The sequence below is a fragment of the Ipomoea nil genome, unplaced genomic scaffold (assembly GCF_001879475.1).
Source record: "Ipomoea nil cultivar Tokyo-kokei standard unplaced genomic scaffold, Asagao_1.1 scaffold3150, whole genome shotgun sequence".
Classification (NCBI taxonomy): Eukaryota; Viridiplantae; Streptophyta; class Magnoliopsida; order Solanales; family Convolvulaceae; genus Ipomoea; species Ipomoea nil.
The window spans coordinates 833143-905231 of record NW_017619578.1 but is presented as its reverse complement, the minus strand read 5'-3'; the positions used below and the strand labels follow the sequence as shown (position 1 = coordinate 905231).

Below are 72089 nucleotides of genomic sequence, written 5' to 3'. Positions count from 1 at the left end.
ATAAATCGTTTGTGATATGATCTTGATGATTGATGAGATGAATTTATATGTGATCTTGATGATCTTGATGATAATAAGAAGTTCTTGATGATTATGTGATGTTCTTGATAAATCTTGAGGTTTCTTGATGTTAAAAGATGAACTATGATTTTGATGATTTAAATATTATTAGAGCCCTAGGATGAATCGTGAAATTCATATTGTGGTATTCTTGATTTATTTGGGTGGGAATTCGCATGCTTGGGTGTTAATTATGCTTAGAAGTCATGATAGGATATGTGCAATATGATTCTTGCTTTTGATCCGTTAATTGTCTACGTGGTGTCATCAATTGCGTCTAAAAGTGTCTAAGCATGGTTTCGGGTTCCAATAAGGATCCCAGGACGGTTATTTTGATAAAGAGTCAGTGGGGGTAGGTGGGGATAGGGGAAACCCGCCACCTACCCGCTGCCCCTAAGGGCGTCACTGGCAGCGGGAAACCGGCGGGTAGGCGACTGCCCACCAGGCACCTGCCCAGTAGCCTCGCCGCCGGTGGGTAGCCGGCGGGTGGTCTTCCACCCGCCGGCCACCCGCTGGTTTTCCCACGTCGGGATGGTGGTTTCCTTCGTTTAATGTTTCCCCGACCCTCGTGGTGTCCCAACGGACTCCGTTTATCGTGCCTAAAGTCTAGTTTGATCTTTCGGATACCATTCGTAGGATAAATGAGTCTTATATATATCGCATGCTAGTTGAATTGGTATCTCGTTGGCCTAGGTGAAAGAAGTATGAACCCCTTAGGATTATTCCTAGTATGTGGATGACCACGCATAGGTTTCATTATACGTTTTCTCCCCTTTCCCAATATGTTAATATGGGTTGCATGTGCTTGATATGTGTTATGTGTGCATGATACTCCAATTTGGTCGCGATCAAATTGGTTATTCCTGAGCTGCGGTTCAGAAGCTGGCTGCGGTCAGAATTACACTCCCGGGTTGCGGTCCACCGTTTGGTTGCGATCAAACGTTTTACATGAGCTGCGGTTCATATTCCTGGCTGCGGTCAGATGATCACTCTTGGGCTCGGTCCACTGTTTGGTTGCGATCAAACATTATGATGAGCTACGGTTCATCGGTCGGTTGCGATCGGCCCCTTCGTGTTGCGATACGAGGCAGGGTGCTGCGGGGCCGTGTCAGAGCTATATGCGCTGACCCTCATGTATCGGCATGCGATTGGTCCTGTGGCGCCAACAAACTGTGCTTGTGTGATGAGTTGAATGATGATATAAATAAGATGGAGTGAACCCGTGACCATAGGATATATGCTAGTACCTTTACATGCTTGGTTACAACTGTTGAATGTGCTTATCCCATAGGATATATGTTAGTATCTTTAGATGCTTGGTTATAACTGTTGAATGTGCTTGTCCCTATTTGTCGAGTCTATTCCGGTTTTGAAACTAGAGTTTCCTAGGATATATCTTCCTGCTTCAAAATGACTTTTCTTATATATATATATATATATATATGTTGGTCCCAAAAGAGGTAAGGTGAAAGTCTAGAGGGGGGGGGGTGAATAGACTTTCAAACTTTTTGCACAATATAACAATTGGTGAGCCAGAGATAAACCAAGACTCTTAACTAGATTGTTAGAGTCCGGTGCACAGCGGAATTAAATAAACGATACGGTGTGTGTGTAGATCGTGTCAAGATTATTGACGTGAGAAGCAAGCAAGAGCGGTAAGTAAAGAAAGCAGTAAAGAACACAAGGCAATTTATAGTGGTTCGCGAGGTGGTGTAATCCTCCTACTCCACTTGCTCTTTTCTCCAAGAGCTAATTCACTATATCCACCACTTCTTGGTTCCAATATACAATGAATTCTGTGATCTAGTGCTTTGATCACCAAGCCCACACTAATCACGCCCAGTGACACCAACACTGCTGCTTCGGGTTTCACGTCGCCGCGTTACTTTCCCAGGATTTCACAACTCCGTGCTACTTTTCCCCCGTCTTCTACGATCCGGTAGAAACGTATCTTCCGTGATCTGGTGCTTTGATCACCAAGCCCACACCAATCACGCCCAATGTCCTCCGACAATGCTGCTTCGGGTTTCACGTCGCCGCGTTACTTTCCCAGGATTTCACAACTCCGTGTTACTTTCCTCCTTTCCCTTGTTTTGCTCCAAAACAAGTTTTGCCTTGCTTCCAACTTTGAGATTCTGTAGATGATCTTCGTTGATGCGCTGAATCACTTGAAGTTGATGAAGATTTTAACACTCTTGGATATTTCTTTTCTAAGCTCTGTATCACTCTGAGTGTTTATCTCACAAAAGATATATCAATTTAAGCTCTTGAGATGGAAAGCTTTCTTTGAATTTTGTATGCTCTGTTTAGCTCTGTTCTTGCTCTTTGTATTTTGCTTTTCTTGCTTCTACTATTTGCTTCTTTTTCACCCCTGCTTTCCAAAGCTTCAATCTTCATCCTTTTATAGCTGGTAATGAGAATCCGTCCGTTGGAAAGAAACGGTCTCATTTTCGAATTTTGCTTAGCTGTATAGCCTTTTGTCAGAAGATAAGATAACGTTGCAGATCTTGTCAGATATTTCAAATTGAGCTTGAGGTTTCAGCAAAAATGGCGTCCCATGAATCTCCATCTGGTGAAGATCACGCCTCTTGGGATTTTTATCTTCAAAATATATTCTCCAATATAATCCCTTACTAGTTAGACTAGTATTTTTGCTCCTGCAACTTCTTCTAATATCTTCCTCTGTTTTTCGTGTATCTGGGTCTGTGTACTGCTTCCAGACTTCATCTCTTCAATAGCTTCCAGACTTCATCTCTTCAATTGACTTGAAAATCTCTTCCCTTGTGAAACTTCATCCCTTTCTATTTTGGGAAATGAAATCTCTATCCCTTGCTAGATTTGTCAATTGAATTCTCATCCCTTACTTGATTTGGAATTGCAATCTCATCCCTTGCAATCTATATCTCCAATTGAATTGAAGCCTTGTAAATCTCATCCCTTCAAATTGAATTGAAGCCTTGTAAATCTCATCCCTTCAAATTGATTTCCCTGTACCAATTTGAACTTCAATTCTTCTGATGAAATTGCATCCCTATTTCTACCAATTTGAACTTCAATTCTTCTGATGAAATTGCATCCCTATTTTAATTTCATCCCTATTTCAATTTCGGGGTTCCAATTTGTTTGGGATACCAATTTGAGAAAATGCATCCCTTCACTTGTAAACTTCATCCCTTAGTCAATTTGGAAATCTCATTCCCTTTGACTTTGCATCCCTTGAAATCTCATCCCATAGTCAAATTGGAAATCTCATCCCATTGACTTGCAAATTGTATCCCTTCGGCCAAACCATCGCCTCTTACTTTATCAGATGGAATTTTAACTTGGCTTCTTTAAAATATGTGGGATGTGAGATTCAAACCTGTGACCTTGCATATAATATTTCAAGCTTCTACCATCTCGTCCGTATAGCCTTTTAGTCATCTTCTAGTTTCACTTGGTGTACTCCTTTCTTTCCATAGATGCTTGATCTTCAAGATAGCTTCATGCAAACTTCTAGTCACGTTCTTTCTTCTTCGGGATTTCTTGAGGGATTTTCTCAAATTTCATACGCATACATCTTCCTCTTCTGTTTGCCATTTTCTCTTGACAAATTCTTGATTTTTGGCTTGATATCTTCTTCATCCATTTCCTCAACTAATGAATTTATTTTTCCCTTTCTTGGTCTAAGACTCGACTAGTCTAATAAAATAAAATTGGGGATCTACGAATTACAATATGGCTTATGAAAATCTATTACAATTTATTCCTAACAATTTCCCCCCTTTTGATAATGCCATAACCTATAGTCAAACATTGGCTTTAAGTCTTTGAAAAATATTTTTATTTTTACTCAATTTTATTTCGACAAAGCCAAGATGAGTTTGACAAAAATAATTCTAGGGAAAATAAAACTTTGTGAATTAATTTAGACAAGTCCTATACGCATCCTTGATTAATTTTTTTAATCAATTTTTATTTTTATCAAAATTTTGCATGCGTTTAACAACTCTTGTCTTTTGATTCACCAACTAATTACATGATAGCCAAAAAAAAAAAAAAAAATCATAAACAGACTTAGATCAGACCAAGGGAATTTTTATTCATATTAGTCGAAAGAGGAAATATTGTAGCTAGCCAAAATCATAGAAATTTAAAACATCATATTTCTTGAGGAATATATGCTTGATTACCTTCTGGGTTTCTTGACTCCCATGTCAGCTTTCAATATATCCTTGATATGTTCTCTCATCTTGCAGATCTCATTCTTGAACTTCTCACATTCAAATTTCTTAGTCACATTCCCAGCCATGTAGTGTCCAAAGGCCTCTTTAATGTTGGTGCCCGGAAGAGCTCCGGCTTCCCACCAAATTATGCATTCTTCAAAGCTTCTTTGGAATCCCAGACTTTCACCATTATTCTTGGTATAGTCTCTGAGCTCATACCACATTTCGGTTTGCTTCCTTTTTGCTTCTTCTTCTTTATTCTTGTCCGAAATCCATTGAGCTTGATCAGCTTTTGGCCATCTTTTCACCATACTCGGCACATTCTCGGATGTCCAAATTTTCTGCGCTGTTAAGGTTCCTTTTGAGCATTCGAGCCATCCTCGAGTTTCGGCCACTTTCGATGAGCTTGATCCAAGACTTGGATTTGCAAATTGAGCGAAACCAACTTGGGATTGTTGACCACGTCCTCGGCCTCTGCCTTTTGTTGGTGCGGCGGTCAAAACTGGCTGTTGCGGTTGACTTCCAATGATGAATTCATGTTGTTGTAAAGCCAGATGATTGAGAATTTCTTCCCCCCTTATGGCATTATCAATCAAAAAGCCAAGGGATTTGGAATCTTGTTCTTGATTGGCTTTAACAATCTTACCTCCATCATGTGTTTTGAGAGAAACATCCTGCAAATCAGATATTTTGTTAGCCATAGAGGATAATTCTACCTCAAGGTGATTTATCCTTGTCTCCTGGTCTTGTATGGCCTTTATTTGTCTCATGTGTCTTTCATTGTTGATCTTCTCGGTAGCTTCTCTTTCCTTCTTCATCAGTTGGATTATCTCCAATAATCCTTCAGTGAGATCTCCTTTCAAATGTCGTTCGGCTCTGTCAATTTTTGTTTGCAGAGCATTTTGATGTTCCAATAGCTCCTTCAAATTTGTTCGTGTGTCCTCAAAATGTTGCAAAGAAAGATGTCCTTGCTCGGTGAGAGTACTTCCAATTTTCTGACACACCATATCACTTGATTCAGTGACTTTTGCAAACAAAGAAACCAATAAATCATCTTCATCTTCTTCTCGGGTTCGGCCTCCTTGCATATTCAAAGAGTGTAAACTCTTGAATAAATTCCTTCTTGAATCTCCAAGAACCGGATTTTCGGTGAGTTGCAAATTCTCTTCTGGTGATTCGGCTTCTTCAAGATGATTTTCCACTTCTTCTTCAATTACCTCTGTTCTTGAAATAAGCTCTGCATTTAAAGTAGCTTCCAGAGAGGTATTTTGAGGTGACAATATAGGGGTGTTATCGTGTACTGGCACTTCATGTGAATATTCCCCCCCAATTGATGGTCTGATTTCACCATCAATTTGGTTTCTAAATTCATCCCTTGTAGGGTCCATAGCATTTATATCAATGTTGGTGGGGGTCACATTTGATATCAAAAGTTCAGCACAGTGAACTCTGACATGAATAGACTCATGCGTTTCAGAAGCTGAAATTGGTACCTCAACAAGTGTACTTCCTTCATTCGCCCTTTCTCCAAAATTTTCAAGAAAATCATTGGCTATATTAATTGAAGTATCACCTGGATGTCCATGAGTGTCAGTCAACGATCTGTGTAGAGCAATCTGTAATCTTACTTCATTCTCTTTTTCAATATCATTTGGAGAGACTTGATTGCCATCTTCTTGAGTTGTTGCGGCCACTCCCTTTCCTTTACTGTTCTTTTCTTGAAGCTTCAGCCTATAAACTTTATTTGCATCCATGTTTAGTGCTTCAAGCATTGAGTTAGTTCCTAGCCATTCAAAGGCTAAATCTTCACTTTGTATCAACTCTGAATCAACTTTGGAGATAAAAGAGTGATATCTTTCAAGTCTCCATTCCTTCCATGCTTGAACTCGGTTTAATTCCTTCATCAGTTCTGGATCATCTCGAGTTTGTGTTTTGTCGAACACAATGGGTTCAACACTAGCTTCAACTGCAGATTGATTTGAGATTCTCCTTTGCAAGTCATTAGAAACTTGCACTTCAACTCCTGCAAACTCCATTCGAGTGGTATCTTCTTCCATTGGCATCTCGGGTATCTCAACTTCATGAGTTTCAGACTCTACCACTTCCTGAAATGGAATAAGTGCTATAGCCGAGCTTACGGCTTCTTGATCTCTGTTGCTTGGGTTGCTAGAACCCATGTGTGCACTTGCTGCAGATTGAGTTTTACTGTTCCTTTTTCGAGAGCTTTGAGGTGTGCTTGTAGAACCACCTCCTTTTGATCCTTTCCTTCGGTTTGTCTTCTTGCCATAGTCAGGTCCAAATTTTCTGAAAAGAGTTCTGTAGATTCCAACATTTTTGTGTCTTCTGAGAGGCACATTCTTCTTTCTCAGAATTTCTCCAATAATAAGTCCATACCCAACTTTATGCAAAAAGTGATTTCCTTCAAGTGGTGTAACACCCCAGATTTTCAAGACTTTTTAAAACTTATAATAAAGGTAGAATCTCATTAAATCCCAAGAGATAAATACAAGCGTACGGGGTGCTATGCCACACCTGGGCTAGAGAACCCAAGTGCACAGGCTAACTAACTAATATCCTCAAAGCGTGATTACGTAAACGTGGCACGCAGGCCAAAAGGGAAAACTATCTACTTCTATACTCCCAGTTCTAGCGCGCCCCAGTGACTTAATCTTCTGTGCCTGAAAGCCAAATATATCTGTTCAGCGAGAGATGCTGGTAACCCACTCCAACGCGTTGAAATACAATACATATAGAGATATATATAGATATACGAAAACCATTTTGAGCATGAAGATATATCCTATGAACTCTAGCTTTAAAACCGGGAATGACTCGACAGATAAGGCCAGACACAAGCAACAGTTATAACGAGCATATGCAGTTCACAACAGATAAGGCAGATAAGGCAGAGCATAAACAATGATCATAACCCAACATGAACAATCCCCAATATAAATCCCATAGTCACATCCCCCAAGACACTCGTAATCACAACTCGTCCATGTCACAGCACATAACACACTTTGTTGGCGTCACAGGACCAATCGCATGCCCATACATGAGGGTCAGCGCATATAGCTCTGACACGGCCCCGCAGCACCCTGCCCCGTATCGCAACACGGAGGGGTCGATCGCAACCGACCGATGAACCGCAGCTCATCATAGTGTTTGATCGCAACCAAACAGTGGACCGCAGCCCAAGAGAATGTCATCTGACCGCAACCAGGAAAAAGGACGAACCGCAGCTCGTATAGAAACGTTTGATCGCAACCAAACGGTGGATCGCAGCCCAAGAGTATCAATCTGACCGCAGCCAGCTTCTGAACCGCAGCTCAGGATAACCAATCCGATCGCAACCGAATTGGGGTAACACACACATAACACATAGCAAGCACATGCAACCCACATTACACATTAGGAAGGGGGAGAAAACGTATAACAAAACCTATGCGTGATCCATCACTTACTAAGAATAGTCCTAAGGGGTTCATATTTCTTCCACCTAGGTCAACGGGATAACAATTCAACTAGCATGCAATATAACAGACTCATAAACCTACGAACGGTACCCGAAACATCAAACTAGACATAGGCACGATAAACGGAGTCCGTTGGGACACCACGGGGAACGGGGAACGTCAAACGGGGAAGCCGGGGTCCCGGGTGGGACGAATTTCCAGCGGGTAGCCGGTGGGTGGGGGGCCACCTGCCGGCTGCCCGCCGGTTTTACTGTTCCGGGCAGCGGGTCGCCGGCGGGCAGCTGCCCGCCCGCCGGCCACCCGCTGCCGGGCGGTGTTTCTCGGCACCGGGTAGGTGGCGGGTCCCCTACCCCCCCACCTACCCCCCACTGACTCTTTTCACACACTTTACGCCCCGGGAACCGTTGTGGAACCCGAAACCATGCTTAGACACTTTACAACGCAATTAACGACAACACGTAGACAATTAACGAATCGAATACAAGAAACGAACGGCACATAACCTATCATGCTTTTCTAAATATAATCAACACCCAAACATGCGATTTCCCCACCCGATAATCCAAGAATAAGATCATACGATACAACCTAGGGTTCTAATCACTTTTATATCAACAAGAATACGGTTCGTCTTCTAATTACAAGATTCGGTAACAATAACACATAAACATCAAGAGCATTACACAATTATCAAGAACGACACATAGTCATCAAGAACTCTATATAATCATCAAGAATTCCTTAATCATCAAGAATCTCCCAATATCAAGATCATCAAGATCCCTCATGGAATCATCACATCAAACATCAATAATAATCATCATATCTCGCCAATACTCAATAATATGGGGGAAACCCTAAGGGGGAATCATAGCTATGAAAATAGGTTTTGTTGAGACATGGGTTACCTCTTAGCCTTAATTAATTCCTTGGCTATGAAGGGTCTTTCTTTAAGCTTTCTTGATTTCTTCTAAGGGAATTCTTGGAGCTCTTTTGGGATGGTGAGTCGTTTATTGTGGTGGGGGGTTCTAGGTGCCTCTTAAGTCCCCTATTTATATATTTAGGAGTCCTAATTAGGAACTAATATTATAGGCTTGCTACTTCTATTCCTTTTGGGACTAAGGATTGGGTTCCATGGTCCATAGTGGACCATATTAATTAATTAAAGAGAATCCTAATCATAATCTGAATAGTAAAAGACCTACTTCCTTTATTCCTAATAGATAACTAGGTCTAGGATTCCTTATCAGAATCTGAATAGTAAAACGTTTACTTTCTTTATTCCTAATAGGCTTAAGGCTCTAATTTAGGCAAGGGCCCACGGTTCATGGTGGGCCTTATTAATTAATTAAAGGGAAACCTAACCGAATTAAATCATATTTAATTATTATTAACGGGATTAATTAAATAATTAATCCGGGATTGAAGGCCGTAACACGAGGTGTTACAAGTGGTCTGCCATGAGGTTTTGCATTGTTTACAAAGAATAATAGGCGATTGAAGATGTATTTTGCCCAGTTGAATTTTATTCCTTGCATGATTCCATTCATCAGACTCACGGATGTTCCAGATAAATCATCCACACTTCCAAGCTTATTGTCCAGAATCTTGTACATCATCTCTATGAGCATATCATATTCTGGTTTCAGCACGTTATTTGGCTTGGTTGAGTCATGAATCACAGGTGCTTTTGGACCACAAATTTCGTTCCAGAAGGATTGAGCATCATAATGGTGAGCTTCTGGCATTAGCTCCGAATCAGGAAATTTGAAGCACTCCTTGATGTCTTTTTCACAAATTTGAACATCTGTTCTTCCAACTTTAGAGTGAATCACGTTGTTCTTCACAGTGGCATGCAAATAGTACTCGGTCACATCTGTTTCAAAAACTCCAACATATTTGTAGGTGAAGAAATCGTATAGTCCACAATCCTTCAAAGCATTGAGAATCTTCTTTGCTAATTCTTTGTCGACGGCTCCAAACATGAAAAACTCCGGATTGAGTGTCATCCCATCGATCAATTGTTGTTGTAGAGTAAGCAGATTTTTGGGTTGCATGGCTTTGGTTCCAGACATGCTATTCGCCGGTGAGATTGAGAGCTTGAGAGAGAGAGATTTCTGATCTTGGTAGAACTGGAATTCTTGTCTGAGAAGAATACGAAGGGTTTCGTATGGTTTAAGAAGATTTACGAGGGGGTCTAATTCTCAGAGAGAAATCTCAATTGAGACCTTTAGAATAGGTGTGGTGACAAGGCACTTTTAGGGGTGGAGGTGTCTTTTGGTTAAGGTGTTACTAGGAGAGATAAAAAGGTTATCATTAGCAGACAAGGGCATTAAATGCCTCACAGTCTCTTAGGTACTCTATATACGTAAGGTGTATAGAGTAAGATGATTATGAATGGACACCTCTGATTATTTTTGAAGATTTGAGAGAGAGGTTGGATTTGGGAGGAGATTTACGAGAGAGAGGATCTGATTTTGTGAGAGAGGGTGAGATTTTTGTGGGATTTAATTTATGGGTGGAAGTTTAAGAGGTATAGGTTTAAAAGGTGAAGAGTTTTAATGGGATTGGGTTTTATGGGGTAGAGGTTTAAGGGGTGGAGGTTTTAAATCCAATCTGATCTCTTCCTTTATCATCTCAAAAATATATAAACGTTAGATGTATCATTTATAAAAATATAATCACACACAAATTACATATAATCATACACAAATAATTCGGGTAACTCACACAAAATTTTGAAACATATATGAATATTAAAAGAAATTAAATCACATCCATATATAAACATGCATACATACGGTAAACTCCTAATCACAATAGACATAGATTTAGGAAATTAGACAAATTTTAATTGAACACCAAAATTAAACATACATATATACGGTAGATTCTAAAACACATTTTTAGTCAAAAATATTTAGAAACTAACAAATTATTTTAGATACCAATTAACATAAACTAATTAAAAATATTTAGTAATTAAATCATAACAACACAAATAGGCACGACATTTTTAACATAAACAAATAAATCATAAAACACGTATTATGCCATGACTACAATTAAAAACACATAGATATGCGATTAAAACAAATAAACACAAATTTTCGAAAATGAATTGCATGGCACATATTTTCACGTTAAATTTTACATGCAATTTTATAAGTAGATACTAAACACATTGAACTAAATTATTCATGCAATTTTCGAACAAATATATAAACGTATATATTAAATAAAAATTATATGAGCACAAGTATCAATTTAAATCATGAGATTAAGTCCAGTGATACTTAGCTCATTTCAAGCATTCCCAACTCATGCCTTAAGGTAGAAAATCTCGTTTCGCATAAAGGCTTCGTGAGAATATCTGCAACTTGATTCTCCGTAGGGATATACTCGATTTTTAGATCTTTCTTTTCAACATGATCCCTTATGAAATGATGTCGTATGTCGATATGTTTGGTTCTTGAGTGAAGCACTGGATTGTGGGTGATAGCGATTGCACTTGTATTGTCACAAAATATGCTAACATCGTCTCAATTCACTCCATAATCCTTCAATTGTTGCTTCATCCACAAAATTTGAGCACAACAACTTCCTGCAGCAATGTATTCGGCCTCGGCGGTACTAGTTGCGATGGAATTTTGCTTTTTGCTAAACCAAGAAACAAGCCTTCCTCCCAAGAATTGACACGTTCCGGAGGTGCTTTTTCTGTCTATTTTACAACCTGCAAAATCCGCATCTGAAAAACCAGTTAGCGTAAAATCTGTACCTTTAGGATACCACAATCCAACATTGATTGTGCCCTTCAAGTATCTTATGATTTTCTTTGTTGCGGTGAGGTGGCTTTCTTTTGGATTTGCTTGGAATCTTGCACACACTCCCACAGAATAAGAAATGTCCGGCCTGCTTGCAGTGAGGTATAGTAGTGAACCAATCATTCCTCTATACTTCGTTTGTTCGACATCTTTTCCATCTTCGTCTTTGTCTAGCCTTATTGATGTACTCATAGGAATTTTGATCGATGATTTTCCATCAAGGCCAAACTTCTTTATCAAGTCGCGGGTGTACTTTGCTTGATTGATGAATATTCCTTCCTTCAATTGTTTGACTTGTAAGCCCAAGAAATAATTCAATTCACCCATCATGCTCATTTCGAATTTATTCTGCATAAGCTTCGAAAATTTCTCACACAAAGAATTGTTAGTGCTTCCAAAAATAATGTCATCAACATATATTTGCACTAATAAAATATGATCACCATCTTGAATTCTAAATAGAGTTTTGTCAACAAGGCCTTTGGTGAATCCACAGCTTATCAAGAACATTGACAAGGTATCATACCAAGCTCTAGGTGTTTGTTTCAACCCATACAATGCCTTTTTAAGTTTGTAGACTTTATCACCTTCGCCTTTTACCTCAAAACCTGGGGGTTGTTCGACATAAACTTCTTCTTCGAGTAGACCATTCAAGAATGCGCTTTTCACGTCCATTTGATAAACAGTGAAATCTTTGTGTGCGGCATAGGCTAGGAAAATCCTTATAGCTTCGAGTCTGGCTACCGGTGCAAAGGTTTCATCAAAATCTATTCCTTCTTCTTGAGAGTATCCTTTTGCAACGAGCCTTGCTTTATTCCTAACAATCACGCCTTCTTCGTTTGCTTTGTTCCGGAAGACCCATTTAGTTCCTACAACATTGTGGTTCATTGGTCTTGGAACAAGTTCCCAAACGTCATTTCTTTTGAATTGATCGAGTTCCTCTTGCATGGCGTCAATCCAACTTGGATCATTTAGAGCTTCGTCCACTTCTTTTGGTTCAATCTGTGATAGATAACATGTGAACAATGCTTCCATGGTAGATGATCTTGTTTTCACGCCATCGCGAACATTTCCGATCACTAAATCTGGTGGGTGATTTTTGAGCCATCTTAAGTCTGGTTCAAATGGGTGCATGGTACTGGGTGGATTTACTGGTTGAGAAGAGGTAGCACTGGTTCGAATTTTTGCTTCATTTTGTAGATTTCCAACTTCTCCAGTAATTGCATCCAAGGGCTGATTTGCAATTTCCACTTCAACTTCATTCCTGGATTGATTAGCAATTTCAATACCAATTGCATCCCTGGGTTGATTTGCAATTTCAATACCAATTGCATCCCGCATTTCATTTCTTACTGGATGAGAGATGGGATTTTCTAGAGAATTAATTTCCAACTCATCCATTCCCTGCAAAATATTTTCTTCACACGTATCATCAGTATCACAAAAATCAATATGACACTTGTTACCATTTTGCTCAATATTTTCGCCATTTTCGTCCAGAGCATCAATATTGACGTGTGATTTTTCATCAAATACCACGTGTATGGATTCTTCAACCACCATTGTTCTTTTGTTCAACACTCTGAATGCTTTGCTGGTAGTCGAATATCCTAGAAAAATTCCTTCATACTTATTGGATCAACCGGTCCAAATAAGTCCATGTGTAACAAACTTAGCGGTCTTGATGTTGATTCGTGCGTCTTAGACTTGAATGATGATTTGATTTGCTTTCCGCGTTGGCATGCATCACACACTTGGTCCTTCTTGAAGATAATACTTGGTAGTCCTTCAACTAGATTTTTCTTTGCAAGCTGATTGATAGTCTTGAAGTTTAAATGGTTGAGCTTTTTGTGCCATTCCCAATTTGCTTCATTCGAATTTCTGGCCATTAAGCATACTGAATCTTTGCTTGTGCTCCAATCAACAATATACATATTCTTTCGCCTTTTTATTAGGCAATTATCTTTGGAAAATTCCACAAGATAGCCTTTATCACAAAATTGACTAGTGCTCAACAAATTGAATTTTAGGCCTTCAACAAATGAAACATCTTCGATTTTCAAACCATTTCTTTCAATTGTACCAGCTCCTTTTGTAGTTCCATAATTTTGATTTCCTCCAAATATAACTTTTGGTCCATCGATTTTCTTGAAATTCACTAGACAAGATTTATTTCTAGTCATGTGGCGTGAGCAACCACTATCGATGTACCAAACATCCTACAAAAAAGATTAGTTGGTTTTAGGTACCCATACTTGCTTGGGTCCTTTGCTGTTAGTAATTTTTGGTAACCAAACCCACCTTGATCCTATTGAATTAAGATAAGGCGGTTTGTAACCATTTGAAACACGATAATCATAATTAACTTTTGAAAACATTTTTGGCGCCGGGTTTTGAAAAACATTTTTATATCTAGGCACCTGGGAAGAGGATTGTTGCTTTGGTCTATAAGAAGCATTTAAACAAGATTTACACAACCAATCCTTTTGAGTGGAATAAAATCTTCCATCTCTATTTCTAGAAAAGCTTCCCTCTTTTCTAAAAATTCTTTTTGCACTTGACTCTTTGGCATATCTTTGCTTGAAGAATTTTTGTTGCTTTGCCGTGTTATTGAACTGTTTTGGCCTACCAACATTCAACTTTGCTTTCTCATGATAGCCAAGTCCTTGTCTCATTGTGTTATACTGACTTTTAACAAATTTTACCACTTGCACTTTATTGATTAAAGGAGTAGTAAGATTAGTCAGTTTCGGAGGGGTTTGAGAACATGTGGAGTCATAACCGATTCCGGTTCTATCTCCTGATGGCTTTTGCATGTTTACCATTTTATCCATAATTTTGGACGAATTAGTAAACGTAGCAATGGTAGCCCGAAGGTTATGTTCTCTAACCTCTCTTGATTTACACTCTTCTTGAAGTTGAATATTTTCACTCTTCAAGTTACTCACTTCAAGTAAAGCATCTTGCAATTTTTTATTCATCTCTTCTTTTTCAAGAATTAGAATATTATTGCGCTCCTTGAGTTGAGGATGAGTGAGCATAATCTCTTGACAATCTCGCATTAGGTTGTCAATAGATTCACGAGAAAAAGAGGAATTAACAGAATTGAAAGAATTAGATGTTACCTCTTCTTCCTCTGCTCCAAGAGCCATAAAGCACTCTTCACTTGAACTCAACTCAATTGATTTGCATATTAGAGCCGTGTCATCTTCCGAACTTGAGCTTTCATCACTTGATGACAATCCATTCGACTCATCATTTTCATTTGGTTCAATGCTAACGAGAGCTTTTCTTTTGTCGCGCTTGAACCTTCGATCTTTGCTTTCGGATTTATTCGGTGTAGATTCAACATTTATGCCTTGATACTTGCTAACGATCGGATACGGACAATTTATTTTGAAATGTCCGGGTTTGTGGCAATTGTAGCATAAATTGTTGTTTTCTTCGACTTTCTCTTCTTGTGTCGTGCGAGAGACATATTTTCCACGAGCAGAATTTTTGTTGTCTCCTTTTCGCATGAACCTTTTGAATTTTCTAACAAAAAGAGCAAATTGTTCGTCAGTTATAAAATCAATATTATCTACTGACCTGGAGGTTGACGGTTGTTCGGCCATTAGAGCTGGATTTCGAATTTCATGAACTTCATCATCTTTGGCCTTCATTTCGAACTCATATGCTTTAAGATCACTAAATAATTTATCGGTTGACAATATTCTTAGATCTCGGTGATCTCGCATAGCCGTAACCTTCATATCCCAAGTAGATGGTAAGCCTCGTAGAACTTTGAGATTAATTTCCTTTTGGCTAATATTTTTGCCAAGGTCATTAATTTCTCCAAGGATTTTGATCATTCGAGCTTCCATATCAACAATGGATTCGTTTGAGAGCATTTTGAAGTCCTCGAACTTCTTCATAGCAATTGTGAGCTTATTATCTTTTTCTTGTTCATCTCCTTCTCCGATCTTGATGAGAGTATCCCAAATATCTTTTGCACTTGTACATTTTCGAACCTTTGGGAATATTGTATCATCAATGGCTTTGAACAGAATATCTTTGGCAATGTTGTCAAGATTGTTCCTTTTTCTATCATCCGATGTCCATTTCGGTTTTGGCTTTGGTACGAATTGTTGAGCATCCAGAGATAGAAGAAAAGCCGTATTTACTTTCAAAATTTCGATCGGGCCAGTGGAAATAACTTCCCACATTTCATCGTGTAAAGCTGATAGATGAACCTGCATACGAACTTTCCAATCATCAAATATATCAAGCAAGAATAATAGATTTTGAGCTAAATCTTTATTCATCTTCTCGGTGGATACGAGAGACAAATAATCCAATTTACACACACTGGGTAAGATGGATCTGCCTAGCAGTCAGAAACAAGGTTGACCCAATTAGGCAACCTGCTCTTGATACTAATTGTTGGTATCGATTAGAGACAAATTCTGACTCGGATAGGCACCAGCTCTGATACCAATTGTTGGTCCCAAAAGAGGTAAGGTGAAAGTCTAGAGGGGGGGGGGTGAATAGACTTTCAAACTTTTTTCACAATATAACAATTGGTAAGCCAGAGATAAACCAAGACTCTTAACTAGATTGTTAGAGTCCGGTGCACAGCGGAATTAAATAAACGATACGGTGTGTGTGTAGATCGTGTCAAGATTATTGACGTGAGAAGCAAGCAAGAGCGGTAAGTAAAGAAAGCAGTAAAGAACACAAGGCAATTTATAGTGGTTCGCGAGGTGGTGTAATCCTCCTACTCCACTTGCTCTTTTCTCCAAGAGCTAATTCACTATATCCACCACTTCTTGGTTCCAAGATACAATGAATTCCGTGATCTAGTGCTTTGATCACCAAGCCCACACTAATCACACCCAGTGACACCAACACTGCTGCTTCGAGTTTCACGTCGCCGCGTTACTTTCCCAGGATTTCACAACTCCGTGCTACTTTCCCCCCGTCTTCTACGATCCGGTAGAAACGTATCTTCCGTGATCTGGTGCTTTGATCACCAAGCCCACACCAATCACGCCCAATGTCCTCCGACACTGCTGCTTCGGGTTTCACGTCGCCGCGTTACTTTTCCAGGATTTCACAACTCCGTGTTACTTTCCTCCTTTCCCTTGTTTTGCTCCAAAACAAGTTTTGCCTTGCTTCCAACTTTGAGATTCTGTAGATGATCTTCGTTGATGCGCTGAATCTCTTGAAGTTGATGAAGATTTTAACACTCTTGGATATTTCTTTTCTAAGCTATGTATCACTCTAAGTGTTTATCTCACAAAAGATATATCAATTTAAACTCTTGAGATGGAAAGCTTTCTTTGAATTTTGTATGCTCTGTTTAGCTCTGTTCTTGCTCTTTGTATTTTGCTTTTCTTGCTTCTACTATTTACTTCTTTTTCACCCCTGCTTTCCAAAGCTTCAATCTTCATCCTTTTATAGCTGGTAATGAGAATCCGTCCGTTGGAAAGAAACGGTCTCATTTTCGAATTTTGCTTAGCTGTATAGCCTTTTTGTCAGAAGATAAGATAACGTTGCAGATCTTGTCAGATATTTCAAATTGAGCTTGAGGTTTCAGCAAAAATGGCGTCCCATGAATCTCCATCTGGTGTAGATCATGCCTCTTGGGATTTTTATCTTCAAAATATATTCTCCAATATAATCCCTTACTAGTTAGACTAGTATTTTTGCTCCTGCAACTTCTTCTAATATCTTCCTCTGTTTTTCGTGTATCTGGGTCTGTATACTGCTTCCAGACTTCATCTCTTCAATTGACTTGGAAATCTCTTCCCTTGTGAAACTTCATCCCTTTCTATTTTGGGAAATGAAATCTCTATCCCTTGCTAGATTTGTCAATTGAATTCTCATCCCTTACTTGATTTGGAATTGCAATCTCATCCCTTGCAATCTATATCTCCAATTGAATTGAAGCCTTGTAAATCTCATCCCTTCAAATTGATTTCCCTGTACCAATTTGAACTTCAATTCTTCTGATGAAATTACATCCCTATTTCAATTTCGGGGTTCCAATTTGTTTGGGATACCAATTTCCCTTTCTATTTTGGGAAATGAAATCTCTATCCCTTGCTAGATTTGTCAATTGAATTCTCATCCCTTACTTGATTTGGAATTTCTCATCCCTTACTTGATTTGGAATTGCAATCTCATCCCTTGCAATCTATATCTCCAATTGAATTGAAGCCTTGTAAATCTCATCCCTTCAAATTGATTTCCCTGTACCAATTTGAACTTTAATTCTTCTGATGAAATTGCATCCCTATTTCAATTTCGGGGTTCCAATTTGTTTGGTAATTTCGGGGTTCCAATTTGTTTGGGATTCCAATTTGAGAAACTGCATCCCTTCACTTGTAAACTTCATCCCTTAGTCAATTTGGAGATCTCATTCCCTTTGACTTTGCAAATTGCATCCCTTGAAATCTCATCCCATAGACTTGCAACCATCGCCTCTTACTTGATCAGATGGAATTTTAACTTGGCTTCTTTAAAATATGTGGGATGTGAGATTCGAACCTGTGACCTTGCATATAATATTTCAAGCTTCTACCATCTCATCTGTACAACCTTTTAGTCATCTTCTAGTTTCACTTGGTGTACTCCTTTCTTTCCATAGATGCTTGATCTTCAAGATAGCTTCATGCAAACTTCTAGTCACGTTCTTTCTTCTTCGGGATTTCTTGAGGGATTTTCTCAAATTTCATACGCATACATCTTCCTCTTCTGTTTGCCATTTTCTCATGACAAATTCTTGATTTTTGGCTTGATATCTTCTTCATCCATTTCCTCAACTAATGAATTTATTTTTCCCTTTCTTGGTCTAAGACTCGACTAGTCTAATAAAATAAAATTGGGAATCTACGAATTACAATATGGCTTATCAAAATCTATTACAATTTATTCCTAACAATATATATATATATATATATATATATATATATATATATATACTAGTATTTGTCCCGTGCGATGCACGGAAAATATGTTATAAAAATATACAATATATGAGGTATATTCATATATAAAATTTTTGTTATTTAATCATTATTATGTGTGAATTCCTATGATAAAATTATGAACATAAATATATTTACAATTAAAATAATATTTAAGGTGGGTGATTACTACAAATCTTAAACTATATTAAAAATTTAGTACATAGTATTTAATATTATAAATTTTTAAGAACTTAGTAAACTACAATAGTAATTGAATTACAATTTTAGAGTCACCACGGATCAAAATTTTTAGACCTTTGAGATTTCTAACTCTAAGTGTAGCAATATACAATTGACCTTTAAAGACCAAAATCACAATCTTAGTTAGAACATTGATTTTTTTCATCCAAATACTATCGAATTAAGTGTGTAATCAATAAAAGATGAGAACTAATAATTCGAGAATATAATCTTAATGTTACTAAGCTTACTTCACGTCAATTAAGTTGGAGAGTGTTGTTGGATAGTATCCGATGAATCCACGAATAACGCATCTTTGTCTCCATAGTCCTCAATATGCACATCAACAATCTTAAATATTAAACCACATAGCTATGCTATATATTAATTTCAAACTTATGGACTTTGGGGTTGCATGCATGCTTCTTAAAGCCATATGGCTTTAAGATGTGAAAATTAAATGTTGCATTTAATTTTCACATCTTAAAGCCCATTTAATTTTCACAAGACTTTCACATCTTAAAGTCATATGGTCTTGTGAAAATTAAATGCAACATTCAATTTTCACAAGACCATATAGCTTTATTATATATAGGATATATATATATATATACTTATACGGTATTTCAACGCGTTAGAGTGGGTTACCAGCATTATTCGCTGAACAGATATATTTGGCTTTCAGGCACAGACGATTAGCTCCAGAGCGCGCTAGAGGACCCAAGACTTAGATAGGTAGTTCTTATTCGGCCTGCGTGCCATGATGATGTAATAATGATATTGTTTGAGGATGATTAGATGGTTTAGCCTGTGCATCTGAGTTCTCCAGCTCAGATGTGGCATAACACCACGCACTCTTATGTTTAGTACTGCTCTGCTCGGGATTTAATGAGAATTTACTTTTATTATATAAGTTTTAAAAGTCTTGAAAATCTGAGGTGTTACAGTTTGTATCAGAGCCTAAGTTTGACCCTAGGATAAGACCTTTAAGACCAAACTTTAGGACATTAGGCTTGAACTCTACGTATTTAGGAACATAAGATTCAGGAATCTTAGGACGCGCGGTGAGATTGTGAGCCTACCTACCATCACATAACTTCCCCTCACTCTATCATTTAGCTTAAAGAACTCCCCCTACGCTTACCACACCAAGGTAAGGATGCAGCACACTAACTCATCATTACAATAAATATTGGCCCTGAAAACTAGCAGCATGGCGCCAACAAGAAGTCAGTTGAGGATTCCCCGAACCCTCCGCTCATAAATCTCTAGCTCAGAATCTACAAACTAGCTTAGGTCACCCAGGCACTAAGCGACGCAATCCTCCGTGACAACAACCGACCACCACCACCACCAAACGGAAACTCAGATGTCGCTCAGCAAGTTTCAAACCATCGCTCACCCACCCTCTCAGGGGAAGAGGACCCCACACTCCTCGAAGGATGGATCCGAACCTTCGACAAAGTCCTCGGATTAGTGGAATGCCCAAAGGAACGCCACGTAGAGATAGCCTCATTCTACTTCGGACACAAGGCCGATCTTTGGTAAACCCACGAAGGAACCACTCACGAGCAATAACCAGAGGTTCAACTGGGAATGCCTAGAAGTACGGCGACAAAAACGATTCCACCCCGAACCCCTAACAAAGCCTATACCAGTGCTGCCGGATCCAACTTCTACAACGGGAAATTCAGGAACAAACCCAAAAGGAGGAGTAACAGAAGTGGGGGACCACTTGTAAAAGAGGATGGGAAATGCCAATTAAATGCAAGGAAGTGAAGTAGCACATAAACAACAGTTTTTCTTAATCTTTAGCGCGAATTGTCGAAAAAGACTCAACATGACAAGAAAAGGCGATAGAAGTGTAGAAAGTATCACACAACTGAAGCTTCCCTGCAATAAAGGTCTTACCTTGGAACAAGGACCTTGGTGGTTTTGAGACACCGTAAGAAGTACATGTGACACACAAAATCGCCAAAACACCATGCGACGTCGAGGATAGCCAATCAAATGCATTCCAAGGAAGAGAAAGGCATCGCTAAGCATTTGGTCACTAAAGGATTGCACAAGAAACGAGCGACAAGCCGAACCCCAAGAAAAACCAAGAAGGCTTGTCATTAATCAAGCAAGAAAAGGACAAAGTTGGCTTATGACCGACTACCCAGTGAAGGTGACGAGGTTGCTAATTGGAAACCGGACCCGACCTACTGGTTGGAAAGAACATGCGAGGGTCTTGACTCATCTAGAACTCGTACTTAAGGATCAACAACACAGTACGGTGAGTCATTCTATGTATTCAAGTCCCTTTTATTGTTCACATGGGCATGGGGCTTGTCGGGACTTGAATTTGTGCATTCTTGGGATTTTTCCCGAAGGAATTTCCCCTTCCTAGTCACCTTCCCGCGGGTCCCCAACGGGACCTTGATGGGACCCTAACGGGTCCTTGACGAGACCCTGACAGGAGCTTGGCAGGCGGACGACCGCCCACCTTGCGCCCACTGGTACAATGCGTTGATTTCTTAACTCCTCGTTTTATTGATTCATGGCGCACTTGTGTGCCTTGGTTGATGAACGCGAGTCTTGAGAAAGGAATCATGGGTTGTCCAAACATGGTGACCTCGGTAAAAGACCTTGACCCACGAGACACCGTCGGAAGAGTACAACCGATTGCATTACACATGGAATTGTAGTCGGACCCTACGATGTAACCGACTAGGGATGATCGGCGAGAAAGATTATGCAAACCAAGGAGGCGAGTTGGGAACTCGTGCTAAGGACTCACAAAGGCCTTAAAATCAAAACGCTAAGGATTGACCTGGACTCCCTCAAACCACGGATATCGTTGAAGTAAATCAGAGGGCTCCTTACAAGTTTTACGAAATCAAGAATGACGTTGTCCGTGGTGCTAAGGAAAAAAGTAAAGATCACATTTGTGCCAAGGCCTCAAGAGTTTTTAAGGACCAACAAGGAAATAAGACGACTAGTAAAGTCACCGAGACATTCCGCAACAAGATTAGGTAACCAACTGCACTTCAAGAAGAAGAGGAGCATGCAAAGGCACCTTCATCATTAAAAGTAACACAAAAGGGCATAGCAAGCCGAACCCCAGGGAAGACATGAAGTCTTGCTAAGAATTTCATTCACTAAAAAGGAGATGAAATTCAATAAGGAGAGGAAGCCAACCCAAAGATTATCGACTCCCAAGAGACTTTGGGAAGAATTTGGGAAGTACACCCTAAAGGATTGGCTTGGTTGACCAAGCTTGGTCAAGACCTTGGGCGCATTAAAGAAGAAAGTGTTGAATCATCACGGGATTCATCACAAAAATTCCTTCAAAAGCGGTAAAAATGGATGAGACCTTAGCATGGGAAGAATATATCAACGGAAATCTTAAAGCCAAGCAGACCAAAACAAAAGAAAAAGGGTCAGCAGTTCGTCTTGACGTCATAATCAGGCTTCAAACAGGAATAATCACTCAATGTCGAGAATCCTTAAACCACCCTAGCCGAATTCCATCCCTTCCCTTTGACAATCAAACCCCGTCTTATTGCGAAACCCTTTCTACCCATCAAGCCTCATTCTTGATTCCCCACTTTTAACGATTCCATACAGGGTAGCAACCTCACCTCCTAAGTTGCAACTTTGAAAACTTTGATCCTAATCACTAAATTCAAACTTGTCCTCAAGTTTGAAACACGAACCGCCTACTCTCTTTATCCTTCTAACCCAATCGTTCCCAAAAACCCAGCATACATAGATATATAATTATATATTTTCCTCGTAGAAATACTTTCTCTACATAACCACCGTACTAGTTTTGACTCATTATCCCCGTAATAATTTCTAAGCTTCGGGGACGAAGCTTCTCGTAAGGGGGGGAGAGTGTAACACCCCGTGTTACGGCCTCTAATCCCGGATTAATTATTTAATTAATTCCGTTAATAATAATTAAAAAGGATTTAATTTGGTAAGGATTCCCTTAATTAATTAATGTGGTCCACCATGGATCATGGACCCTTGCCTAAACTAGAATCTTAAGCCTATTAGGAATAAATGAGAGTAAACATTTTTACTAATCAGATTCTAATTAGGAGTCCTAGACCTAATTATCTATTAGGAATGAAGAAAGTAGGCCTTTACTAATCCGATTATGATTAGGATTCCCTTTAATTAATTAATATGGTCCACCATGGACCATGGACCCTTATCCCTAAACCAAGCCCTTCGTCCTATAAGGAATAGAATTAGTAAACCCACACCATTCAGACCCTAATTAGGACTCCTAGATATATATATATATATATATATATATATATATATATATATATATATATAATGACATAGGAGGCACCTAGAAGTCACACCACAATAGATATCACCACACAATAATTCCCAAGGGATTCCCCACCACCAAGCCTAGGGAGGTCAATCTGATGGAAATTTTAGGGAAGAACCTTAATAGCCAAGGGAGGATTAATTAAGGCAAAGAGGTAACCCATGTCTTAACAAAATCTATTTTCCTTGCTATAATCTCCTTCTTTGGCTTCTTCTCTATACTCGTGTCTTGATAAATCGTTTGTGATATGATCTTGATGATTGATGAGATGAATTTATATGTGATCTTGATGATAATAAGAAGTTCTTGATGATTATGTGATGTTCTTGATAAATCTTGAGGTTTCTTGATGTTAAAATATGAACTATGATTTTGATGATTTAAATATGATTAGAGCCCTAGGATGAATCGTGAAATTCATATTGTGGTATTCTTGATTTATTTGGGTGGGAATTCGCATGCTCGGGTGTTAATTATGCTTAGAAGTCATGATAGGATATGTGCTATATGATTCTTGCTTTTGATCCGTTAATTGTCTACGTGGTGTCATCAATTGCGTCTAAAAGTGTCTAAGCATGGTTTCGGGTTCCAAAAAGGATCCCAGGACGGTTATTTTGATAAAGAGTCAGTGGGGGGTAGGTGGGGGTAGGGGAAACCCGCCATGTAACACCCCGTGTTACGGCCCTAAAACCAATTATTCATTTAATCAATTACCCAAAAGAAAGGACTAAATTCCAATAATTAATTAAGAAAAGGCCCACCATAGTCCATGGGCCCTTATCCCTAAACTCAATCCCCTAGTTCTAGAAGGAATAGAACTAACCCTGATTAGGGACTCTTAGGTATATAAATAGGGGGCATAGGAGGCACCTAGAACCCACACCACAATAATCTCTCACCACACAAGAAGTTCCAAGATTCCCCTAGGAGAAATCAAGAAAGAAGGAATCTTAAAGAAAGACCCTTCATAGCCAAGGAAATTAATTAAGGCTAAGAGGTAACCCATGTCTCAACAAAACCTATTTTCCTTGCTATAATTATCTTCTTTGGCCTCCTCTCTATACTTGTGTCTTGATAAATCGTTTATGGTATTGATGATACGTTCTTGATGATTGAGAGATGATTTTATGTGTGATCTTGATGATGATAAGAGGTTCTTGATGAATATGTGATGTTCTTGATGAATCTTGATGTTTTGGCAATTAAAAGATGAACTATGATTTTATTGATTTGAATATGATTAGAGCCTAGGTTAAAATTGGGAATTTCGTATTGTGTTATTCTTGATATAATTGGGTGGGATTTCGCATGTTTGGGTGTTGATTATGTTTAGAAGTCATGATAGGATATGTGCTATATGATTTTTGCTTTTGATCTATTAATTGTATACGTGGTGTCATCAATTGCGTTTAAAAGTGTCTAACCATGGTTTCGGGTTCCACAACGGATCCCGGGACGTTTATTTTGGTAAAAAGTCAGTGGGGGGTAGGTGGGGGTAGGGGGACCCGCCACCTACCCGCTGCCCGAGAAAGACGTCGCCGGCAGCGGGCAGCCGGCGGGCAGGCGACTGCCCGGAGACCTAACGCCGGCGGGCAGCCGACGAGTGGTCCACCACCCACCGGCTACCCGCTGGAAATTATCCCGACTCGGGACTCCGGCTTCCCCGTTTGATGTTTCCCCGACCCTGGTGGCGTCCCAACAGACTCCGTTTATCGTGCCTAAGTCTAGTTTGATGTTTCGGGTACCGTTCGTAGGATAGATGAGTCTTATATATCGCATGCTAGTTGAATTGGTATCCCGTTGGCCTAGGTGAAAGAAGTATGAACCCCTTAGGATTATTCCTAGTATGTGGATGACCACGCATAGGTTTCGTTATACGTTTTCTCCCCTTTCCCAATGTGTTAATATGGGTTGCATGTGCTTGTTATGTGTTATGTGTGCATGTTACCCCAATTTGGTTGCGATCAAATTGGTTATTCCTGAGTTGCGGTTCAGAAGCTGGTTGCGGTCAGAATTACACTCTCGGGCTGCGGTCCACCGTTTGGTTGCGATCAAACGTTTTACATGAGCTGCGGTTCATATTCCTGGCTGCGGTCAGATGACTACTCTTGGGCTGCGGTCCACTGTTTAGTTGCGATCAAACGTTATGATGAGCTGCGGTTTATCGGTCGGTTGTGATCGACCCCTTCGTGTTGCGATACGAGGCAGGGTGCTGCGGGGCCGTGTCAGAGCTATATGCGCTGACCCTCATATATGGGCATGTGATTTGTCCTGTGGCGCCACCAAAGTGTGCTTGTGTGTGATGAGATACGAATTGGGATGTTGATATGAATGAGATGAAGTGAATCTATGACCATAGAATATGTGCTAGTATCTCTATATGCTTGATTATAACTGTTGAATGTGCTTATCCCTATCTGTCGAGTCTATTCTTGATTTTAAAATTAGCGTCTCCTAAGTATATATCTTCCTGCTTCAAAATGGTTTTCGTATATCTATATATATATATATATATATATATATATATATATATATATATATATATATATATATATATATATACATATATCTATAATGTATTTCAACGTGTTGGAGTGGGTTACCGGCATCTCTCGCTGAACAGATATATTTGGCTTTCAGGCACAGATGAGTAGACACTGGAGCGCGCTAGAGACTTGGAGCGTAGAGTAGATAGTTTCCCTTTTCGGCCTGCGTGCCATGCTTACATATTGACATTATTGAGGATATTAGTTAGTTAGCATGTGCACCTGAGTTCTCTTGCTCAGGTGTGGCATAGCACCCCGTACTCTTATGTTATGTTTTTAATGAAATTGCCTTTATTCTATAAGTCGTAAAAGTTTTAAAATTTTCGGGGTGTTACAGTTGGTATCAGAGCCTAATTTTGACCCTAGAATAAGACCTTGAGGATCGGACTTTAAGACATTAGGCTTGAACTCTAGGTATTTAAGTACATAGGACTTAGGAGACTTAAGACGCGTGGTGAGATTGTGAGTATACACACCATCACATATCCCCCTCTGTAACACCCCGTGTTACGACCCCTAAAACTAATTAATCATTGAACCAATTTCCCAAAAGAAAGAATTAAATTACAATAATTAATTAGGAAAAGGCCCACCATAGTCTGTGGGCCCTCATCTCTAAACCCAACCCCTAGTCCTAAAAGGAATAGAGTTAGCAAGCCTATAGTAATTGGACCCTAAGTAAGACTCTTAGATATATAAATAGGGAACATAGGAGGCACCTAGAACCCCCACCACAGTAATCTCTCACCACACCAAGAATTCCAAGAATTCCCCTAGGAGAAATCAAGAAAGAAGAAAGCTTAAAGAAAGACCCTTCATAGCCAAGGAATTAATTAAGGCTAAGAGGTAACCCATGTCTCAACAAAACCTATTTTCATAGATATGATTCCCCTCTTAGGATTTCCCCCATATTCTTGTGTGTTGATGATTCGTTATAATGATCTTCATAATTGGTGTTATGATTCCATGGTGACCTTGATGATAAGAGGTTCTTGATGATTATATGGTGTTCTTGATGTTCTTGATGATTATATGATGTTCTTGATGTTTATATGATATTCCTACCGAATCTTGATATTAGAAGATGAATTGTGTTCTTGTTGATTTAAAAATAATTAGAACCCTAGGTTATATCGTGGAATTCGTATGGTATTATTCTTGGTATATTGGGTGGGAATTCGCATGTTTTGGTGGTGATTATGTTTACAAAAGCATGATAGGTTATGTGCCGTATGTTCTTGCTTTTGAATCCGTTAACTGACTACGTGTTGTTGTCGATTGCGTTTGAAAGTGTCTAAGCATGGTCTCGGGTTCCACAATGGTTCCCGGGGCGTTTTTCTGTGATAAAAGAGTCGGTGGGGGTAGGTGGGGGTAGGGGACCCGCCACCTACCCGCGGCCTATGATGGTAACGCCGGCAGCGGGCAGCTGCCCGCCGGGCACCCGCTGCCCGGAACGCTGCCGCCGGCGGGTGACCCCTCACCCACCGGCTACCCGCTGGATTTTACCCCACCTTGGGATTTTGGCTTCCCCATTTGATGTTCCCTCGGCCCCCGTGGTGTCCCAACGGACTCCGTCTATCGTGCCTAAGTCTAGTTTGATGTTTCGGGTACCGTTCGTAGGATAAATGAGTCTTATATATATATCGCATGCTAGTTGAATTGGTATCCCGTTGGCCTAGGTGGAAGAAGTATGAACCCCTTAGGATTACTCCTAGTTTGTGGATGACCACGCATAGGTTTCATTATACGTTTTCTCCCCTTCCCAATGTGTTAATGTGGGTTGCATGTGCTTGCTATGTGTTATGTGTGCATGATACCCCAATTCGGTTGCGATCGAATTGGTTATTCCTGAGCTGCGGTTCAGAAGCTGGCTGCAGTCAGATTTACACTCTCGGGCTGTGGTCCACCGTTTGGTTGCGATCAAACGTTTCTACATAAGTTGCGGTTCATATTTCCTGGCTGTGGTCAGATGACATACTCTTGGGCTGCGGTCCACTGTTTGGTTGCGATCAAACTATGATGAGCTGCGGTTCATCGGTCGGTTGCGATCGACCCCTCCGTGTTGCGAATCGGGGCAGGGTGCTACGGGGTAGGGTGCTGCGGGGCCGTGTCAGAGCTATATGCGCTGACCCTCATGTATGGGCATGTGATTGGTCCTGTGGCGCCAACAAAGTGTGCTATGTGATGAGATATGGATGAGTTGTTGTTATGAGTGTCTTGGGATGTGACTTCGGGATTTATGCCGGGAATCGTATATGTTGGGTTATGGATATTAGTTGTGCTTACCTTTATCTGCCCTGCCTGTTTCCCCATATTGTGAACTGTATATGCTTGGTATAACTGTTGTCTGTGCTTAGCTCTATCTGTCGCGTCTATTCCCCGTTTTGAAAGCTAGAGTCTCTTAGGATATATCTTCATGCTTCGAAATGGTTTTTCGTATAAATATGTATATATCTATATGTATTGTATTTCAACGCGTTGGAGTGGGTCAATTGCATATTAATTGCTTTATGAATCAATGATCAGTGTTATATTCCGGTGGTGGATCTTTACTAACCAAGGTTTTCTATTCTGAGTGTTTTCAATATATTGTTTTCATTGCTTTATTCGTTTATTTTCTTTGATTATCACCTTCATACCAAAACCCCCTTTACTTTAATTTGAACACATACATTAAACTAGTTACTCCTCGTGGAATCGATCCTTACTCCCGCTACTACGTTTGTAAGGTTTTAATTTGGGAGCCTACGACAGCTCACCAAATTTTGGCGCCGTTGCCGGGGAGATTTTCTAGCTTATTTTGTGTTTGTTTATTTATTTATTTGTTTGTTTGTTTGTTTTTCTCGTTAATTTGTCCCAAAAAAATCATCAAAAATATAATTTTCTTTTCTTTCGTTACATTTACATAATTGCTGCACTATCTTTGACGGTTTATGCCTATAACTCGATCTGCTAACAAAGAAGTCCTGCCATACAATCCAGAAATTGAAAGAAATGTACGCAGGTGGAGGAAACAAGCTTTGAGCAAATTGGTGTTTAGTGATCTGGCTACCGATTCTACCAATTCTAATTTAGAAGAGGAACCCATGGCTCAGAATCGGACTTTAAAAGAGCTTGGAGCACCAAATTTAGATCACCAACCTTTATGCATCACTTTCCCTGCTCTGGATGCTAATGTCCAATTTGAATTAAAATCTGGATTAATTCATCTTTTGCCTTCTTTTCATGGACTTGCAGGTGAAGACCCTCACAAACACTTGAAGGAATTCCATGTGGTGGTGTTCAAGTATGAAACCCACAGGGGTTACTGAAGAACAAATCAAGTTGAGAGCCTTCCCATTTTCTTTGAAAGATTCAGCGAAGGATTGGTTATATTATTTACCCTCCGGAAGCATCACCACATGGAATAACTTGAAGACAATGTTCCTTGAAAAATATTTCCCAGCTTCAAGGGCGGCCAACATTAGAAAGGAAATATGTGGTATAAGGCAAAACAATGGAGAGTCATTGTATGAATATTGGGAGCGTTTCAAAAAGTTATGTGCAAGCTGCCCACACCATCAAATCAGTGATCAATTACTCATTCAATACTTTTATGAAGGACTTTTTCCGACTGATAGGAGCATGATTGATGCCGCAAGCGGTGGTGCTTTAGTTGACAAGACACCAGATGCTGCAAGAACTCTAATTGCAAACATGGCAGCAAACTCTCAACAGTTTTGTAATAGAATTGTCCAACCGTCTAAGCATGTGAATGAGGTAAATATTTCTGCTCTCGAACAACAAATTTCTGGTTTAACTACTCTTGTTCGTCAATTAGCTGTCAGCAATGTGCAATCTGTAAAAGCATGTGGAATTTGCTCGGTAGTTGGGCACCAAACTGATGCCTGCCCAACTCTTCAAGAAGAACCTATTGAACAAGTTAACATGGTTGGAGGTTTTCCTGGACAACCTCAAGGTAAGTATGATCCGTTCTCCAATACATATAATCCTGGATGGAGGGATCACCCAAACCTTAGCTATGGGAACTCACAAGGGAACCAGTTTGTTCAGAATCGTTCTAATTTTCAACAGTATAGACAACCATTTCCTTCAAGACAACTACCAACCCAAAACTCTAGCTCAGGTATGAATCTAGAAGATATTGTTAAATCTCTTGCTACTAACACTCTGCAGTTTCAACAAGAAACACAAATATTCCGTCAAGAAACAAAGGCTAGTATTCAAGAAACAAATGCTAGTATTCAAAACTTGGAAAGACAAATGGGCCAACTAGCAACTACGGTTAGTCGGTTGGAAGCACAGAGTTCTGGCAAACTACCCTCTCAAACAGTGGTTAATCCAAAAGAGAGTGTAAGTGCAATTAATGTTGAAAGTATGTCACTGGAAAAGAATGTTGATTTAAATAAGGAAATAAGTGCAGAAATCATTGCCAACAATAAAGAGAAGTCCCAAGGTAAGCTTTCTTCTTTTTCTGATTATGAACCAGTACCCCCATTTCCTCAAGCTCTTTTAGAACCAAAAAGAAGAAACTCAAATAATGATCTGTATGAGACCTTTCGTGAATGTGATGCTAATAAACCACTTTTAGATTCTATGAAAAAAGTACCTCGCTATGCAAATTTTCTAAAAGAGGTACGCACTATGAAAAAGAAACGAAATAATGAAAGAATTGAGGAAGTGCAAGTGCAAGAGAATGTCTCTATGGTTAGTCAAAGCAATCTTCCTGAAAAGTGCAAAGACCCAGGTATGTTTACTATTCCATGCATGATAAGTGGGGTGAAATTTGAAAATGCTATGTTAGATTTAGGAGCTTCTATTAATGTCATGCCATATTCTGTTTATGCTTCTTTAAATCTTGGACCCCTGAATAAATCTAGTATAATAATTCAATTGGCTGATGGATCTACTACATATCCTAGGGGTGTGATTGAGGATTTGATTGTTGAAATTGATAACTTGGTTTTTCCTGCTGATTTTTATGTGCTTGATATGAAAAATAATAATCATATTTTGTTAGGAAGGCCATTCTTAAAAACTGCAAAAACAAAAATTGATATTCATAGTGGTATGCTTACTATGGAGTCTAATGGTAAACTTGTGACTTTTAATATTTATGATACCATGAAATCTCCTAGTCATGATAATTTTGCAATTTTTGTTGATTCTTTGAACTTTGTTACATTTGATGAAATTTCTTCGAATGAAAAAGAAAGAAATAATAAATCATCTTTGAGTACTAATCTGCATGAAGGGACTGTTTCTTTGAATATTCATAATCATCGAAGGTACTCAAAAAGACGATGGAAATTTAAAGAAATATCATAAGTCGAGCCAACGACGATAAACAAAGGCGCTGCTTGGGAGGCAACCTAAGGTGTGTTTGTTCCATTTTTTTTCTTTTATTCCATTTCTCATTCAATAACCCCTTTTCTGTGCTTTTTTATTCAACATTGGGGACAATGTTGATAATAAGTGTGGGGGAGGGGATTTAGATTTATTATTATTTGTTTGCTTATGTCAAAATTTTCACAAATTTTTTACTAGTATTTTATGCAAAATAAGTATTATTTTGAAAAAAAATAAGTATTATTTTGAAAAAAAAATTCCTTTCTTGAAATTAATAACATGATTGAATAAATAGTTTGGCAAGTTGTGATTAATTTGTTAGCATTTCCTGTTCGATATGTAGTATCTAGATTAAGTAAGCAATAAACCTGTGAGATTTTGAGCCATTGACTGACACTTCGGTCTTATTTTCTTTCTATTGTGCGATTTCTTCCATAATTTTGTTTCTCTAGAACTTGCCTTGATTCTCTTTTAAAGCTAATTAGACCATGCATGATTCAAGTGTGATTAAGGCCATTATTTGATCTTGAGCCTCACTAGCCAAATAACCGGTTTGTCCTATGATTTATTTCCCCTTGTTAACCATTTTGAGCTTTATGGCCATTCTTTTCTTTATTTTGAACCACATTACAAGCCTTTTATATCTAAAAATAATGCCTTCACCCAGCTGAATAACTAGTGGAGCAAATTTTGGATTATGCTTGAAATCTACGTGAGGTTGTGAGGAAGAAGTGTGGGGGAGGTCACTTTCTTGTGTTAATATGATGGAGAATGAGGTGGGTTGTATCTTCATTGCCGATTTGTCACTGGTCTTCTATGAAAAAGAAAACGAAGACAATTCATGATTCCAAAAAAATATATGGAAATTGAAAAAAATAAAAAAATGGAAAAATGGAGAATATATGTTTGAAAAAGAAAAATATTGCTGAAAATTTATGAAAAAATGAGAAAGAATCAGCAGTTTGTTCTGAGTCTGAAGTTACTTCTAAATAAATGAAGTAAGGGGAAATTCTGGTAATACTGAGGAAGCATTCTATACTTGGTGTTGAGCAAGTATCTTGGATTTTTGTATTTATTCGCTCCTCTAGTTTGAAAGCTTTTGTTTAAGCTACTTTCCTAAATATTCCCTACCTTAACCCTAGCCCCACTACAACCTGTGGAAAGTCCTTATGATTTGTGTCATGCATGACTCTTGTAGTGGTGATTGAGAAGATATGCAAGCCTATGGTAGAGCAATTTTATAGGAATGAACTTGATTGAAATTTATACCCATCAAACACTTGAGTGATGACTGATATTCCTGTGAGGGCTTGCTTATTTAGTTCCCTCAATTTTCAGACAGGGGTGCTAACTTATTAATTGCGACGGGGCCGTGTTAGCGCTATATGCGCTGACCCTCATGTATGGGCATGTGATTGGTCCTGTGGCGCCACCAAAGTGTGCTTATATGATAAGACATTGATTGAATGATGATATGAATGATGTGAAATTAACCTGCGACCTTAGGATATATGCTAGTGTCTTTATATGCTTGATTATAACTGCTGAATGTGCTTATCCCTACTTGTCGAGTCTATTCCTGGTTTTAAAGCTAGAGTCTCCTAAGTATATATCTTTCGGCTTCAAAATGGTTTTGCTATATATATATATATATATATATATATATATATATATATATATATATATATGGTTGCATTCACATGCAAACACCCTTAAAATACAAACTTGTGGACAAAATGAGACCATTGGATTAAAGGGTTTTGACGTCTCAGATTTAGAGAACTAGCATATACTAATTAGAAGCGTAATCTAAAATAAGGGTAATTAAGGTAATGCATTCACAATGTAAAATTTGATAATATTAGAAATTAAAAGAATATCACGCAGGATCTTAGGAATTATAATTAAGGAAGGATTTAAATTTCAATGCAAGCCTTAATTAAGGGAAAGATTTGAATTTGAATGCAAGAAGGACAATAATTCTTCAAGAAGCACACAAACGTCTATGGTGGAAGGGAAGATGCAGAATAGTTGGGGGTTGATGAGGGGCGGCAAATTATTGTGTAGACTATGGTTCACACAGTGTTATGTGTACCATAATAAAAAGTACATTTTTAATATACTGAATGTACATTATTTTTGTACTGAAAATATATTATACAATATAATGTACACTCAGTACAAAAATAATGTACATCCCCCGAAAACAATGTACATTATTTTTGAACTGAATGTACATTATTTTACAATATACAAAATATGTTCCACACAATAGTTCACACAATAATGAGGGGATAAATGAATATAGGTGTTCGATTGGGGTGACATATGGGGGTAAACACGGTTAATGCAAACTAACGCAACACACGAACTAGTTGTGCACACACTTAGACGCTTTTATGCACACATATAACGCCATGTACCGCAGTGTGCACACCCACACGGAACTATGTGCACGTATAAATATAACACGAAAAACATGATGGATTCATAATGGTGACATTCACGAACAAATATTCGTGTTTTAATGAAATGCACACAGACATTAATTCAAATCCGTGCATACATAATACACTGTACTTTGTTTGTTTCCTTAAATGACTTATAATAGAAGTAGTTAGATGATACAGTCTATAGGTTTCAGAATAGACTTCACGTAGGAACTTAACGCACACCAATACATCTGTAGTGCACACTGAATTACTTCATATGATTTTGAATTGTAATGGTGGGGAAAAAACCGTGGCTATTAGATGCTGTGAGTACTGTGCGCATAATGAAAAAAAATTTGTATAATGAAAACAAAAATTTGTATTGCTATGCCAAGAGCTTAGAGATAGATATGTAGAATAGTAATGTGATGAATCATTTATTTAATTTTTACCGACGGGTGAAATTTATTTAGTTGTGCGTGCACATAATTAAAGCCAATGAGCACTCATGTGTTTAAAAACTAAGCGTATGTATAGGACAATATTGAGCTAATCGCTTTTGTGAAATTTATCTAGTTTTTATCCATGCACCCAGTTAACGCAACTGTGCACATACTTGTTTATAAACTAAGCCTACAAGCTAATCATCTAATAGTCACTTATGTAAAATTGATTTAGTAAATATCCACCGTTGAAATTTATTTAGTTGACCACGCACACATTTTAATGCCAATGTGCACACATGTATATATTTACTAACTGTGAGGCAACAAAAAACATATTATACACAAGATTATCATCAAATTTTCCCCATGGGATAGTCACAAACTGTAGGTATTACAAAGTGTTAAAAAAACATCAAACTCCTACAGGGACATTTCACCGCGGGTCTTCCTACATCCTCTAACTCATAATCAGGGGCATTCATTCCACAGTGGGTCATCTTGCAACCTTTGAAGGAAGGCCAAAGGTGGTGAAACGAAGTTATCCTCGCTAACACAACTCTGTGAGGCAGTAGTCACGTTCACGTTGCGATACATTCGACCTCTTAGCTACAACAATCACATAAAACAAAAGATATCAACAATGTCCCACCCAATATTAAAACAGAACAACCCCAGCACAGCATGGAACATCATAATACTGCAATGCACACACTCCTAACAATTCATGCACACACCTATTACATACACACACCATGAGTTTACAAATATAACATAATAAGTGCACACATCAACCCATATAACCACACACTCTCAACCCCAGCATAGCATGCAACATCGTATTATTGTAATGCATACGCTCCTAACAATTTATGCACACACATATTACATACACACACCATGAGTGCACAAATATAATGCAATAAGTGCACACGTCAACCCATATAACCATACACTCTCAACCCTAGCACAACATGCAACATTGTAGTACTGTAATGCACACACTCCTACCAAATCATGCACACACCTATTATATACACACGCCATGAGTGCACAAACATAACACAATAAGTGCACACATCAACCCATATAACCACACACTTTTAACATTCAAACTCCCACGCTACACACACAATATTGTGGTCAAGAAATTTAATGGAGCATGATTGAACTTTTAATTTATTTTAAATTAAAATAAAACTACTCACAATATATTTTCATCCTTTATTATAATTATTTAGAGATGATTTATGTGTCATTTCCTGAATGTGATATTATAATCTAACTTGGTTCTGTCAAATGATGTTAGTTACCTCTAAGTTTCAGCCTACCGTCTAGGCATAAATAATTAGAGCATCAATAATAATAATAATAATAATAATAATAATAATAATAATAATAATAATAATAATAATAATAATAATAATAATAATAATAATTTCTATAATTTCATGTTTTGAAATATAATTGGTTGTCAACAGTTTGTTATCTATAGACAATAGATTAAGAAAGGTGAGTGCTTTATTAAAAATAAAAAACAGATTAAAAGAGTTTTATAGTTCATCATTCAACCAACTCTGATCTTGATAACCACGGACTGTACCACCACAAGAGCGAAATCCGACTAACCAAGACTAAATAACAAATCTGTATAACAATGCACACTATATTGAAATCACTCACCAAATCTAGAACAAAAATTCCTAAATAAAGAAGCAACTCACAACAAAAACTGAAGACAAGCAATAATCTGCCAAAAACCCAAACTTTCAGAACAATTCGGCAACCAACCCACCCTGCGATTACCATACACAACCGTCTGGTGATTCCCGCTAAACCCGAGCAAAAACAACGTAGAAGGAGAAAAAGAGGGAAACAAATACCTCGACCTAAGCCATCCAATGGTGATCCACGACGCTTGGCACCACCGCAGTCCCGTCTGGTGACCATCTTCAGGCCGCTAATGAAGGAGGCGATCAACGGCGAGGGAGGCGCACTGGCAGCGACACAAGGGAACGCGAGAGAGAGAGCGAGTGACCGGGAAAGGCGCGCCTGTTGGACTTCTAATTCTAATTCTACCCCAATTGAACGACTACAAACTAATAAAAACCAAAAATGCCCCCGCTTAAAATAAAACACAAAAACGGATAATTAAAAACTACCATAAATATTTAATAAAATCCTGGACATCCAAACCCATGATCCAACGATCTAGATGAATCCACACTGTTTGTATTTCAAGCACTGTTTGTATCTGAATATAATCCTATATATATATATATATATATATATATATATATACCTATATTGTATTTTAACGCGTTGGAGTGGGTTACCAGCATCACTCGCTGAACAGATATATTTGGCTTTCAGGCACAGATGAGTAGACTCCGGAGCGCGCTAGAGAACCGAAGCATAAATAGATAGTTTTCCTTTCGGCCTGCGTGCCATGATGATGTATTGACATTGCTTTGAGGATATTTAGTTAGTATAGCCTGTGCATCTAAGTTTTCCAACTCAGATGTGGCATAGCACCCCAAACTCTGATGTTTAGTATGCTCTATTTCGGTATTAATAATAGTATTACTTTTATTATATGAGTTTTAAAAAGTTTCGAAAAATCTGGGGTGTTACACCTTCGGTGCCGATTCCGACTTCGGCTTCGAGGTCGGCTTGGGTGCGGCTGATGACGAACACCTTTCCGGGTGCCCCGTAGCTCCCTCGGTTGTTCGCGTTCCCTTGTTGGACTGCGATTGCAAGTCTTGCACTTGGGGGTTGGGTGCACTGGAAAGCTTTGTGTCCTTCTCCTCCGCAGTTGAAGCACCGTAAGGCGTTTCCGAAGCAATACTTGCCCTTATGATCCTTGCTACACCTTCTGCAAAGGAATTGTCTTCTGTTAGCCTCGTTGTACCTTATAGGTCGTCCTTGGGTTGGTGGGTTAACCGTGGCACCTCCGGGCGGCCTGCAAAATATAATTTATTCTCCTTTGGGCAACCCTCGTGGTTGTGCCCATACATCCCGCAATTGAAACAAACCAAATGTATCCCCTCTTAAGAGATAAACCGCATGCGCTTCCACAACCTAAACTTTGAGATCAGCGGCTTAGCGATGTCGATCTCCACGCACATACGTGCAAATTTCCCCCGCGACGCCTGCCCTGTTGCGTGATCCACCCGGATGGGCCGTCCTACCTTCTTCCATATCCTTTGCAAGAACTTGGCATTATAGTACTCTATAGGTAAACATGGGAATCGGATCCATACCGAAACCTTCCTCGTTTTGTCCGTCATCGGGTCGAAATCTAGTGTCCACTCTTTAATGATCAGGTAATGATCGAGGATCATCCATGGGCCTTCAAACTTCACGAATTCCATGTCATCCGTTGATCCAAATTTGACTAAGTAATAGTCATTATCCAGCGCCACCAGGTCCATGCTGCCCTTCGGCCTCCATAACATACGCAGACGTCGCAGAAAGAACGAGTAGCCGACTTGCTTTCCCCATGCTTTGACTATCAATGCTTGTCGCTATGGCCTGCGTAACTCCTCCTTCTCCTTATTGGTGAGCCTGATGACCAGACGGAATGGATCATCTTCCTCCTCCGCATCCTCTTCGTCAGAATGGCCATCGTCATCAGCCTGGTCCCCTGCCGGCGTAGGCAGAGGTGTGCCGCTCAAACCTGCCACTGTATCTCTATATGAAAGCGGTGGCGTCGATCTACGGGGGTGGTCCTGCGTGGCCTCGTACGCCTGGATCTCTTCCATAGGTGTGTCCTGAACCACCTCTCGAGCTTCCCTTGCTAAACCCTCCGGCGATCGAGCATCACGTTTGGATTTCTTAGTGCTACGCTCCAAGAGATCCCGATCTTCCGGTGTGGGTAATCACTATTCGCTACTACTTATTTAAATTTTATTGTGCTCAATGTTCATCCCGTTCTATCGAATGTAAGTATTTATTTTCAGTTTTTAATTTTAGTTTAGATGATTTAGCCCGTCCGACAACCCGAGGTTTATCCCTAGTCCGAACCCGAAATAAAATAAAATAAAATAATAAAATAATCGATAAGCCCGAACCGATAACCCCAATAGTCCGACAAGACTAGTCTAAAAAAGAGTGGGCTTGCCCGATTAACATCCCTAGTCCTCAATTCTCAAGCCTCAACTCAGCAAGTGGGCAATTTATATCGTGCACCAGCGCGCGCATTGCATTGTGCGCCCTGATGCAAAACGACGTCGTTTTAAATAATTGTATAAACAAATACACATAATTGTATAAACAAACACACATAGCTGTATAAAAAGTACACATAATTGTATAAATAAATACACATAATGATATAAACAAATACACATAATCACGTCAACCCCCTTCCGCGCCTCCCAAAACGACGTCGTTTTGGGAGGCGCGGAGCGCACAGTGCTGCGCGCTTCGTGGTGCAGGGTATAACGATTGCAACAAGTGAACTCATTGCCTGTCTAAGCACTAGTCCACAATCCCACAATCCCCCGTCCCCGGTGAACGGCGAAACTTAGGCGACAGGTGAACCTCACCAGACACCAATCAAGTTGCAATAGACACTGCAGGTAAAATTTTTGTATATTAATTTCAAACGGATTTCATCCCTGCAAGGCTGCGACTCTGCTATTTTATATGCCAATAAGGTTGAATTTTTACTATTGGGATGGGGCATAAATAACTAAATATTGCTGAAATGTTATGAAATTTTAACAGTGATACAGTAAGGTTAGTATTCCCATAATTGCAAATTTTAATTATTAATTTCGGAATAATGTAATTCTGTTCGTTTTTTATATCGATTATTATTTTGTTTGATTTCAGGTCGGTTATAAATCGGTTTTTCAGTTTTCCCGCCAAAAAAAAAAAAAAAAAAAAAAAAAAAGACAAAAAACAAGGGCTTGTCCAGTCTCCCACACCATTCGCACAGCAGTCCGTTCCATTCAAACGCACTCAAAGAGTAAAAAAACACAAACACAATGGCCAGTCAATCCGATCCACAGGCATCTGCCATTTCAGCTGCTAAGGTATTGTAAATATGCGAATCAAATTTTGTTTTGTTCTTCTTAAAAAAAATTATTCTTGAAATTTGATTAATTTCTGAAAGTCATTGCATTAGTTTCCTGTTAAACCCTGCAGTTGGAGTTTCTCGCGGAGGATGAGATGGTCGAAATTGTGCCCAACATGAGAATGGAACCCCTAAATTTGATCTGCGTATTCATTTTCCTCTTTCAATTTCACATCATTTTAGTTTGTTTATTCTTCAATTATTCATATCCATATCTCAAAACCTGTAATTTCAATTTGTGTAATTGACAGGGAGATTTTGGCCCTTTTTGCCCCCAAATAGCCATACAGGTTCCACTGTGGCTGGCAGTGGCCCTGAAGAAGAGAGGGAAATGCACTATCAGACCTCCTGAATGGATGTCAATTGGTGAGTGAATGGTTACTATCAATCAAACTCAAATTCGGTAATTATTGTAACGATTTAGAAGTTAGAGAGCTCAATAATTAAGGCTTCTTCTCATGGAATTATATGATTGTTATTTGAGGTGTGATGGGTTAGTAACTAAAATCAGCCATTGATTGTTTTGGGTGATGTTCAGAGAATTTTATGTTAGGTATATAATTTGGTCATTCTTATAATGATTTAGAAGCTAGAGAGTTCAATAATTAAGGCTTCTTCTCATGGAATTATATGATTTTTATTAAAGGTGATTGGTTAGTATCTAAAATCAACCATTGATTGTTTTGGATGCTATTCAGAGAATTCTGTGTTATGTATATAGTTTAGAACTTTATGTAAACATTTCTATAGTTCCATTCCTTTCTCGTTTGTAATTTTTTATGGATTATTGTTGAGGGTTTTGGTTATTTGATACTAATTTTTATGCCATCACTTAGAGAAGTTAACTCAGGTCTTGGAAGCAGAAAGGGATTCTGAAGGGTTCCAGTCATTACCATTTCATTATGTTGAAATCTCGAGGATTTTTTTTTATCAGTAAGAAACATATTGCAGTAGTTTTCATTCTTCTTAGTTGATCTTCTCAGTTACTGATGTCAATATATGGTGATGTAGTGCCCGCGAGGACATACCAGATGTCTATATGGTTAGTCCACTCTTTAGTCTCAACCTGAACTTACTTTGATACTTTACATATTTACTTTTCCTAAAATTTTAAGTAGATGTTTTCGATAGGTGTGGTCTCTAATTGAGGATATCAAGGATGTAAGATTCCACAAGATAGGGACTGGCTTGGAGATTATATCCAAGGAGCGCACTTCTGCATTGAGGGTATGCTTTTACTCCACAAAGATCTTTGCTTGTTATGCTGTTAAATGAAATTCTTTGAACTTATAGTTAAGAGTGGCAAACTTTTCATTGGATCATATTATGCCCTTACTATGATTCAATTATCCATTTTCTGTAAGGATGCAATAATGGTGCAACCATGAGTGCAGCTCTTGTTTGATTGATGAATTTAGTCTTGGTGGTATAGTAATAGGGAATTCATAAATCTTAGTTTACTTTGTTCTTTTACACTCCAAGAAGTTACATATATGTGCTGCATTTCTAAAATAATGTTGGATGAAGTGAAAATGATAAGAATGTATTATTGCCTAGGAATGGATCTTTTGGCTAGAAATGCTCCTGATAGCACTCCACTTTATTATTATTTTGAAATCATATCTCACACAATATGATTTGTCTTGAATAAGTTGCTGGCTTTTACTACAATGGATATTCAAATGCTTTAAAGGAAAAAGGGTTTTATTTTTCGTGTTGGGACAATATTCTGCAATGCAAAGATGCAAAGAGTAGGGGTAACTCTAGCTAAGATGGCAAGAGATTCACACTTGTAACCTCAAGGTCACGAGTTTGAATCCTTGCCTCATTGGTTTGAGCTGGTTAGCTATGGGTAACTTAGATTGGTTTACTTGTGATCCTTTGCCGACTAGAGTCACAAGGCAGTGTTTACCTACCCCGAAAAGGTTGTGGGGTTTCCCTCGTCATCAAAAAAGATGCAAAGAGTTTTGTTTATTAACCTTTCTCACTATCACACTGAATCAACTACATTTGCAGCTTAAAAATCTATCGGCAATGGAAGCAAATGTGGTGCGCCCATTTGTTACAACAGCATTGCAGACATTCTATAAGCTAAGCAGTCCAGAGTTGATATCGGAATCAAATGGTGTGCCCAGCAGACAGCGCCGGCCAATCAATGCACCAACTGTAAGTACTTTTAGTGTGTTGTATGGTTTCTTGTTCTTTAGTTGTCCTCTTATTAGGAATGGCAACAAGGCAAGGCGGGGTGGGGACATATTCCCTGCTCCCTTCCGGGGGAAAGAATATGTTCCCATCTCATCTTCGTTTCTGCAAGGAAATTTTGAGGATGGGGAACTCCTATCCCTAACCTCATCGGGGAGGGGAATTAGGCTCCTTGTCAGGTTCAGGTGAAATTATCATCCCGTCATCCCTACATTTTCTACTTGGCATAATAGGTTTCTCTTTACCACTTTTTAACACACTCTTCTCTGACATCCAGAGGGTTACTAAACCTAGATGATGCAATTCCAACATGATATCCAAATCATCATGTTCTTGTCAACCTCTTCTGCACTAACAGGAAATTATTTTCTGTTTTCAATTCTCTATTTTCTATTCTCTGTTTTCAATTCTCTGTTTTTGAAAACTGAAATTGAAAACTTGTTTACTTGTACTTATTTTCGAAATTCATTCTCCATTTAGTAAATTAAAAATATACTACATACATATATTTATAAGTTATTTCGTGACAAAGTAAATGTCATTAGAAAACATATTAACTACAATAATTTAAAATAAGTTGTTTCGTGACGAAATGTTATTACAAAACATTGCAAATAAAATTGAGTACACAATCAATGATTATAATTTGTCTAGAAGAGTGCATTTCGATGTCCTCACGCAATTGTAGCATTTGGTATTGTTGACTCATATAGTCATATCTAATTGTATGGTATCATTTCCACTCAATCACATTCCGCAATGATGAGTGTCAATAATTAAATAGAGCTTGCTTATTTCGTATTCGCCCTTGCCCACGAAAGCCATTCAAGTGATAGCGCTCCTCGCGGTATGGTGCCAAAAAACCGGGTGCATTTGGATAACCACCATCAACAACGTAGTAATAACCTATTAAATTGAGAAAAAAGAATATACTTAAATAAGTACTAAATTACGCTAAGTTAAATTATTGAAATTAATAAGTTATTCGAATACTCTTACTTTCGGGTGGCAAGGAAAATCACTTCCAGACTTTGAAATTGCATCTAAGAATATGCGAGAATCATTTGCACTTCCTTCCCTTTTTTTGAAACAAAGTAGAACAAAGTATACATACAAGTAAGAAACCTACATATTAGCAACAACAGAATATAAGAGGATCAACCTTGTTTATCAGAGTATAATTTGCTCAAAACTTGATAGTAAAGGCTTCATATTGTGATGTTCAGTGTCACATTATTGTTTGATTTCTACCAAATATAGGCTTCATTCCATCAAATTTACTCCAAAATGGACTTGTAACAAAACAAGTAAGCAAAACCAATAGTACAAAATTAATGAACCAAAACCAGAGGCAAACCAGGCATAACATATTCTGCCTATTCTGCTACCATATTAGCTACCATATTCTACTCTATTTCTTCCAAGACAATATGAATTTTTTTTTTTTAAGTCAGGAATATATTCACAAAAACAGCAGCAACAATATATTAGCAATAACAGAATATAATCCACAATCAACATATTACAAAAATAACATGCCAGAGAACAACAACTAAATACATACAGAAAAAACAGATTTAGAAAGGACATTACTCTGGAACGTGGTGATAGGCACGATCCAACTGATGATTTTGGTGACTCCGTCTTTTGGGGTGAATAAGCTATCTTATAATCATGAGATAAGCCAGCTGATCAAATCCAAGTTAGCTCCATTAAAACAATTAGAAAATGTAAACCAAAAAAACCACATAGAGGATGAACAGATAAAGCATTAATAGCAGGTGGAAAATCACACAAATAACAGCTCTGGCAAGAACTTAATGCTGTAATAAGCATGTTCGGTGCATACATGGACAATGACTACTATGCAGTATTCACACTATAAACAACCAGCCAAAATGGATTGATACATTCTTAGTAAAATGACAACCAAGCAAAAAGTAAGTAGCAGGTTCCTACTCCTTTTAATCTCCACATTAAAATGCAACCAAACAGAAGTAATCAATGCTATTTTACTCCAAAGTGATTGTGCCTCTACACATAATCTAATAATCACATAGCAAAGTAATATCAAATCTTTAACTAAATCAGACAAATCCTTGGATCATTCAATGTTGTTATCCACTTTAACACCACATGAATACAAATAAAATAAGAGAAGGTTGAAATTTAGCATAATAGGAAGTGCCAAAATTCATCTAGGACAGAAAATTATCTACAAAGTCTAAGTTCATTTAAGCATTCCAGAAATCCAAAACACTACAGCAAAATGTTTGCTCCTATTTTCATACCAGGATCCTAGTCAATCTTTTAGCTTCAGTGCTCATCATGTCTACTCTGCGATTTTTTTTCCCTTTCATAAAGTAATAAGGCTAATAAATTTGGTAGGTTGCCTCTAAATCAGAGGCAAATGGAATAGCAAAAGCAGGAGCTAAATTCGCAGCACAATTCAACCATGGTAAACAAGCAAAAATTTTCAAAACAAACATCAATCAACAGAGATTGAAAAAGAAACAAAAAAAAAAAACAATTACCTGCTTGGAACGTCGGCGAGCCGGCAGCAGCACTTCGCGGTGGACTTGGAGCCTGGCGATGGTCTGTGGACTGTGAGACTGACGATGGCGGATGGGTGTCAGACGGTGGTCTGTGGACTCTGACGATCTCTTTCGTGGGTTTTCTGGCATGGTGGCGAGAGGATGTGGATCCGGAGGTCGGCAGCGACGACGGATCCTCCTCAGGTAGCACCTCTCTCAGGTAGTAGCAGCAACTAAGATCGGTAAACGAAATAAATGTAAAGGAAGGAATGGGTGTGAAGGTCTGAAAAGAAGGAAAATAGATGGGTGGCGGGTGGTAGAGTATAGGTCGACATTATTCTCTGAACTCTGAAGAATAGGAGAAGGAAGAAGAAAGAAGAAAATAAGGAGAAGGTACTCTTGGCTGGAGTCGATGGGTGGTTCACGGGTATCTTTCACTGTTCACGCGTGATTTCTTGTTTTGAAAACAACTTGGAGGCGTGTTCCTGATTTCTTGCAAAAGTAGAGAATAATTCTCTATTTTGGAAATGGAAAAAGAAAATGGTAAACACCTCCACTGTTTTCTATTTTTAATTTTTGGAAATTCTCGAAAATTTCCTGTTAGTAAACGCCCCCTTGACATTTTGAATTTCACATTCCTTTGGTTATGTTATATAATTTGAACCAAACGATCCCTACATTAATTTTATTTAACTTATATTGTAGATAGCTTTATATATATATATATATATATATATATATATATATATATATATATATATAAAACAAGTCATTTATGGATATTATTAGGGGAGCCGTGCCGTTCCAGTCTAGTCTCCCTTTCGATCCACAGGGATCAGGATCTTTCCGCGTTAAACTTGTTGTCAATGACTCAATAACAATGTATCTATGAATTATTATAATAACCAATATTAAGCTTTAAATTTTGAAATATATTAGTTTATGAACATATAACATATAGTTTATGGAGATTAAATTTTTAGTTTTTAAATATATATAAGACATGTTATGAACACGTAATAGAGTGAATATTGTATCTTTAAGTTTATGAACATATATATATATATATATATATATATATATATATATATATATATATATGTATATATATATATATAGAAGGGATCAGGTGCATTTATGGTTTACCGTGCGGTTGTGTGGTAGATTAATGTGAGTGAGTTATATACTTAGTGTGCGTGAGTCGCGTGCTTAATGTGTCTGAGATTTGTACTTAATGTGCGTGAGTGTGTAATGTTAATATGCGTGAGTTTTGTACTTAATGTGCCTGAGTATTGTGCTTAATGTGCGTGACTTGAGTTCAGAATTACGAGCTCAGAAGGAAGCAGAACAGAAAGAGAAGGTTGGTGAAGCTTTTCTGATTGTGTGTGAATGGATGGATATATGTAAACGCACATATGGCTGTTCTGATTTTATGTTAAAAACAAGACAAAATCCATTCCTCCACTACTTCGAAACAAAAAACAAGAAGAAAATGCAGCTGTGGATGCGCATAATTTTCACAGTAGTGGATGAAGAACACACTCATGCACATTAAGCACACAACTCACGCATCTTAGGAACAAGACACACACACCTTAAGTACAAAACTTACGCACATTAACATTACACACTCACGCACATTAAGTACAAATCTCAGGCACATTAAGCACAATACTCACGCACATTGAGTACAAACCCCACGCACATTAATCAACCGCACGGGAACCTTACACTATATATATATATATATACACACACACACACATAGGAAATCGGTTCTGATGCAGGTGTGCGTTTTAGGTGTGGGTGTTGGGTTTAATCTGAGCCATTCATCTCGCTTAAATCAAGGTTCAGGATTACCAAAATTTTTTTAAAAAAACACGGTGGAAATTTGGTAATTTTTTCATCTAAGTCAAATTTAAGGTACGTAAGTTTTGTGCTTAAGGCGCGTGAGATTTGTGTTTAATGTGCGTGAGCTTTTGTGGTTAATGTGCGTGAGTTTGTGCTTATGTGAGTAGTTGTTAAAACTTAAAGTGCCGTGGATTTTGTGCTTAAGGTGCGTGAGATTTGTGCTTAACGTGCGTGGGTTTTTGTGCTTAATGTGCGTGTGATATGAACCTAGTCCAAGATTCAAATAAGATGGAATATTGTCCCAAGAATGCTCTCAAAAGTAAAGATAGAGATGGATCAAAATACCTTAGACCTCACGAGAAACCATTTGTCTCGAATCCTCAAAGGCTTAGAAGAATCATATTGTAGCTTCAAGTACCTCGATGATGCAATCTTCAATCAACTAGAATCGGATCTAGTTTCCTTCGATTCAAGAACGAGTCCACGAACCTAAATCTAAGGTTGAAGAAAGGAAGATTGATTCGAGTCCACGAATCAATTTGCTAGTCGAGTCCACGACTAGCCACTAATTGAGTCCACAATTAGCCATAAGGTTTCTTACACAAGTGTAAAGCAAAACTTAAGAATTTTATTGAATTAAAGCCTCCTTAAAACTGATATGGATGTGCCATATTTATAGGTATAGGGCAGCATTGTAATCCTAAATACAATGGGAAAAAGAGTCATAATCCTAATCTAGAAAGCAAGTAAATATAGTCCTATTTAGAAAGGGATTTAAGGAATCCTTTCTAAATACAAACTAGTGTTATCTCTTTAATTCCAAACAATTTAAAATAATGATGGCCAAAAATAATAAGGCTGATTTGGGCCTAATTTAATCTCCAAAATCAGCACTTAAACAATTATAAAAAGCCTTGAGTCTTTCTTCATCTTTTGCAAATGAGCTTGACTTGGATTTCCACCATCTTTGAATATTGCCAATGAAGAGTTGCCTTAATTGTTTGGACTTGGGCCTTGTGATTGGCCCAATTGGTACTCTTAATGGATCTTCATTATGTTGGGTCGCATCAGCGTGAGTTTGTACTTAAAGTGCGTGAGTTTTGTGCTTAATGTGAGTAGTTGGTAAAACTTAAAGTGCGTGGGTTTTGTGCTTAAGGTGCGTGAGATTTGTGCTTAAGGTGCGTAAGTTTTGTGTTTAATGTGCGTGTGTTTGTACTTAATGTGAGCCATTTTAAAATCTTAGGTGCGTGGGTTTTGTTCTTAACGTGCTTTATTCTGTGCTTAAAATGCGTGGTTTATGTACTTAAGGTGAGTGATTTGTATTCTTAAGGTGCTTTATTTGTGTGCTTAAGGTGCGTGGTGATTTGTGTACTTAAGGTGCGTCATGTTAATGCCTAAGGTGCTTCCAACCGCACAACCGCACGGGAAGCATCACCCGCACCTGAACCCTTCCCTATATATATATATATATATATATATATATATAGGGAAGGAATCAGATGCATTTGAGGCTTCCCGTGCGGTTGTGCGGGTGGACGCACTTAAACTACACAACACACACACATTAAGCACACAAACCTCACGCATATTAAACACAAGCCTCACACATGTTAAGTACAAGTCTCACGCATGTTAAGCACAAGACTCACGCGTATTAATCACAAAAACACACGCACCTTAAGTTTTAAAAACAACTCACATTAAGTACACACTCACACACATTAAGTACAAAATTCACACACCTTGAGCATACGACTCATGCACATTAAGCACAAAACTCACGCACATTAAGCATAAAACTCATGCACTTTAAAGTTTCAACAACAACTCACACAACAACTCATATTAAGTACACACTCACGCACATTAAGCACAAAATTCACGCACATTACGCAAAAGACTCACGCACATTAAGTACAAAACTCAGGCACATTAAACATTACACACTCACATACATTAAGTACAAAACTCACGCACATTAAGTACAAGATTCACGAACATTAAGTACAAAACTCGCGCACATTAATCACCCGCACAACCGCACGGGAAGCATTCACCCGCACTGGAACTTTAACATATATATATATATATATATATATATATATATATATATATATATATATATATATTATTTTTTAAAATAAAGAATTAATTCATTGAATCACTAGCAAGAATGCTTACAAGAAAAGATGGAGGAGAGTCAAACCACTCTCCACAGCTTGACACAGAAAGGGCTTCTCTAGCAACAGAATGAGCGGCACAATTCGCAAATCGCTTTATAGTGGATGACTGTTAATTCAACTAGTAATTGTCTCGTGGGATGCACGAACTATTATTAATTTAACAAATTTACCAATTATTTTTTTTACCTCCTCTGAATTAACAAAGAAAGTAAAGGTTGTGGAAACAGAAAAACGTACTTGAGTTCTTGAACTCAAAATTAGTTTGATTAAAAATGTAAGTAATTGATTTAACAAATTTACCAATAGTCAAATTAATTATAATTGAGGTTTAAATGAATATATACACAAATTATATTAAATATAAAACTTTATCAATAAATTTGAACACAATAAACTTTTTTTCATACTTCATTATGTTTTAATATTTATAGAGATAGAACTATAATAATAAAATAAAAATACACATAATAACTTCAAAAAAATATGTATAAATACATCTATCAACACAATTAATGAATTCATACTTGCCAATTTTGTTTCTATCAAAATGCATTCACACTTTAGAGAGAAAAATTTTGTGGTTAAATTCTGCTTTAATAATTATAATTATAATTATAATTATAATAATTTAAAAAAAAAAAAAAGATAAAGAAGATTATTTGTTTTGTTGATACGATAACTCTTACGCGTACACTCAATTATCTACAAATTTAAAAATGTTAGTGACATTGACATACGCAAATGAAGTTGAAACTTCCAAGAAATGTGGTCCATGCCATTATCTTAGCTGTTATGTCATTTGTGAATTGTGATATTGAAACTTCCTATAATTGTCGAAATAAACCAAACAAGAAAATAAAGACATGAACAAATAATAATAATAATTGTTTTTGTAACTTTTTAAAAAATATATATATAAATATCATTTGTTAATTTTTCAAAGAATGCATTTTTGAATTTTTTTAAAAATAATATGGGATTTCATTGTGATTATTTTAATTTTACGAGTTAATTCCGAATTTAGTTTGTTGACTATCACTCATTTTTAATTTTAGTCATATTGAGGGTAAAATTAATCATAATCACTGCACCAATTATTTTTCACATGTGGGAAACAAAATTCTAATTTTCTTATTATAGCAGTACAAAATTTTTCTTAATTTTAATAGTTCACATATAGAAAAGCTTGCAGTGTATTGCAATTGAAAATGATTCAATATTTAAAAACTAAAATATGTAACTTTAAATGTCAAGGACTAAAATTGAAAATGAGTGACTGTTAAATAACTAAGTCTGGAATTAATTTTAATTTTTATGTATTTTAAATTATATTTTAAAATTGAATTGCTCTTTTCAAGGTCGGCTTTCACAATGATTAGATTCTTTTTGTTGGTTTTTTTTTTAAATTAAAAATGCTGCTTATAACAAGTCTTTGTTAAATTTCATTATAAATAATGTGATTTATGGAGTATTATAAACATCACAATGTTTATACACATTGACTGTCCAAAATAAATTAACAATGAAAGTATTAAAAAAATAATAAGCTATTATTAAATTATTTATAGATTATAGATTTAACCAATAAAATTAAATCAGGTAGTGTTACCCTTTTTGGGATGTTGATTCTTCTAATTAATATGAATGTGCCAGCAAATCTGCCTGCAACATCCCATGTGATCTCATATAGAATTACACTTCCAAAACAACAGAGTATATTCTTGTGTCTTCGAGATTTATACCTCATAGAAATCTGTTTTTTTTTTAAATATATATTTTGATGAATCGATTAATGGTTAATGCGTGTGACATGTGCAAATGAATTATAAAATTTATAAATGCAAATTATTGGTATTCCTCATTGATTGGTTTATGTTCATAAAAGTTATGTAAACCGCTGTTATGTGAATTCATAACAATTTTTGTAATTTGTTTATAAAAAAAAAAAAAAACAATTTTTGTAATTTAACAAAACTTTTTGTAACGCTGTCTTTACCTTTTTTTTATAAATTAATACTTGACAATATTAGGAATTAATATAGAAAAATGTCTTCAAATTAATGTTATTTTCCATGAATAGTAAATATGACAGATTTAAGTAATATATATATATATATATATATATATATATATATATATATATATAATATGTATACTTGAAGGAAATAAATTTGATTAATTTAACTTGAAAACATGATAATAAGGTTATCTTAGTGCATTTTATCTTTTCTGTGTGATTTATAAATTATTACACAAGAATGAAATTTATTCATTGTACATTTTCAAGTAGTGATACAGTTTTTCTCATTGTCCACACACACACACACACACATATCTACAATTCTAATAAGAGCCAATAATGTTAGGCCCTTAACTGGAATAAAAAAAAAAATGTCGGTACTACTTGTTTCTTAAAATGAATGGTTCATAGTATTTTGATTTTAGTATTTTTAATGATTTTCCTTATTTACACTTTATTATATTATTTTCTTTCATTAAATAACCTTAAATTCTGTTAGTATAAACTTTATTAACGGAATATTTCGTTAACTATTTATTTTTCTTAACTTACTCATTAATTTCTATAAGAAAGGTTTTAGGTTCGAACCTCATTCCAATTAGAGTTAGCATAATTGTTAAACATATACTACGAATATGTTAAAATATATTTTAAAAAAAAAAAAAAATATATATATATATATATACATATACATACATATATATATATATATATATATATATATATATATATAATTTAACATAAACTTTGGTCAAATAATTAGCCCGACTAAATACATAGCATTCAATGATTATAAATCAGAAACTTTGATAATCATTTGATTTTCTTTCATTAAAAAAAAATAATAAATTTAAGTTCAGTTTTTTTTTCCGTTTAATTAATCTACTTTTGATTATTGAAAACAAAACTTAATATTTCAATTATGCTTTTATCAATGTATGAAAACTTCTAAAGAAATTTGTAAGTTAATTTTTACTATATATATTATTATAATTATATATATTGTAACCTTATATTTTGAATTATTTATTATCATCATCTATTGACAGCAATTGTGATTGACAAACTCTCAAAACAATTTGTCTCAACAACGAATGAAAATTAAAAAAAAAAAATCAATGATTTCATTATTGTAGACGAAAAGTATGTACGCCACTTTATTCAATCGTTATGCTGTGGAACTGTGTCCACCTTGCAATATGAACACAGTTCTATGTTTATAATTACTGAACTATATGTTCATAATTATAAAGCTATATATTCATAAGTTTTGAACTTCATATTCATAATTATTGAACTCTATATTCACAATTACAGAACTCTATGTTCATAATTACTGAACTATATGTTCATAATTATAAAGCTATATATTCATAATTTTTTAACTTCACATTCACAATTATTGAATCTCTAAATGTTCACAACTCTATGTTCATAATTATAGAACTATATGTTCATAATTTTTGAACTATATATTCATAATTATGAACAGTTTTGGAACAGTGTCCACCTTTGTCCACCTTGCAAGCTAAGGTGGACACGGTTCCACAAATTTTCCCACTTTATTGCTCTTATTATTTAAATTAAAAAATAAATTAGTAGCTACAACAAAAAATAATATATATGCATTTAATTAATTTAGAATTAGATGTCTCACAACAGATGAAGCATGTAGGAAAACTACTACTACCAAATATCAACATGTGCTGGTAAGATAAAGAGTTCATAGCACAACTAAGATCTCAGTCATATACACAAGACAAATCTAAAACTTCATACACCATAATCTCATTGCATGATGAATCTCTCTATGATACTACCAATAAACCAATTGCACATGACACATTACCAAAAAAAAAAAAAAAAAAAAAAAAGACATGTACTGAAGATGAAAACAATAACAATGCTGCCTAAAAGAGAATTAGAAAAATTTAAACCAAAAATAGTATTTATTTAGACTATCACTTTTAGACTTAATACTTAGCTTAACGTTATTACAAAGTTGCAAACATTTATTTTTGTGTTATATATAATCAATCTCTCATATATTATCTTGCATTTATATACTTTAAATTACCGATTTAAATAAACAAATTCAACATTTATTTACCTATGCATGAACATATCTTCTATATAATATTGCATTGATATACTTTGAAATACTTATTTAAAAATAAGTATTGGGCATTATTCTATTCGCGCAAAGCGCGTAGAAAAACTAGTATATATATAAAAGAAAAAGTTCAAATGCAGCGATGTCCTTAGGTGCGGCAGTGTGACGGAATTTCAGAATACACCAACAGTGTTAACAACATGCACTAACAGTGTAAAGGAAACACAGCACAATGAAATGCAAAAAAAAAAAAAAAAAAAAAAACACCAAAAAATACACAACAGACCAAAAAAAATACACCATATAACTCACCACACCCCAATGGTATATTTATGAACAATGTATGGTGTTTTTACTCACACCTAATGGTGTGTTTTTTGTGATGCGTACGTAATTTGTGTGTTTTTTTGTGGTGCATTTTCCTAACGTTGATGGTGTATATTTGTTAAACTATTGGTGACGCCGCACTGCCACACCTAAGGACATTGCCACACACACATACACACACACACACACACACACACATATATATATATATAGGGTGAGGTTCAAGTGAGGCTAGGGTATTAGGTGAGGATTGTGGTCAAATTGCAGCCATCAGATCAGGCCAATTAACGACCCTGATTGCACAAGGAGTCAATTGACGCGTAGTGGAATTTTGGTAACTAAGTTTACTAGTAATTAATAGAAGGGGTAAAAGGGTAAAATCAAAATTGATTGTGCAATTAAATAAAGGAAAGAGCGAAACGTTGGGGAGGAACGCGTAGGGTTATAACGGCAGAAGTTCTGGGAAGCTGTCGGGATTGCACATTCACCATAGACGAAACCGAGAGCTCAAGCGACGACTAGTTGAAGCGGTGGGAGATAGTACACAATCAGGAGCTATGGCGAACGGAACCTCGAGAAGAAGTCAACGGTGTGCATCTGTTGAGGCAACGAGCAAATTCCGTAAGCGAAACCTTGTATATGTTTTTGGATTTTTTTTTTTTTTTTTGTCGCTAACTTGCATGTAAAATTGGAAAGAATTTTTGTGAAATTCCATGTTCGAATGGTTTGTTTCTATGCAATTTTGGGTTATTATTATTATTTGTGTATAAAAAAATTTTATGGCTCTGCTGTCTATGTTAAACTGGTTGGGAATATGTAATGTGCATTTGTTGATTTAAGAGGGGCGCATGTATTTAGTAATAAGGTTTCATGACTGGAGGTAGTATTTGTGCAATTGAATTATGCATGTGTGGTACGGTTAGAGTGCATGACAGTACTTGTACTTGGTGCATTTTATTACACTGCACAGTAATTTAAGGAATATGTAGAATACTTAATGTGCATTTGATGAGTTTAGAATGGTGAATGGTATGCAGTAATAAGGTTTGTTGACTAGAGGTAGTATTTGTGCAAGTGCATGTATTTAGATACCTATGTGCATTCCCTTGATCAGTTTGTGTGCAAAATCTTTTTGTTTGGGTGATGATTTAATGGGAATATGTTAGAGAGTAGATACGATGCATATAATCAATAGTGATTACATAATTGAATATGTGTGATGAAGGAATGAGAAAAATGAGGTGAGGAATGAAGTTGGTTGGTTTAGGATGATGTTTAATAGGGAGATTAATGAATACATCTAGTTTCTATGGTACACCTCATTTATGTGCATATGTGGTTTTAACCAACATGCAGTGGTTTGGGTAATTGAAGTTAACTCCATTTTGCAGGCAAGAATGCAAAAGAACACAACACTCAACATCGAACGCCATTAATTCGAGCCTAGATGATGATTTTATAAGTCCGCTAGTACGAGCTACACGAGCAGAAAACACACAAACAAACGATGCTTCCGAATACGAATTCGCAACGTTTGAAACGATAAATTAACTTAAAGTTGTAATCTCTGTTTGAATATTAAATGAGTTTATTTATTTGTAAGTGTAATAACTGTGAAAATATAGGAAGTACGTTCCCACATGCAAAATAGAGGTTGTGCATCCGCGAGTTTAACCAAAGTGCAAAAATGCAAAAGCAATGAATGTATTAAGATTATTATTTTTCATATTACACGTGTGATGGATTGTGCATTAGAGAGGATTGCATATTGGAAGTACGAATTTAAGGGAATGTGTTAATTTTTAACAACATCGAACACTCGTTAATTAATATTAAAGTTTTGCTTCATGGTTTTTCACGGTTCAGTACTTGTGCATCGGTGAAGTAGTACAATGTGCAAGTATGGACAAGTTTCCAGGAGTGGTTTGTGCAACGTTGTGAATTATCATTGTGTCAGTGCGATATTAAGCGACGAAAAATATTAAAAAATAAAAATAAAAACACCTGAGAAGAACAGTGCACAATAAACATAGCGGGAACAACATCCACGACAGAGAAAGAGAAGAGAACAGTGCGACGATCGGAGAAGAAGTCACCGGTTAGCAAGCACGAAGCTATGGCGAACGGAACTCCAAGAAGAAGTCACCGGCGTGCATCGATTGAGGCAACAAGTAGACTTCGTAAGCATCAACGTTTAATTTCTTTGTGATTATGAATTTATTCTGATAGAATGTGTGCAAAATTGTATTGCATGTTTGTGAAATTGAGTGCTAGAATATAGTGTGTTAGAGTGGAATTTAATTGGGTAGGGTTATCACTCCATATTAATTCACGTCACTTGATATTCCTATCCAGTTAAAATGCACACGAAACTGTCACTGCATTGCATAGACGAGCATAACTTGTTCCTCAAAACACGTTAAATTTAGGTGAACTACACACCCATCTTACGTATTTCTACCACCGATCACACACAACCCCATGACCAACTACAAAAATTGGTAACATGATAAATTAAAAAAAAAAAAAAAAGGAAAAAATAAATCATAACTGCAAACGAGCCGAATAAACTCAGCTAGACTCCATAAATGCACAAATACAGTCAACAACGGCGCACACAGCAACACAACAACCCAGTAAAACAAAAACAAAAAAAAAAAAAAAAAAAAAAAAAACAAACAAACAAACAAACAAACTATACAGTACCTAGACTTGCTAACACGCTAAAAAAAAAAAAAGATGAAAACAAATGAAAATTGCATACGAGCCGGGAAAGCACAAATACAGTACACCACGACACTGATTATATAAACAATGAATAACGATGGACACAATGACATACATGTTGACTCCATAGCAACAACCAATCTCCACAAAATACCGAAGAATGAAGGAAAGCTTGGGAAACTTCAGAAGAAAAATGACGCCAGACGAGAAAGACTGTGAAACGGAAATGATTAGAGGAATCCTACGTTACCTTAATTATTCATCCTAAAAACATGCATAATAAAACTAATCTAATTAAAACTAGGAAAGATAAATAAACTCATTTACTAAAAAATCCCTACCATGCAAAAAGGAAAGAAAAAAAAAATAAAATCACATCCACACATCTAAACAAAATTCATGGCTAAGATTAATCCTCACGTCCTCACCTAAGGATGAGTACTCATTTGATCCTTAATCTATATATATATATATATATATATATATATATATATATATATATATATATATATATATATATGCTCAGGATTAGGTGCGAAGAGAGGCTCAAGTAAGACATGCGGATAAATTTGAGTTGTTGATATGTCCAGATCAATAACTCTCAAAAAACAAAAAAGAAAAATTACGCTTCTAATCTACTATCTTTGCATTCTGTTCAAATCCAGAAAGGCTTAACAATGTACACTAGAAGACACAAAATGTTCATTAATCTTCACGGGAAAATTACGCTTCTAATCTACTATCTTTGCATTCTGTTCAAATCCAGAAAGGCTTAACAATGTACACTAGAAGACACAAAATGTTCATTAATCTTCACGGGATTATTAAAACTGTTTCTTGAACTCGTTTCCTTCACTCTTTTACGGGACTTAGCAACGTGTCTGTTGAACCTGTTAAACCAGTTTGTTAACAACGTGCACTCGAATGCAAAAATAATGCACCCAGATTTTTTTTTTAAAAAAATTGCAATTAGCAACGGCTTTGTTGAACTGGCCTGTTAAAAATATGCATTGGAAGGCATAACAATATGCAAAGGCAAAAACTAATGCACTCAAACACCAAAATATGTATTTACATACAAAAATATCAAATTGCCACTACTTTTTTTTTTTTTAAATTTTCTTTCATTCTACACAATTAATCTGGATTTAATCAATGACTAAGATTTACAATCTTTTTACTTTAGATTCCTTCCTGAACTTTATATATATATATATATATATATATATATATATATATATATCAAAAATTATTTTAAAAATATATACAATGTGAAAACTGACACCTAAGCACCTTGTAGCTAATAAAATAATTGCTTTTCCATTTCACTTGTATGAACGACTAGCCTTCCTTGCATAGGCGATATTAAGTCCATTCAAGGATTCAACAATATCGGCATCACATTTATTTCTATAATAAAAAATAAAATGCTATTCCATTCTCCCTCTATTCCACCAAACAAACACTATGTTACGGTTTGATAATTGCATAAGAAATCATATAGGTAAAACCTTGGGGCAATATATAGTTAATATAGTTAGCTTATCAATTAATTGACTTATTTGATCATGTTTAGCTGTTTAACTTGATTAAAAAATCAATATGGGTGTTTGATTAATTAGCTTTTTGTAATAACTTATTGCTCTAAAATGTTAAAATTCAAAAAGTTGCTCAAAACAGTGTTTTCGATCAGCTTTTTGAGATAGTTATTTTACATGTAATCAACTATTAGCTAACAACTAATTTATCAAACACTTATCTATAATCAATTAATGCTATCAACTAGTCAAACCCATTAACCCAATCAGATAACAGCTATTTACCAAACACTCCCAAAATAAAATTGATTGATCATATCTATTCGACTTTTTTTTTTTTAATTTTTTTTTAGAAAATTACACTTTTTTGTAACTGAGTTATAGCGTAATTGTAGAATTTGTCCTTATGTGTTGGCCGTGCTTACTTTTCGTCCCTAAGTTATCATTTATGTTGCACTTTTATAACGATTAAGTGTATTTGCACACATATAATTCGTGTTCGCACACACTTAATCTAATCTAGACTATTAAAAAATATTAGATGGATGCACACAATTTGTTCTCACGTTCTCACCTAAGCAAGTGTTCTCATTGGAATCCTACTATATATATATATATGTGTGTGTGTGTGTGTGTGTGTGTGTGTGTGTGTGTGTGCGCGCTTGATATATTGCTAGACATTAAGAAAAAAAATTATTATTTACAATAACAATTTGGGACTACGAACAGCAACAAGGTGCTACTGTTTGCAACAGCAATTTGGGATTGCAAATAGTAGCACCTTGTCGCTGTTCGCAGTCCCAAATTGTTATTGTAAATAATAGTTTTTTTCTTGATGTCTAGCAATATATCAAGCATATATATATATATATATATATATATATATATTACGAATATAAACATAAAAAGAATAAAAATCAAAATATATAAGTATTTATATATTATGAAACATATAGTAAAATTTGACGGTGATAGGTGAAAAATTTGCATTGTTCATGTCTTCAGAGAGAATTAGAGGAAGTTTAAAAATTAGGGAGAAAAATTTGTAGAGAAAGTTTATAAGTTAGGATAAAAAGTTCGTAGAAAAAAAATAAAAAATCAAAATAAACAAGCAATAATGAAATAAAAATAATATTATTTCAAATTTTTAGAGAAAGATTGTAAAGTTTAGTGGAGAGAAAAAATTAGAAAAGTTTAGGTATGAAGAAAATATAGGATAATGAAGAAAAAATAATTTATTGAATTTAGGTATAAGGTTTATAAAGTTTAAATGGCGAGAAAAATAGAGTTTAACTAGAGAGAGAAAATATTCAGAGTTGGTAGAATTAAAATTTTGAAATCTTGGGGTTGATGGTGGGATATCAACTATTTATATTTGAGAAAGAAAAGTCTACAAACATCCTAAAATTAAAAAGTCTACAAAAGTTTATAACTTTTTGAATACCGTACGACTTTTAAAAACTCTCTAAAAGTCTTAATCGAATACCACCAAACTTTTAAAGACTGTTTAAAAATCTTGATTGAATACCGCATGACTTTTAAAGACACTTTAAAAGTTTGAATTGAATACTTCTAAATTTTTAAAGTTGATAAAAGTTTTTAAAAGTCTATAAAAGTCTATAAAAGTCATGATTGAATACACCCCATAGAAACGAATTCTATAATTATGTTATAATTTTGGAACGAAAAAGTATAATTTTTGCTTCTGTTTTTTTTTAAAAAAAATTTTTTATGTGTCGTTTTCTGCAATAATTCTTTATTGTCTCCTCTGAAAGTATTGCTTTACTAAATGGGAGTCATGGGACCGTTTGGGATACGAAAACACAGCAACTTGGCTAACAACCAGGATAAGCTGTTTTCCAATAATTGAACCTTTATTTTTTTAATTATTATTAGTATCGACTATCGTCAAACTATGATTATGCTGCTTCTTGCCTACACCTTCATCAACATAATTATTCTATATTTTATATATAAAATACAATATGGAGCAGTGGGAGCAGCTGTCTCTTCCCATCCCACCTCTTATATGTAAGGGACCCTTGTGACCTTGTATATATCGACTATACTTAACTTATGTTAGTTCACCGTTAACTTACTCATTGATTTTAATAAGAAAGATCTTAGGTTCAAATCACATCCCAATTAAAGTTGGCATAATTAGTACTCTATTTTACTCTTATTAAATTAAATAATATAATTTAGTAGCTACAACAAAAAATAATGCATATGCATTTCTTTAATTTAGAATTATGTGTCTACAATGCCTTTATTCAAAAACATTATTCATTATCAATAAATTAAATAAGACAAATAATTTCATTAGTTATATTGCCTTTATTTTTCTCTAATATAAAAATTCTTTACATTCAAAGTTCAAATTCATTAATTGATTATATTCGCTACATTGTCCCTATAATGTCTTTATTAAAAAAAAAAATTATGCATTATCAATAAATTAATTAAGAGAAATAATTTTATTAGTTATATTGTCTTTATTTTTCTCCAATGTAAAAGTTCTTTACATTCAAATTCATCAATTGATTATACTCACTACATTGTCTATTATCTTTTTGTGCACTATTTTTTTTTAATTAAATATCAAAGTTATAACACAAAATAATGCTATATATTTATTACCAAGTATTTTATTAATACCATGAAAAAATTTAAAAAATTTAAATTAATAAAGCCAATCATATTAACTACTTGAGGAATTTGTTGACAAAGAGAGTATTCAAATCACACAACAAATTGAAGTGAGAAACTACCTTGCAATGTCTTTCTTGTTTGACAATCAGCATTTAGCGGTTAACGGATTATATTAGCGGATTTGACTAGCGAATTATATCAACGGTTGGTGAAAAGATATTTGAAAAAAACATTTAAAATGACCTAATGGTATAATAATAATAATAATAATAATAATAATAATAATAATAATAATAATAATAATAATAATAATAATAATAATAATAATAATAATAATAATAATAATAATTTTTTTAAATATAGATTTGTTTTGGGAAAATCATTCTCAAAAACGCTAAGTGAAAATATTGTAAATTGCAATGTTTGTATTTTCAGTGGGTTGGAACAAATTGTTGCTTCAAACTGTGGAATAACACTTTCTTTAGCATTTTGATCTTTGGGTTACGTCATATGTACCCATCGTCCAATATCTTTGGGTTACATTATAATTAAAAAAAAATTAATTTTTACTATATCTAAATTCCTTAAATTAGAAATTTCTTTATCCATAATAATTTATTCAACAATAATGGTTGAACTAAATGAACATTGAACAAAACACCTAAAGGACGGTACCATTGATTCATTCAATTATCTTGTATATATGTGCATTCATTAAATATATTAGAACCCTTTGCAACAAAAATACTTGATTACTATTTAAAAAAGTTTAGTAACAATTATAATGAATCTCATATATTACATTGTATTCATATACTATGAATTACATATTTAAATAAACAAATTAGACATTAAATTACTTATGTTGAACTTCTCATATATAATCTTGCATTGATATACTTTCAAATATTTATTTAATTATAAACATTGGGTAGAAAAAATGACCGTCAAATTATTAAATCAAATGAATAGTTCAGATTGTTCAAATTTTAATTTTTCCTAGAAATTTCTTAATTTATCCTTAATTATATGATTATCCGATCCATTAAGTACTGTTAATTTATTAGTATTTTATTTTTTCTAGAAATTTCTTAATTTATCCTTAATTATATGATTATCCAATCCATTAACTTTTCCATTAAGTACTATTAATTTATTAGTATTTTTTTTTTGAATGCTACTAGCTCTATTACATTGTAGTATCTGTTCATATACTTTCTCAACCTACTGAAACACAAAGAGCTAATAACGCCTCCACACTAAGGCTCGAACTCATAACCTTCCAAATGGAAGTTCAACACGGATACCATTAGACCACATAGTCCTGGTCAAACAATATTAGTATATATTTAATATTTTATGTTTTAATTTTTATTTTCTCTCCCTTATGTCCCATATTTGGTTTCAACCATACCCATACAATTATTTTATTGACATTATAATCAATCTTAACTATATTATCTTGCATTTGTAAACTTAGAATTACCAATTTAAATATGCAAATTCAACATTCAATTATCTATGATCTATGCATGAACAATTCAAATATAATCTTGCCTTGATATACTTTAAAATACTTATTTAAGAAAAACATTGGGCATTATCCAATCACGCAATGCACGTAAAAAACTAGTATATACATACATATAGTAAGTGTTGTTGGAAAAATAGCGTTAAAATGACATTTAAGTGGCTATTTTGTGGTACAATTATCAGTGGGGTCCACTTTCAATTTGGGTCAGGTCAAAGTGAATTCGGGTTCTTCGTAGTGTGACGAAGAGATTGATATATTGTACGCTCAAAACGGATAATGAGTGAATGAGATATTGATTCTCAAAGTAGATCCATTGAGTTGGAAAAATGAAAAGGGAAAAAGTGAGCTTTTGTCCCACATTGGTTTGGAAAGAGGATTTGCCCCCCCTTTTATACAAGAGCTCTTTTAGAGCTTGTATAATTCTATAGCATAAAGGCTCTCTCGCGCCGGGGGGAGGGGGGGGGGGGTGTGGCTTTGTTTAATGCTATTGAAGTCCAACATCCCTATATAAGGAGTACAGGGCAGAAGTTTTTCACAATGCATTTTTCACTTCAAAATACTTCTGCTTCTACTCCTTTCTTAAGCCTAACTGTGTTCAAGGCTTTGCTCTAGTTCGTCGGGTTCGTTCATTTGGGTGCTCAAACGTCGAACCGTAGCACGTTTTATCCTGGAAAACCTAGGCCACAGCGCTCCTAGCACTTTTGGGAGGTGGCAAATAAGGTTTTAAGCAAATAGTGGTCTCTTGACTCGCGCTAAAAACTCTATACCCATACACGAGCCATCTTTTCCTTCTTTCGATTTTGGATTATGCTTCTAAGCAAAAATCCTCCTCTCTATTTGTTTTATCGTTAAATTGACTTTATAATCTGAGGATTATTATTTCCAATTTGTGGCTGATATATATTGGTATATCTTTTTCGTAGATATATATGTATATATAACCTTTGGGTCCGTTCTATATATATTTGTGTGTATATATATGTTTCGGACATATATCAAATAGTATTTTATATATTCTCGTGTGTATATATAAATACTATTTTGGATATTAAATCGACTTTTGGTTCATTATCACCAACAAGTGTTACATACATATAGTAAGTGTTTAGAAATAAGTAAATAATATAGATATAAATTATGTAAAGATGAAGTAGTTTATATGGTTAAGTATGTATGTGTTGTAGTAGAGGTAAAGAGGTTGAATCTCTTTACTTGGTTATTTAGTATTTAATTTTTTTTTTCAAAATATCTCATTTGTTTTAATCATGGATGAAATTTCTGGCTCCGACCCTACCTACAACTTATAAATTTACATTATTTATTTATTTATTTATTTATTTATTTTTTTGGCGATGAGGGAGACCTGCAACTACTAATTGATGATGTGCACTAATAAATCCCACTCCTATGTAAATACATCACAAGTCATACATGATAGATAAAATAAATTGTACTAAAAAGACCTCGTGTGATATGTTAGATAAACTATACTAACAAGACCTTGTGTGATATGTTCGATCGAGAAGTGTTCGCAACGTATAATAAATAAAAGTGTAACCTATACATGATTAACATTTTATAATCATAAATAATAACTATAATATTATTAGCTTAAAGCTTATCAAATGAACCCTATAATAATTGGGTTAATTAAATAGATATTAGTTTATTGAACCGAATAATCATTGACGATTAATTGAGTTTTATGATTATAAGAAATTATGGCAATTTTATTAGCGCTGTCACAACAAATTATTATAGATACAAATTTTAAGTAAAGTGCAAAAAGAATATTTTCGTTTCTATTTTACCCATAAAATAGATTTTTTTTTAAACAATAATTTACTTTTATTAAGGGTGATTTAAGAATGTAAAATTATTTGTAATATTTATTTTAAGAAATCAGATATCATTATAAAATAAATTAAACTAGAAGTATGAACAATTTGTTAATATTATTATTGTTCAAAAGAATTACGGAGTATTAATTATTAATGTGCTGAAGAAATAATTATTTATTACGTCACAACATTTATTAATCGGAAAATGACACTTTTTTCCCTTGAGTTATATACCTATAGCATTTTTTCCTCCTAAATGATTGAAGTGACTGTTTTTCCCCCTGAAATGTTAATTGGACATATTTGCCCTTAAACTAAATATTTAATTTATTTTTTTTTCTCCAACAAATTATGACCATAATTTGGTTCAAACTAAACAAACACTATAGCAACCAAACCGAAATATTCCAATTACAATTTAGAATCGAAATTCGATATTTAGAGTTTGTTAAAATCATGAACCGGAACGGACGGTTCATGTTCCAAACTGAAAAAATAAAATACATTTATTGTTGAATTTAGACTATTTTAAAATAAAAAATACAATTTTAAAATAAAGACGGTTCAAAATCGCGAATCAGATCCGGAACCGCCGGTTCACGGTTCAAGATTCAATTTTTTTGATACATAATTTTATTAAATTGACATTTAAATATTGAGTTCTAGATCTGAATTATAACCGTAAACTATTAATTCGATTGCTTTAGTATCCGGTTCAATTCAAACCGAACCGTGGTCATCCCTACGTATACGCAATAATTTGTTGGAGTAGTAAAATAAATAAAATGTTTACTTTAAGGGTATAAATGTCAATTTAATATATCAGGGGGGAAAAACACCACTTTTAAAATAATTGAGGAGGCTAATGTACTTACCTAAATAATTGAGGAGAAAAAAGTGCTATAAGTATATAATTCAGGAGTAAAAAGTGTCATTTTTTCCTTTATTAATTATTATCCGGTTTTCCGATATTTCCCCGCGGATCCCGTTTACTTGGGCATTACGGAGAAGGGAAGGGATGTTTTGGTAATTTGACAGCTGTCCGTCTCCATTACTATTTGAACTCCTCTCCCCCCTCCTCCTCCTCTTCATCCTCTGGGAGTTGAAGAAAATCAGAAATTTTCTCCCATTTCTTCTCACCCCTTTGGATCATTCAAATTTTGATATTTTTTTATTTTTATTTTTGGTTTTCCTCTGCTGCGGTAATTCAATGCTTCCGTTGATTTTAATTGGGTTTGCATGTCGAAATTTTTTTGTTCCGGGGGAGGGAGGGGGTGAAATTCTGCTAATTTGATAACGTTTCCTCTTGAATTAGGGTTTTCTACGGCCTAATGTTTGGATTTTTTCATGCATACAGAAAATTCCGCTACTTTGAATTCGATTGATTGAGCCAATTTTTTGCATCCGAGGGAAAACTCAGTTGTTGTTCGTTTGGAATTGAATTTTTTGGAGTTATATTGGACTCGTGATTTCGTGCAGTTTTTGCAGAAATAAGGGTTTGTGTTTTTTGGTTTGGTTTAAATTCCGTGGAAAAAGTGGCGAATTGACGCCCAAGAGAGAGAGAGAGAGAGAGAGAAACGAAGTGAAGATTTTGGTGGTGCTGGTTTTGCAATGGACTGTAGGGTGTGCGCTTCGTCCGGGGACGCGTGGTTGAGACTGGGCGGACACGGGCGTTTAAGTGGTGGCGATGTCGGAGGTCCGGGACCGGTGGGTGATGGGTTCAGCCACGAAAGTGATAGTGATTTGGCGGCGATGGTGAGGGATTTTCTGGAGAACGGAAGCATCGGTACAGACTCGAGGAGTAGCAGCGATAGCGATTCCAGTTTCTCCGATCTTCCTCACCTCGCCGACAAATTATCAGTAAGTAACTTATCTATCTTTATCCCATCCTTTTGTGAATTGAATTTTTCATTTTTTTTATGTTCTTGAGTTCTTTCCTAAAATAATTTTTATTCTGATGCTAATATATTCATATTCATATTCAAATCAATTGTTGTGTAGCTTATTGATTTTATGCTTAAGATTGAGTCTTCAGGTTGATTCCTTTTTGTATTTGACTTGAATTTTCTGCCACTTCATCATATGGATATACATATACTGCAACATTTTTCGGCCCCTCCATAGGATTCAAGAAAGGAAGCTGAATCGGGCATTTAAGGGAGAATGAAACTGAGAAAACACAAAGCTGCTTCTTTTTCCATGTTACAATTCATGGGATTGGAGGTTAACCTGACTTTGGTGTTTTGGATTTTAGACTTTGTAATCTGTTGTGTTGTATGATTATAGGTTTATTTTCATTTAGGTATCAGCGACGTAGTAGGAGTTACAAAATTCGTTTTGCAGGGGTAGTAGTATTTTTCTTCTTGATGGCAGTTCTTGTAAAATATCTGAAATGCTCCATTTCATTGCCTGATTCTTCGTCTGTGTGCAGTATATCAAATTGGCGGGTGATCAATACGAGAGTGACCTGCTCTCGCTGGTGAGTTCACTTTTGATATCCATAAATGACACCGACCTCCAGGCAGTCAAGTTGGGCCCTTGCAAGGCTAGCTGCATCAAATATTCTCTTGTGAAGCTCTTGAGGCTTTTGGGTTATGATGCTGGTGTTTGTTCGTCCAAGTGGCAGGGCAATGGCAAGGTTCCTGCAGGTATACTTCCTTACAACTCTCTGTTCTCCCGTCACGGGCAAGAAGAAACACCATAAGAAAAAGTGAACAAAGAATAATAGTTGGAAAAGGAAAAAGAAGAAAACATTGGTTTTGCTTGAGACCCAAAACTCCTTTAGACCCTTTTAGGGATTGAATTCCTCTCCATTATTCTAAATAATACTCCCTTTTATAGGGTTGATTACAAAGATTCCTAAACTAAGAAAACTTGATTCGTTTGTGACTGTCTGTCTAAAGTTTCTTGCATTTGGAGGTTGAAGAACTAAATTGGAATTGAGTTTTTGTTTGGCATCTGGATTTACTTCAAGACTAACTGGCTTCGTCTCGTCTTTATTATTTTAGGCGATTATGAATACGTAGACGTGATTAAATATGATGATGCCGGAGGCTCTGATCGTGTGATAATTGATATCAACTTTCACAGCCACTTTGAAATCGCTAGAGCAGTTCAATCCTACGACAGAATACTGACCTCTCTCCCCGTTGTCTACGTGGGCTCTATACCGAGACTGAAACAGTTCCTCGAAGTCATGGTCGAAGCTGCTAAATCATCCCTGAAGCAGAACTCGATGCCTCTCCCTCCCTGGAGATCGTACACATACCTTCAAGCAAAGTGGGGGTCTCCCTATAAACGAAAATTCTATCCCGACCATCCAAAAATCAGCCAGACAGCCGTCACCCATCACCATATGCAATGCCCTTTGCACTTGAAGCAGCTGAAATCTGCACTTCAGTCCGAGATTGATGTAAAGCGAGTGTTCAGGCCGATCAACAGTGACAACCGGATGATGAATCTCGAGAGGTGGAGGCATCCCTTCCGCGCTCTCTGAGACGCAGCATCCATGGAAGAAGAGGTATCAGAATAAAAATCTCAGGATAGGACCTGAGAAACAAATGAGTAGAGTCATGGAACCTTGCTGCCTGCTGCTATCAGAACACCACAACAACAATTTTGGTTTATGATGTGGGAATTCTTTTTTTGTAGTCCCATATCACGTTGAGTTTTCACACCACAATTTTGCTATATAGTTTTCCACTTTTACTAATTTTTTTGGGGGGATTTCTTTTTCCTGTGTGAGAGTTCTTATACAGAACAAAAAAAATTGTACGAAGTAATACATTCCAAACGATGTTGTTCTTTCAATAAATGAAAAATAATAATATAAAATTGTACCAAGTAAAATTCATTCTTTATTTTTAATGATATTTTACGTTAATCATATGTTCATATTATATGTAATTATGTATTATTATAACAAATATATCAATTCTATCCTTGTCATCGCCACGCGGAGTGCACTTTTTCAGTCAGCCTCCAGAAGAGATCAGAAACGCATTAGATTTTTATTTTTTTTGAGAACAGAAACGCATTAGATGATGACCTCACCTGGCCGGAATTCCAGTATGGCGACAAATGGCGATAAGGGTAAAAAATAGGCCATCTTTTATTATTATTATTATTATTATTATTAGGGGTAAGGGTCGAATAGGACCTCAAAATACATCATATATCTAAATAGTCAATAATGAGTCTGTACAAGAGTATATATAGTAGTGAATAGTAAACCTATTACAAAACGGATACTAATAATAATAGGTAACAAATACTAATGATGATAGAGTCCTAATACTCCCCCTCAAGCACAAGGTGGACTAGCAACAATATTGAGCTTGCCACATAGAGTAGAGAAACGCGGACCAGGGAGAACTTTAGTGAACACATCAGCCAGCTGATCCTTTGTGGAAATGAAGCTAACCTGCAACTCCTTCTTCGCCACTTTGTCACGAACAAAGTGGTAATCAATTACCACATGCTTCGTACGAGCATGGAACACCGGGTTGGAACAGAGATAAGTCGCACCCAAATTATCACACCAGAGAGTGGGAGGAGCAGGCAATGACACTCCAAGCTCGTGCAACAGAGAAACCAACCAGGTGACCTCCGCAGACACATCAGCCAGAGCCTTGTATTCAGCCTCTGTAGACGAACGAGCAACCGTGCGTTGCTTCCGACAAGACCAGGAAATCAGATTGCCACCAAGAAAAACCGCAAAACCACTAGTAGACTTCCTATCAGCTGGATCACCAGCCCAGTCCGAATCTGAAAAGGCATGAACCGCAACAGAGGAGGAAGGACGAATAAAAAAACCAAAGTGCAGAGTTCTTTTTACATACCGCAGAACACGCTTGAGCATAGCCCAATGCTCAGTGGTTGGAGAGTGCATATGCTGACAGACCCGATTCACGGCAAAAGAGAGATCCGGGCGAGTAATAGTAAGATACTGTAGAGCCCCAGCAAGACTGCGATACTGCGTGGGATCCGCATAGGGAACCACAGAATCAGAAGAAGGTCGGGACACAGGAACCGGAGTAGCCAACGGTTTACAGTCCACCATACCTGCACGGCTCAAAATATCTCGCATGTATCGCTGCTGAGAAAGAAACAAACCACCATCTTGGGAGACCGTCTCAATGCCAAGAAAAAAAGACGGAGCACCCATGTCACGAATCTTAAACTCCGAGGCTAAGTCAGTAAGAAGCCGGGTAACACACGAAGCATCAGACCCCATAACAAGGATATCATCAACATATACAAGCAAATATAAACAGACAGAGTCACGAGTATAGATGAATAAAGAAACATCAGTCTTGGAGGGTGAAAAACCAACCGACACCAAGAAAGCATGCAACCTATTGAACCACGCTCGAGGAGCCTGCTTAAGACCATAGAGTGACCTCTGTAACAAACACACATCATCCGTCCGTGACTGGTCTTCATAACCGGGCGCCTGTCTCATGTAAACTGTCTCTGAAAGATTACCATTGAGGAAGGCGTTGTGAACATCCAACTGCCGAATGACCCAACCGCGAGAAACGGCTAAAGAGAGAAGAAGCCACACGGTGGTGGGTTTGATAACAGGACTGAAAGTCTCAAAAAAGTCCTGCCCAGCGACTTGATTGAAACCCTTTGCGACCAATCGAGCCTTGTGCCGCTCAATCGTGCCATTTGCCTTGCGCTTCGTTCTGAACACCCATTTGCACCCCACAACATTCATGCCAGGTGTGCGACTAACCAGACGCCAAGTGTGATTCTGGAGCAAGGCATTAAACTCAAGATCCATGGCCTCACGCCACTCCGGATACCGAACTGCCTGAGAATAACAAGTCGGTTCAGGAACAGTTATAAGAGCCACATGCTGCGTCGGTCCTCGGGAACGGGTTGCCATAACATGAGACCGAGGCTGAACAGGCTTCGCCGTACGGTGGCCTTGCTTGGGCGCAGTAGGAGCACCCGAGATCGCCCCTTCCGGAGCCGTGGCAGTCACGGTGCGAGAATCTGAACCAGCTGCGGCAGCCCCGGAATCCGCGTCCAACTCCGGATGAGGATCAGGTCCAGTGGGACAAACATCAGAGCCAACACCAACCCGAACGGTACCAACACCCCACGGCTCAACCGGGCGAGAGCTAGAGACCTGAGAAGGCACAGAAGAAGCAAATGGATATACAGTCTCATCAAACCGTACATGATGACAAATGAATACCTTGTTAGTAGCAGGATCTAAACAACGATAGCCACGAAACGAAGACGGATAACCAAGAAACACACACGGGGATGACCGATTCTGCAACTTGTTACGATTGTATGGGCGCAACAGAGGATAACAGAGACAGCCAAACACATGCAAGAAGGAATAAGAAGGATTAGAATGATGCAAACGATAATGAGGACTGACATTGTCTAGAACTCGAGTAGGCATTTTATTGATGAGATAGACCGCAGTCTCAAAGGCATAATCCCAATATCGCTGTGGAACCGAAGCCTGAGCCAAGAGAGCCAGACCCGTTTCCACAACGGGACGATGCCACGCTCAACTCTGCCATTCTGCTCATGGGTATAGGCACAAGATTGCCTATGATTGATACCCAAAGAGACAAAAGTACGGTGCAATAGTTTATACTCTCCCCCTAAATCAGATTGTATAGAGACAATCTTACGACCATATGAATGCTCAACTAGTGACCGAAACTGCTCGAAGATAGCATACACATCAGTTTTTAATCGCATAAGATAAAACCATACATAGCGTGTGTAGTCATCAACAAACAAAACAAAATAACGAAAATCATTGACAGAAAGAAAAGGCGCTGGGCCCCAAATATCAGTATAAATAAGCTCTAAAACATGCGACGTAGTAGTATTGACACGAGGCAAGGGAAACCGAGATGATTTCCCAAGCATACAAGCACGACACGACACCGAACTATTACTAAAACTAGAATCAATGGAACACAAATTCAAAATCTGCCGCAAGACACGAGGATGGGGGTGACCCAACCGACCATGCCAAACGTCAGAGGAGACACGCGAAGCCACTAACGCAGCGGGACTCAAGCGAGAAACAGGCCAAGAATAGAGACCCCCCGAAGCCTGCCCTCTATATAGAACTTCCCTGGTTGAATGATCCTTCACAAAGAAACAATCAGGGTGAAATTCAAAGAAGACATTATTATCACGGGCAAACCGTTGGACAGATAATAAAGACGCAGAAAGCCCAGGAACAAAAAGAACATCAGACAACCGAAACAGTGTTTTAGAAGAGGCTACCGAAGACGAACCAGTACCAACAATAGGTAAACACTTACCGTCACCAACACGAAGATGATCCGGACCGTTATAAGAGACCGTCGAGGACATCAAAGACGGATCCGGGGTGGCATGGTTCGACGAACCAGTGTCGGGAAACCATTGCTGAGTGCTAACCGAAGCCGCATCGTCCACAGGATACGCAACATGCGCTCTCGGCCCCGGAGCTCCATCGTATCGGCCGAATGGCCCTCGCCGGAGCAGATCTGGCACTGGACAGCCCCGGCACCGCCACGACCATGACCACGCCCTTTGCCGCGACCACGGTCAATTAGATAATAATAGGTAACGAATACTAATGATGATAGAGTCCTAATAAAAATAACAATTAGATCCTTAATTTATAAAAAGTTCCAATTGAACCTTTCAACTCATCAAATTAGTACAATTCACTCATTTTATGAGTAACCTTCCGGTTAATGCTGACATAAGCAGCCACATGGACTATTTTTTTTTTTAAAACCCTACCTCTAACCAAGCTGGTAACCATTCCGGCAGTCTGAGCCGCACCAACCCGAGAGCCATCATGGCTGTCGGACCGGACAGAAGCAGATGACGGAGTCTCTAACTGCGAAGTCGACAAGACACCCAAACCCGTTGCGACCGTCGAGATGCCGGCGGCCGGAGCTAGGGTTCCGACATGGGCTGTATATGTAATGTCTATTCCAAATTTCCAATCTGTATGATCCCCTAAAGACTGCGAAGGGTCTTGCGAATGTAATGGACACAAACCTAATATTTAGTTTGGTACAAAAAAAATGTAGACTTCGAATGATGAACATTATGAGGTAAATTTAATAGAAGAAAATAGTACGGAGTTATTTTTTAACTCATAACATGTGTTATTATTTTTCATATAAAATATTCATTGCTTACTTGTGAATTAACTAATATTTATATAAATATTTTTGTTACATACAAGTAACATTTACCAATGAACACATAAAATTGGATATATGCTTGTGGAATGAATGTGAGAATCAATCTTCTTCTTCTTTATTTATTTTTGGCCATTATTGATTTTTTTTTTCTTTTTGGACACTGTTGACTTTATTATAAGGTAGTATCTGTTCTATACTTTCTCTAACTAATGCAATCCAAAGAGTCAATACCTCATCACCGGAGTTCGATCCTGTGACCTTCCCTCAATGAGAACCACAGAGGTGTCATCTGAGTACAAGGTGCTTGACACTGATGAATATTAATAAGAACCGAATTAGTAATATTTAGGTACAAGATCAAATTATATATCACCTACTCAACCACACCTTTCCCGACAAATCAATCTTCCTCTTGCCTTAAGAGTTGGGCAATGCTTCTCTTTTAATAAAGTAATTGCCTTAAAACAAAATTAGTGCTATATTAGAAGCAACCAATCTTTGTAATTATATGATTATTAGATAATATTAAAAATTGAAAAAGTGTGATTGTGATCCTTCAATTTTCCATCGTAGTTACTTTGGTTTTTAATTGTCATGAGGGGAAAAATATTACTCTCTGTTATTCTAAATCGATGATTATTTATTTATTTATTTTTATAAATGCGATTAACTCTGTTACAATGTAGCATCTGTTCATAGCTACTTTCTCAACCTACTTTATTTTTATTAATTGTCATGAGGGGAAAAATATTACTCTCTGTTATTCTAAATTGATGATTATTTATTTATTTATTTTTATAAATGCGATTAACTCTGTTACAATGTAGCATCTGTTCATAGCTACTTTCTCAACCTACTGAAATTAGGACTCAAACTCATGATCACTTATGGGAGGTCATTGACAATTATCATGAATGAACAAATATCTCTCCCAATTATTTCAAATTGTTGCGATTTTGTGTCCTTTGTTAATAATGTAAATAAACTTTATTAAAGATGATAATATTTGTGTAATTCCACTTAAATGTTACTCCCAATTATTTCAAATCCTTGTGATTTTGTGGTAATTTTCAAGATTATGAGGTATTACTTGTGTAATTTTCACTTAAATGTCACAAGTAGAGGTAGAAATAGGCTAGGTCGAGCCAGACTTTAGAAAATTAGGCATGTGCCTGTTAGGAAAATCTAACGCAAATTATGTAGTGGACTCGTGTCCACAATGCATTGTGGACACGAGTCCAAAACGACGTCGTATTCAGGGAAAACCCGTCATTTTAGTTAAAAAAAAAAATTTGATTTTGTCTCGCCGTTAACAACGTTATTCGTTTGTGCCATTATGAATGTACAGTTATGAGATTATGAATGTACAGTTATGAAATTATGAATGTACAGTTATTGAATTATAAATGTAAGTTATAAAATTAT

At 36.5% G+C, this 72089-nt stretch overlaps 2 protein-coding genes and 1 long non-coding RNA gene across 4 annotated transcripts; 2 read left to right on the top strand and 1 right to left on the bottom strand.

Moving 5' to 3' along the window:
- Window positions 1-16973: 16973 nt before the first annotated feature.
- Window positions 16974-41423, bottom strand: LOC109167334. The gene is made up of 3 exons (XR_002051821.1): window positions 41125-41423; window positions 34891-34894; window positions 16974-16987 (listed from the first exon to the last, which is right to left on the bottom strand). It is a non-coding gene; the product is annotated as an uncharacterized LOC109167334 (long non-coding RNA).
- Window positions 38738-41505, top strand: LOC109167333 (DNA replication complex GINS protein PSF2-like). Its single transcript, XM_019316357.1, has 8 exons — window positions 38738-38909; window positions 39022-39096; window positions 39202-39316; window positions 39787-39883; window positions 39962-39992; window positions 40082-40177; window positions 40967-41116; window positions 41430-41505. Exons 1-8 carry the CDS (start codon window positions 38862-38864, stop codon window positions 41448-41450), a joined length of 633 nt encoding a protein of 210 aa, XP_019171902.1. The 5' UTR covers window positions 38738-38861; the 3' UTR covers window positions 41451-41505.
- Window positions 41506-63551: 22046 nt separating this feature from the next.
- On the top strand, window positions 63552-66332 carry LOC109167379. 2 transcript variants are annotated; one of them, XM_019316399.1, is made up of 4 exons: window positions 63552-63674; window positions 63830-64332; window positions 64904-65120; window positions 65481-66332. In XM_019316399.1, exons 2-4 carry the CDS (start codon window positions 64084-64086, stop codon window positions 65966-65968), a joined length of 954 nt encoding a protein of 317 aa, XP_019171944.1. In that variant the 5' UTR covers window positions 63552-63674; window positions 63830-64083; the 3' UTR covers window positions 65969-66332. The 2 variants fall into 2 exon arrangements, with proteins under 2 accessions (XP_019171944.1, XP_019171943.1); XM_019316398.1 differs by having other exon boundaries at window positions 63558-64332.
- The last annotated feature ends 5757 nt before the right edge of the window (window positions 66333-72089 follow it).

Bases quoted from the DNA above. Each gene is read 5' to 3' on its own strand.
- LOC109167333 (XM_019316357.1), top strand. From the start codon at position 38,862: ATGGCCAGTCAATCCGATCCACAGGCATCTGCCATTTCAGCTGCTAAG. The intron at 39,097-39,201 runs GTATTCATTTTC...TGTAATTGACAG, and splicing joins AACCCCTAAATTTGATCTGC to GGAGATTTTGGCCCTTTTTG. The intron at 40,178-40,966 runs GTATGCTTTTAC...CTACATTTGCAG, and splicing joins AGCGCACTTCTGCATTGAGG to CTTAAAAATCTATCGGCAAT.
- LOC109167379 (XM_019316399.1), top strand. From the start codon at position 64,084: ATGGACTGTAGGGTGTGCGCTTCGTCCGGGGACGCGTGGTTGAGACTG. The intron at 64,333-64,903 runs GTAAGTAACTTA...GTCTGTGTGCAG, and splicing joins ACCTCGCCGACAAATTATCA to TATATCAAATTGGCGGGTGA. The intron at 65,121-65,480 runs GTATACTTCCTT...TTATTATTTTAG, and splicing joins CAATGGCAAGGTTCCTGCAG to GCGATTATGAATACGTAGAC.